This window comes from Stegodyphus dumicola, chromosome 4 (assembly GCF_044657685.1).
Source record: "Stegodyphus dumicola isolate Sdum_Otavi_A_Nest chromosome 4, ASM4465768v1".
NCBI classification, from domain to species: domain Eukaryota; kingdom Metazoa; phylum Arthropoda; class Arachnida; order Araneae; family Eresidae; genus Stegodyphus; species Stegodyphus dumicola.
The window spans coordinates 36997115-37069203 of record NC_140771.1 but is presented as its reverse complement, the minus strand read 5'-3'; the positions used below and the strand labels follow the sequence as shown (position 1 = coordinate 37069203).

Below are 72089 nucleotides of genomic sequence, written 5' to 3'. Positions count from 1 at the left end.
TTAAAGACGGATGGGTTAGGAAAAAAAATATTAATAAAAGCAAATATCTGAACGGTTCAACACAACGGGTGAATGGAAAAAAGGAATAGTTCTCTCTCTCCACTCACAGGATGGTTTCTTCTTCTTGAACGGCTCACACTCAACTGAAGCGAAACTCGGAACTCGAAATGTTTAAATAGATCATAGAGTCCATTCCAGAAAGAATCCGGAGATGTCTTGTCCAGCCAAGTTGACTGGGAAAAAAATTTCTGAGTTAAAAAAAAAAAAAAAAAAAAAAACTTTTGGTTAATTTTTATCATGTCTTATAGACATGATAAAAATTAACCAAAAGTTTTTTATCATGTCTTATAGACATAATAAAAATTAACTGTCCCCTCTTTTTGTCTGGGAATGTTGTCTCTCCGTTTCTAAAAATAGACCAGAACCCATTCTTGGAATTTTATTCTTTTTAGAAAGGATGAGTGATGGTCTATTTTTAGAAACGGTGAGACAACATTCCCAGACAAAAGGGGAAGGTAGTTAATTTTTATCATGTCTAAAGACATGATAAAAATTAACAAATTTTTTTTTTTCAGAGTTACAGAAATTTTTTCCAGCCCACTCGATCGACAAGACGTCCCCATTTTTTATTTAAGAATGGATTCTTGTTTATTTGTGTAAGCATTCCGAGTTTCGTTTTAGATGAGTCTATGTTGTTGAAGAGGAAACATGGGTACCCTCATTTTTTTTTCCTATCTGATTTCTAAGATGAATTCAGTGAGTTCACCTTGACCTTTTCAAATTTTGTTTGCTTACTTTTAGCCTAGAGGTCGACGGATAAATCATTCTGATTTTTTATATATTTTTTTTGTGTCCCTCTCTCTCTCTAAGAAACCTATCTCGTTCCAAGTCTTCTCGAAGTGCTATTGGTTCGTTTCGAGACGAGGTCATTTCACATCCCCCCTCCTTAAAAAGTATATGTATATAAATTAAAGGAAGTGATTTTCTATACACACACTTCACCTTTTTGAGTGGTGTCACGATGAGCCTATCCAGTAGAGAACGTCTTAGGGAAAGAATGCGTGAACAGAAACGACGCTGGCGAAGCAATTCAGCTAATCGAGAGCGAGAACGAATACATCAAAGGGAACGTTATGCTGTTCTTAAAAAGAACTCCCGACCGCGAAAGAAACATCTTCCTCCCAAGCAGTGGGAAAGCTATACGAATTTGCAGTATAAGGATATGTGGTCCGAAGAAGCCTATCAAAAATGTATTCGACAATGTAATAAAGAGCAATACAATTTCCTGATCTACGTTCTCGTCCGTTTGTACACCTATTACGCGTTACCTGAATCGAAACGTCCCCCTCCTCTGGATATTATTGTGCAAGGATCTGCCGGAACGGGTAAATCTTTCCTGATCCAAGCTTTATACCAAACTCTGATTCGAACGCCTCTTTTTAGCGAAGCGTGCTCGGTTCTCAAACTCGCACTTAGTGCTCAAGGAGCGGTTTACATTACGGGAGATACTTTGCATCATGCCCTGCGTCTTCAAATGAACGGGAGTTTTGTTCGACCTCTGACCCAAGAGACTTTAGACTATTACAGACCCCTGTATGCTCCTTTACGGATGGTGATTTTGGATGACGTTTCCACAATCGGATCCAATTTATTTTCGCGCATCGACCAGCAACTTCGACAATTGTGTCATGTGCCGGATAAACCGTTTGGGAATGTGCATATGATTAAATTCGGAGATTTGCAGCAGCTCCAACCGATTCGCGACATGCCCATTTTTTATTCTGAAGGGTGGTGGACGCCTCAATCCACGCTCTACTATGAACTAGTCGAATGTATGCGATTTTCTCTGGATTACGAGGAGAGACTCGATCGTTTAACGAGAAATCACTTTTTAGAACCGGACGATGTGGCATTTTTCCAGTCCCGCGTTCGCAGTTTCGACGAAATTCCTCGCGAAGCTATTATTCTCTGTTTTTCGAGCAAGGATGCAGAGAAATATAATATGAAACGTCTCCAATCCCGAGGGACGTACTGTTCGTGTCTGGCTCGAGACGTGATTTATTCCGAGAGCGAAAAATTGCGGAAGAGGATGATGAAACGGAGTCAACATTTACATCGATCTCAGATGGCGAATCTCGAATCCGTCCTCCATTTACAAAGAGGAGCGCGATATCAATTGACTAAAACGCTCGATAGATCCAAAGGATGGATGAATGGAGCGATTGGAACACTACACCAAATAGACCAGGATGAAGACGGAGTTGTGACGCGTGTCTGGCTGCAATTTTCGAATAGTCTAGTTCCTATCGATCGCGTCTCCATTCGTATTGACACCTGTTCGACAAAAACACTCGCATTTTATCGCGAACAGTTTCCTTTGATGTTAGCCGAAGCGATTACGGCTCATAAAGCCCAAGGAGCCACCTTTCCGTCGATCGCAATTTACATGCACGGACCTTTTAATCGATTTCAGCAATATGTCGCTTTTTCTCGAGTGACTCAACCCCAGGGATTGTATATTCTGGACCAGTTTCGTCCCCGCATGAAATTGGCGAGCAAGCAAAAATACGAGGAGGAACTGGAGCGATTGCAAAACATGTCCCGGATTCCGTATGATATATCGGCTCGAGAAGAGAACCAAGATCCGTACGAGTTTCTCATGAACCTTCTTCAATGTGGGAATCGTCTTTCCTTCCATCTTTCCAATAGAAACATCTCCCAAGAAAAAGAAATCGTCAAACTAGAAGAAAAACCTTCTTTCCATGTAAAACCTGTTATAAAATGTGAATCTTAAATCTTTTTTTTAAAAATTCAATAAAAAGAAATATTCTCCATCAAAACCCCTCCATTCTTTCAAAGCTTCACAAAACGCTCAACAATGTCCACACAATGGGAAGAGAAAAATCGATCTCAACGGTCCACACAACATGTTGACTCCTCAAAATATGTCTCTCCCAAGTGACAGGATGCTTCTTCTTCAACGGCTGACACTCATCTAAAGCCAAACTGGGAATGCTTAAATAGATAAGCGAGAGTTTATTCTTAAAAAAAATGGCGCTGTCTTGTCAATGGAGAATCGAGTCGGCTGGGAAAAAATTTTGAGAGCCAGGAAAAAAAAATTCTCTAACTCAAAAAAAAAAAAAACTTTTGGTTAATTTTTATCATGTCTTATAGACATGATAAAAATTAACTCTACCCTCCTTTTGTCTGGGAATGTTGTCTCTCCGTTTCTAAAAATAGACCAGAACCCATTCTTGGAATTTTATTCTTTTTAGAAAGGATGAGTGATGGTCTATTTTTAGAAACGGTGAGACAACATTCCCAGACAAAAGGGGAAGGTAGTTAATTTTTATCATGTCTAAAGACATGATAAAAATTAACAAAAAGTTTTTTTTTTTATATATATATATAGAGAGAGAGAGAGAGTTAGGAAATTTTTTTTCCTGGCTCTCAAAATATTTTCCCAGCCGACTCGATTCTCCAATTGACGACACAGCGTCATTTTTTTAAGAATGGACTCTCGTTTTTCTATTTAAGCATTTCGAGTGTCACTTCAGATGAATGTCAGCCGTTTAGGAAGAAAAACGCAGATTCCCATTTTCTCATTTCCTTCAGAGAGAGAGAGAGAGAGACCTAGATTTTCGAGACTCGATGACTTTTCAAGCATTTTTTGTTTAACCTATTCGACTTCATATTTGTCTGACGTTCAAGAGTATGATCTCTCGTGGATGGATCTCTTCCACCTCATTCTCTTTCCAGTCGATTTAGAAGGGGAAGGGGAGATTTTTTTCCCCTCGTGGAGGATGTCTCCTGAATACCGTTCAAAGAGACTATGGAGAAATTATATGGTCAGAGTCACGGATTTCCAGGGTAATCTGCTTCTCAGCTAAAAAAAAAGGATCTCTCTTTCCCAGTCTGTCTTCGATTGCCTCGTTAACTGTGAAACCCATCGCTTTTCCGATTTTATGGTTCTCCCAGTATAATCAGACAGTCGGTCACAAAAGTATTCGAACACCGGTACCCTATCAGAAAATGACAAGATGGCGTTTTTTTTCTCTTTCTCTCTGTGTGTCGTGTTATTCCATCCTAGGTTTTCTTCTCCCCCCCATCTTGGAAAAAACTGGAAAAAATTGGTTACGATCTCTTTTTGAATGGGGAGATGCCATTTTGAGAAAAAGCTGACGACCCTATCTTGGAGAATGAACATGACCGCTCTACACACCCTTTTACTCTCTCTCTCTCTCTCTTTTTGAATTGGGAAGCCATTTTGGGAAAAAGCAGACGACCCTATCTTGGAGAATGGAAATGAACGCCTCTCCCTCTCTCTTTGAAATGGGAAGCCATTTTGGGACCCTCTATTCTTGGGGAGGGAGAAAACTGAAGTCTGCATTTCGCTGTCTCTGAATGCGGAAAGCCCTTTTGGGAAAAGCGGACCCTCTCCTTCTGATCTTGGAGAACTGGAAATGAACGCTCTACACGATCTCTCTTTGAATTCAGAAGGTATTTTGGGACCTTCTAATGTTGGAAAACTGAAATGAACGCTCTACACCTTCTCTCTCTCTCTCTCTCTCTCTTTCTCTGAAATGGGTAGCCATTTGAAAACTCCCTAACTTTGGAAAAAAACAGAAATGAACGCTCTACACCATCTCTCTTTGAAAATTGGGGGGGGGGTGTCATTTTGAGATCTCCCTCCCCTAAACTTGAAAAAAAAACTGAAATGAATGCTCTACACTTTCTCTCTTTGGACATGGGTAACCCTTTGGGGACCCTCTCCTCTTGGTAGAAAAAAAAAAAGAACTGAAGTGAAGGCTCTACACAATCTCTCTTGGAATGGAATCCATATTTCGGGAAACGTGGATCACCTCATGCTGGAAAACTGAAGTGAACCACCAAGATTGGACTCTATATAATATTTTTTTTTAAATTGACATCATTAACCTCCTCCCATTTGTTATTAAAAAAATTGTTTTTTTTTTTTGTTTTGGTTTTTATCCCATTTCCGATGTGATTTCAGAAATGCAATTCCATAAGAGTTCAATTTCATTCGAGGTTAAATGATCTAAACAGTCTTTGACCCACCCATCCGTATGATTATTTTCTTTTCCTTCCTGTTGCACCAAATTTTGTAAGTCCATATAATCATTCCATACGGGAAGGGCTGGATCCTCACAAGGCTGTCTTGAAACACTTGGAGTCTCTTTGGGATGAGTGGAGGGATCTAGGATGTCTGGACCCGGCTGCAATTCTACCTCCATGATTTCTGGACCCGTTGGAACTTGTTTACCCGGCTGAAATTCTACCTTCATGATTTCTGGACCCGTTGGAACTTGTGAACCCGGCTGTGATTCTGCCTCCATGATTTCTGGACCTGTTGGAACTTGTGGACCCGGCTGACATTCTACCTCTACGATGTCGGGACTTTTTGAAGCTTGTGGACCCGTCTGACATTCTACCTCTACGATGTCGGGACAGGTTGGAGGAGAAGAAGAAGAAGAAGAAGAGGATACTAGAAGAGGTTCTGTCTGTGAGGAGTCCGAAAGAGGTTGCCTTTTTGAACAACTCGGGGAAGAAGAAGAAGAAGAAGAAGCTTCTGGATTCTGAAGCGGATCTTGCACGCCAGGTAGGTTCCGGTAAGTCGACCGTTTTTTAAGAGGTAATTTTTTTCTTCCTCCTCATCTTCAATTGTGATGACTTTAATTTCATTCCGTTGCCGGGTCGATTTTGTTTCGGGAAATAACGGTTTGGTCCAGCTCCTCTTATCATCTAAGGAAGGGACGGGTAAAGGTGGCGGAGGGTTTTCTTCTTCTCTTTCTTGAAACATCATCGGCGATTGGAAAGAAATCTCCTCTTTCAATAGTTTCCAAAGCGAGTACGAGCACCGATCGACGAGAAAGAGACTCTTCTGGGTTGTGACGATGAGATATTGCGTTTTCGGGGGAACGACATAGTTTTGAAAAGGTCTTAGAATATATTTCTTATATTTCATCCTGTCGCTGACTTTAAAACTTCTTTCCTTCAGATTGGGGGACGATGATTCGTAATAGGCGAGAGGAGCGGCTGTGGTTTGAACAATATGAACTTCGTCCTCAGCCGTCGTTCTCACTCCAAACGTAAAATATCGTTTCGTGAGAAAAATATTCTTCCACCGAAAACTCGTGCGCGGATCTGTATATCGCCGGCCTGTTTGAATGGGCCGTCTTAAAGCTCGATCCATCCGATTCCAAGAGAAGGGAGATTCCTCTTTCGTTTGTTGCGATTCGAATAAATTTCTGTATATATTCTGAACGAGCAGGTTGGAGGGTTCGACATCTTGGTTGAAAGAAACGATCGCTTGATGAGGTGGTAAATGCGGAATAAATGTCGCACAATGACACGCCAAAAAATTTTCAAGTTGGAGATTTGCTTTAGCGTCTTCAAATCCTCCCCGTTCGAAATCCGTTGAGTTGGAAAAACGTCTAATAGCGACATGGCTCCCAATGGAAAAGAAATGATCTCGCCCAGTACTCTCGTCTTTTTATATATCTATATAGACACACACAGACACACATAGAGGCTCTATGACGTCCGTTTTATTTGTTTTTTTTTTGTTTCTCTCTCTCTTCTTTCCAAGAAATCTTATCTCCATGACCTCTTTTTCTTTTCTTAAAAAGATGAATGTGTGTGGGAGTGAGGAAGTGAAAGTAATAATTTAATAAACAAAATATTATCCAACCATGACCTTCTTTTTTTTTTCAAAGTCACCCTTTCCAATCCAAGGACGTCCAGAGATAGAGGAAGCAGGGAGAGAGGAGGAGGAGGGAAGGGAAGGTCACACTCTCTTTCTCTCTATAAATAAAAGGGGAGAGCCCCAAAGTCGTATTTTTGTCCAAGTGGATCATGAGGAGGCATCCCCAGCTCACTACGTGTATTCCTTTCAAATATAAATATGTTGATCTTTCCTTTTATATCATCCAAGGAGTCGTTTACCTGAAAGCCTCCGATTTTTCAAAATGTGCGGGTTATTATACCGTGGGGAGTTATCAAAAGATGCGGGACGAATTTTTGTCCGACGAAAACGTTTTGATGGCTCGTGACATTCCACCTTTGGATGCACAAATTTTGTTAATGAAACGAGCCAAATATTTTTACACGTCCCACTTTCTAACCGTCTCGCAAATGAATAGGATTATGGATCGTCTTGAGAAGACAAAAGGGATTCTCGTTCATTTTAGTGAATGGTTGCATAAATGTTTGCACGAACCTCTCTCGATCGAGAAGACTGGGAAGAATACCTATTATATTCTTCTGGAGGACTCTCCTCGTTCGTCTCATCATAGAGAGGCCACGACTTTTGAAAAAATCCTCGAGCAAGAAAAAATAGAATGGTGGAACAACTACCCCACCCCTCTCCCCGAGCATCAAGAGGAGCCTGTTCAGAAGAAAAAGAAAAAACCTTTCCAAAAGCCTATCCTCATCCTCCTCGATAATATTGGGGATGAGGAGAAGCCTGTTCAGATTCCTCTTAGTTTGTCAAAACCCGTCGAGGATGAAAAACCTCTCCCTTCCTCAAAACCCCTTGAGGAAGAGAGACCCCTCGAGAAGGAGAAATCTCTCCCATTGTCAAACCTCCTCGAAGATGAAAAACCTCTCCATTTATCAAGACCCCTCGAGAAGGAGGGACCTCTTCCTTTATCAAACCCCTCGAAGATGAAAAACCTCTCCATTTATCAAGACCCCTCGAAAATGAGGGACCTCTCGATTTGTCAAAACCCCTCGAGGATAAGGGACCCAAAACTTCTCTCTCTTTCGAAGAGGAGGGACCTCTCAATTTGTCAAGACCCCTCAAGAATAAGGGAACCGAAAATCCTCTCCCTTTCTCAAGACTTCTCGAGGAGGAGGAGGAGGAGAGACCGCTCCATGTCTCAAGACAGGACCCCCCTCTATCTCTTGAGGATCCGAGGGAAACGATTCCTATTGAAAACCCATCTATCGACGATCCCCAGAAAAGGTCTTCGGAGGAGATTAGACTTCCATGTAGAAAACGAATCTGCCACAATCATCATCATCATAATAATAATAATATACCCCCTTCTCAACAACAGAATCCTACAACATTTGCAGATAAATGCATTCAAACCAATCCCTTTATAGTAACCCTTTTGATTGGAGAACCCGTGCATTAGCCTCGAAAAATAAAATGAGATTCTAGACTGTTTCTATGACCAGAATGTTAAGCCAATAGATAGGTCTAGCTCAGAATTTTTCTTTTTAAAAGAAAATAAATAAATAATCCAAAGACTATTCGTAAATATAAATGGTAAAGTCTTGAGTAGGCTGGAAAAAAATTTTCAGAGCTGAGAAAAATTCTACAACTCAAAAAAAAAAAAAAAAAAAAAAAAAAAAAACTTTTGGTTAATTTTTATCATGTCTTAGACATGATAAAAATTAACGACCCTCTTCCTTTTTCGTCTGGGAATGTTGTCTCACTCTTTTGAAAAACAAATCGTGATTCATTCATGGAATGATTGCCATTAGAGAAAGGATGAGTCATGGTCTATTTTTAGAAAGGGTGAGACATCCTTCCCAGACAAAAAGGGAGGGTCATTAATTTTTATCATGTCTAAAGACATGATAAAAATTAACCAAAAGTTTTTTTTTTTTTTTTTTCATTAGAGAATTTTTATCTCACCTCTGAGAAATTTTTTTTCTCCCAGCCGATTCGTGACTTTACCATTTGTTTTTAAGAATGATTTCTCCCTGATCTATTATTTCAAAATTCCAAGTTTCGCTTCAGAACCATCTGTGCTGTTGAAGAAGTAACGTGATATATGTATTTTTTTAATGAGTTCTGTCAAGATTGAATTGTGCAGGATCGACCTTGCGAATTTCTTCTCTGTGTCTTTAAATAATAATGATACCGAACTGCTTTTTGTAGAGCGCAATGGAAAAAACCTTTTGTATGGTTAGGACAATTCATGTGTTCGATCCCATTGTATTTGAGAATCTCTTGCGTCGATCCCGAAATGCAATAAATGGATCTTTGCAACCATTTCTCTAAAAACCGCCGTTTCATTTCTCCTCGCACCCAAATTATGGAAAAAGGTTCCGTCAACATCGTTAACACCCATGGAAAATAACTGTACGGAATTTCTCCTTCGTACCACGACAAGCCGTGATAATAATCACTCGCCCACACAGCGGTTCGTTTTTCTTTCTCGGTGAGCATTTGCCATGGAAACGGGGGTTTAAAAACAAATACCCCTCGAGAAGTACCGTCCAATGTGACGTAAGCCAATTCTTTCACAATAAAGGCTCCTTGAGAATCGAAGAAACCTTCAAAGTCGAGCACGAGTTCCATGTTTTTTATTTCTTTTTCTTTCCAAGGTGACCTTTATTATTATGATGATGAATGTGTATTGAGATACGCACGATATTATTCAAAAAACAAATATATATATACGAATGTGACCTTTCCAAGAATTCATACGACCTGTCACGTGCAACCTTCTCTCTCTATATATATAAAAGAGGAGACGGCGAGAGAACGCTATCCATTTTTTCCTTCAGGACACACAGCGAGAGAGAGAGAGAGAATTTTGTTTCCTTTTCTTCTTCAATTGAAGAAGATGGACATTTTGAGTGCCAAACCTCTCAAAGATTCCTACATTGTTCTGCACATGGAATACCTTCACTGTTATGATCCAAAGACGGGAGATATATGTTTCATCTTGAAAGAACTGGGCTACATCACTTGCGATTTAACCTTATGCGGATCCATGATTTTTCTCCCTCCTGTCCATTACGATGACTTATCGTCCCGCAATCAAGCTGTGGTCAACCAGACTACAAATAACCGACACGGCCTGCAATGGACCGAGGGTCGTCTTTCCTACGAGCATCTTCCTACAATCCTGGAAATACTGACCGAAAATGTGGAGGTGATCTACGTCAATGGATACGATAAAGCCGAATTTTTCAGCAAGCTCTGCCAGCGATCCGTTTACGAGTTTTACATCCCAGGGAAAACCGAGTGGCGGAACAAGTCGAAATGCACGCGACACCAATATTTCCAAAAGATGATTCATTGTGCCGAGAACAAGGTGAGAAATTTTCGATACCATTTGATGGAGGGTAGTTACGTTTTCCGGAAATTACATTGTTACCCCTCCGAAAGCAAAGCTGTCGAAGACGAAGAGGAGGCGGAAGAATCTCCCCAGGAGAACTCGTGCGACGATGAGGAGGAGGAGGAGGAGGATGAACTTTCTAATAAAAATAATAAATGTCTAAGTTGGGATGCTTTAGAGACCCAAGAATATTGGTCTCAACCCTTTTCTCACCTAGACCTGAAAGAGGATCCTCAAGTGTACTCTTTGTGGTCCTCTTCTAAAATTTGGTCTTGGAGAGAACCCTTGAATGTTCATGAATGAAATGGTATGTAAATCCCCTAGAGAAAAAAAATAGAAAAAAAAAGTTCCTTTTTTTTGTAATATGTTGATTTCTTTCCAATCCCATTTCTTTTCTATAACTCCACCCCAATCGACGAGAAGAAGACGAATTTTCCAAGTTACACAAGACGAATCTTCCAAGTTACACAAGACGTAGAAAGATTTCACAAGGATTTATAAATCACACGCTCCCACATGATATATGTATAGAGAGAAAAAGACCCTCTGTTCTCTAGCCAATACGTCAAGACTTCCCTAAACTAAGAGAGATCATGAGTACCGAGGAAACCTTAGCAGAGCAAGTGGAAAGACTTTCAAAGAGATTAGAAGAGTTAAGACGGGATAGATTTACAGTTCCGCCGACTAAAGAGGAAACTATCATCGATTTCAACAAACCGCTGTACTTTCATCCCCTACCCCAAAGAATGAGACGAGTGGACTCGTCGTTGAACAGTTCCAATGAGAAACAAAATGTCACTTATTTGAATAGCCAATTTCAACACATGAATATTTCATAAGTATTTTTTTTGTTTTTTTCCCTAAAGCGTAGGGAGATCGGATCAGTAGTTTTTCCCTTTTCATCATCGAAAAAGATTGGGAGGAAAAATCTTTCTCAGCTCTCTCAGAAAAATTTTTCAGCCTTTAAAAAAAAAAAAAAGAACTTTTTGTTAATTTTTATCATGTCTTAGACATGATAAAAATTAACTCTACCCCCCCCCTTTTGTCTGGGAATGTTGTCTCACACTTTCTAAAAATAGACCATCACTCCTCCTTTCCTAAAGAATAGAATTCCAAGAATGGGATTTGGTCTATTTTTAGAAACGGTGAGACCCTATTCCCAGACAAAAGGCGGGTAGAGTTAATTTTTATCATGTCTAATGTTCAGGGTCCATCCATCTTCTTATGTGAAACGGTGACCCTGACAAGATCGAGATAAACAAGTCCTGTGAGTTGTTTTGCAATCTTGACGCGATCCAAGAAAGACTTTTTATTATTATTTTTTTTGAAATAGGCGGGGGGTGGGGAGAGAAAATGTTCTCACGAACCTCAGATATCTTTTCATAAATATATTTTTTTATCAAAGTGTTTCTTTCATTCCGATCCTTTTAAGAGGTTGGAATGACCCTGACATTTAGATGGGGTCGCGATCCCGACAGATGTCGCGCGAGTATAAAAGTGTGTATCCTTCGCGAGATTTCTTCAGAGAACAGAAGAAGACGTGAACTGAGCTGGTAAGTCCCTTTGGTCCTATGAATATGGTTTAATCATAACTTCATTTAAAAAGACCTTTGAAACTTTGAAACTTCTTAACCCTTTGAAAAGAAAAATGTCTCTTTCAAGACGACGACTCTAAAACGTTTTATTGTTTTTTTTTCCTTTCTAGATCTTCCCTGTTATACATATATACCTTTTCGATTCTCTTTTTTGCTCCTGTTTGTGGAAGACATCACCGTATTCATCGCCATGGCGTGTTCAGAAAATTTTATCGTGCTCGATCTAGAGGGTTTCCAGTCCTACAACCACAAGAAGGGTGAATTTACCTACGTTTTAAAAGAATTGGGCTATGCGACAAAAGATTTTTTGACCGTGGGATCGTTGACGTTTGCTCCTCCTCACCCCTTCCACCAACTGAATGAAAAAAACCAAAAGACGAATGCCTGGCTGACGAGAAACCGGCACGGACTTCGTTGGAACGAGGGTCATATTCCCTACAACCATTTAGGACGCATTCTCCAATCGCTCACTCACAGCTTCTCCACGATTTATGTGGCGGGATGTCAGAAAGCTAAATTCTTTGCTAAAGCCTTGGATTATCAAAAACCCGTGACGGAAATTTATGTGCCAAATGGAATCATTTGGAAGTATCGGGAAAAATGTGCCCGACATCATCAAAGGATGAAATATTTCCATTGTGCCGAAAACAAAGTGCGCAACTATCGATGGCATATTACGGAAGGAGATTTTCATATCAATCACGTCTATCCAGACGGAACGGAGAAAGAGGAGAGGATTCAGGAGAAAGCAGACAATCCTCTGCAAGCTTTTGATAAGGCCTACGATCAGTTAGAGAAGGATCCGTCCCCAAAAGCGTACGATAACCTCATCCAGAAATGGGATAATCTGTCCTGTTTCCAAGTAATGGAACATCCGGATGAGCATACGCCTTTAAACTTGATGGGCTCTTCTTCTTTGTCGTCAACTTCCTCCAATAACTCGAGGAAGACGGAGGGTTGGGGAGACATACCTGAAAATATTCCCCATTACGATCCAGCAGCCTGTTGGGACGAACCTTACAAAGAATCTCATGAGACCCCCAAAATATCTTCAGAGGATCCAAAGACAAAATCCACTGAGTGTTGGGACGATGAACGGACGACTCATGCTCTAAAATCCACTAAGACTATGTCCACTGAGTGTTGGGACAATGAACAGACGACTCATGCTCCAAAATCTATTGAGACTATGACCACTGAATGTTGGGACAATGAACGGACGACCCATGCTCCAAAATCGACTGAGACTATGTCCACTGAGTGTTGGGACGATGAAACCGAAAAGACGACAGAGAATTGGGATGACCGTTCTCAAAAGTATTTGAATTGATATACACATAAACTCAGAGAAAAAAAAATAAAGAAAAGATTTTTAGAAATAAGTAGAGAAAGGTTCTCCGCTTTCCCTATATTTATGGAAATGGACTGAGAAGAGAGAGAAAGAGAGACGAATCAGGAGACAAAAAAAATGGGTCTTGGAAGGAATGAGTGCAAATGCATTCGATTCCTTCCAAGACCCATTTTTTTTGGGTCCCTCTCTCATCCAATCTTGGAAAAGAACTTTGTCCTATTTTTCTAGGTCCATTCAAAAAGAAATGAATCTATCCATAAATTTTCTTAAAAGAAAAAAAAGCAAAAAGATCCTTTACCTCTTGACGGTCCAAAGTCGAGAATCTTGGAAAAAGTTATCCACTCTCTCCATCCAGTCAAGCTTCTCTGTAGAAAATCTAGTAGGTGCATCTGCATTCTTGAACACCCGGAAGTTATTATTGGACGCGAAACGTCGAATGCTGAAATAGTTAACAGTGATCCCATTCTTAAAGAAACGGGGATGTTTTATTCATCCAGTCGAGTGCGGAAAAATTTCTGAGAGCCGGAGAAAAATTTCTCTAACTGAAAAAAAAAAAAAAAAAAAAAAAAAATACCCCCCTTTTAGTCTGAAAATTGATGTCTTCAATTTTTCAAAAATTGAAGACATCAATTTTCAAATTTTCAGACTAAAAAGGGGGGTAATTTATTTTTCAGAAACTTTTCCCAGCCGACTCGATGTGAATAAAACTTTACTGTTTATTCCCCTTTTGGAATAGAATTTCCGTCAAGGTAGGCTACTTTTCCTCTTTTTGCATTTTTCATGTCATTTCATTTGTATTACAATATACTGAAAACGGGCGTTCGAACAGATTTCTAGGCTATTTCTATACAAATGGAGCTCGATCCAAGAAAGAAATGATGTCTTTTTTTTATTTTGTGGACTGCCAATTTGTATTGGAATATACTGAAAACGGGTGTTTGAGTCGATTTTCAGTATATTTCAATACAAATAGAGCTGGGTCCAAGAAGGAAATGATGTCTTTTTTTTTATTTTGTGAACTGCCAATTTGTATTGGAATATACTGAAAACGGATGTTTGAGTCGATTTTCAGTATATTTCAATACAAATAGAGCTCGATCCAAGAAAGAAATGATGTCTTTTTTTTTTATTTTGTGGACTGCCAATTTGTATTGGAGATAAAAATTAACAAAAAGTTTTTTTTTTTTTTTTTTTTTTTTTTTTTACATCTCAGAATTTTTTCCTGAGCTCTGAAAATATTTTGACAGCCGATCTCATTTCGGTTTTCGACTTTCACTTTCAACTCTTCACTTTTCTATAAAAGCATTCCACGTTTCTGTTCAGAACAGTGTCTCTCTCTACCCAAATCTGAAACCCTAGTCTCGAGAGAATATGAGACTAGAAAAATAGTTTAGCTTATTGATCTAAAAAATGTCCCATGCTAGAACTCAGAATTATAATCAGAGCGGGGCTTTTCAGTATCCACTTCCAAGATTTTAGATTTGTCATGGGTGACATGTTCCCAAATTCATAAATTCTTCAATTATAGTCCCTTGTTTGACAAATGGCTAAGAAATTCTTAAAAAATATCATGATAAAGATTTAGCTATCTATATATAACATTATGTTTTCTTTTCAAAAAAAAATCCAGTCTTGATCGAAATGGACTTTACGCACAATTTATTGTATCCCCACCTTTCCAAGATTGGTTTGAAGAAGTGATAAAAAAAATGGGTCTGGAAGGAAAAGGCTGCATTTCGAGAAAAGAAAAGAGGACCCTCTTTTTCTCGCAATGCACCCGTTTTCTTCCAGACCCATTTCTTTTGCCTCCTCAGAACTCTCTTTTTTTTCTCCTCCCTCTCTCTCTTAAGAGGGATTGAAAGAAAGAGGCTAGATGGAAAAGTTTCTTTTTTTTTCTTTCGAGAAGATAAAAAAAAATTTGGAGGAGGAGCAAATTTTTTTGGGTGGTGGTGGTTGTTTTTTTTAGAAGGTGATAACTTTAGTGACATTTAAAGAGACCACGAGAGGATCCGTTTGAGTCTCGACGACCTTTTCTTGACGGGGGTCTGTCTGGCAATAAGCGCTGGCATATTGTTTAGGGTAAGTAGAAGAATCCGTCATGCCTGGATGAGGCGGTATGTAGCGCACTCCCAGATTAAAGAGGGTGATGAAGGGAAATTTCTCCCCCGGATAGAGCAGTCGGTAAACGGGTTGATTGGGTACAACTCGAACCAGCGGCTGAGTTAAAATGCTATACACCCAGGCCAGAAGCTGATTATTTTTAGGATTATTTTCGGCCAGATGTAACATTTCTTCGCTGGAGAGGACATATCCCTTTTGAGAACTGCCGAGACTCTCAAGATCTTTTATTTTCCTGAAGACGTGGTGTTCGTCGAAAAACACGGAGAGAATGTCCCAGGTTCTTTTACTGGAAGTATGAATCAGAGGCAAAATGTCCGTAGCGTTCCAAAACAATCTTCCGTCATCCACATAACAGCGAATGCTCAGAAACTCATTATATAAGACGCGGATCATCATCTTGAGTAGAAATATGGATACGCACAGCAGTCTCTCTCTCTGGGAAATAGAGTCTGTCTTCCACTCGCCTCTCTATATATACGAGAAGACCACGTGATGGGCGACGTGACGGTTGACTTCTAGAAAAAAAAATCAACTTTGTCTATCTCTCTCTCTCTATGACCTTCTATTTTTTTCCTAAAGGACACCCCGTCACATTTTCAAAGGTCATGGGATTGAGAGGAACGAAAGAAAAAAAAATCAACCATCCTTTGTATACTACCTATGACCTTCTCCTAGAGACCCCTGTCATTTTCTTCTCCAGAACTACGTGATGAAAGCTTTTTTTTTATTCTAAAGTTTATCAACTTTGTAGACACATGACCCCGTCACCTTCTCAAAGGCCATGTCGTATGGAATGGGACCCTTTTGGTTTTTTCTTTTGAGAAAATAAAAAATAAAACAACTCTATAATCATCTCTCTATGACCTTCACAAACACTCATGTTTTATCATTTTTTTTATTTTAGAATTCATCAACCTTGTTCCTCCTCCCCTCTCTCTCTCTCTCTGAGGAGTCTATATAAACGGATCGCCAGCGAGCACTTGTTCATATCAGACGAGTGTTTCGCCTTGAGAACGGAAAAAAAAATACAAAAGCCATGCTGCTCAAACTGGAATATAACGATGACTATTACGTGCACGCGTATGTGGATCTAGGATTCCTGTACTGGAATGCCAAAGATATCTTGACTCTCTTGCCTACGAACGTCTCGCATACGACGAGTGTTCTCCAAGTCTTTTTTCCTAATCGACACCATTTCCTTCGACTAGGCGATTTGGACAACTACTCCAAAGAATGGGGTCAACCGAACCAGATTGTCCTCACTTCGAATGAAGCGGCCTTCGTCGCTTCGAAATCCCTGCATAACAAGTCGCTCTTCCCTTGGATGTGTAAAATATTCATGAGACCTCTGACGAAAATTGAGGAGGACGGGGAAACGTATATCACCCTCCGAGAGACTGTGCAAGACGAATAAGAAAGGAAAAAGAGTCCTCTCTTTTTCATCACTCAATTCGGGATCCATCATCTCCCCAAAATCATCCAGAGACATCAAGCCTTCGTTGAAAAGTATCAGAAAGAGGATGATGGTGATGATGATGCGATATGGTCTCCAGTCGCTTAAAGAAGGGGAAACGTTCTCCGCTTTCCCTATTCCATAGACTGGAGAGTTGAATCAGGAGAACAAAAAAATGGGTCTTGGAAGGAATGAGTGCATTTCAAAATGCATTCGATTCCTTCCGAGACCCATTTTTTTGGGCCACTCTCTCCTCCAATACTGGGAGAGAGAGAGAAAAGAAATTTATCATCTCCTGTCCACCCAAAAAGAAACTATGTATTTTTGTTTTTCTGGATGCGGCCGAATTTGTAGAGGAATCGTCCAGAAACCGGCCCTCAAGCCCATTTTCGGACTATTTCTATAAATATTCGGTCATCAAGATGGTCCGGGGACGACTTTGTTTGGACATCATCTCTATATAGATGGTGAAATTTGTATAGCCATTTCTAAAGAATCTCAGAGAAAACTAAAAACGAGATTGCAAAAAAAGAAATAGCCTCCAGTGAACACAATTCCAACGACAGTGGATAGGAAAAGTGAAGAGTTGAAAGTGAAAGTCGAAAAACGAAATGGGATCGGCTAGGAAAAATTTCTCAGAGCTCAGAAAAAAATTCTGAGATGTAAAAAAAAAAAAAAAAAAAAAAAAAAAAAAAAAAAAAAAACTTTTTGTTAATTTTTATCATGTCTTCTAGACATGATAAAAATTAACTCACCCCCCTTTTGTCTGGGAATGTTGTCTCCCACTTTCTAAAAATAGACCATGACTCATCCTTTTAAATTCCAAGAAAAGACTGGGTTCTGGTCTATTTTTAGAAACGGTGAGAGAACATACCCAGACAAAAGGGGGATGAGTTAATTTTTATCATGTCTAGAAGACATGATAAAAATTAACAAAAAGTATTTATAATATATATTATATAATATATATATTATATAATATATATATTATATATTTTTTCTTTTTTTTTCTGACTCAGAATTTTTTCTCGGCTCTCAGAAATTTTTCCCAGCCGATCCCATTTTGCTTTTTGACTTTCACTTTCAATTCTTCTCTTTTCTATAAAAGTATTCCACGTTTTTGTTCAGAATAATACGGGCTGTTGAAAAGGCAATATGTCTGGTCATCAAGATGGTCCGGGGACGACTTTGTTTGGACTCCGCCCCCCCTCCAAGCCCATTTTAAGTATATTTCTATACAAATTCGGCATAAAATTGTCCGGGGACGACTTTGTCCGGAGACGACTCTATCCGGGGACGACTCTGTTTGGACTCAACCATGACGTCATTTTAATATAGTGGAATGTGTATAGAAATAGTCGGAAAAAGGACTCGAACGCCCGTTTTCAGTATATTCCAATACAAAATTGATTGTCCACAACATAAAAAAAGACATCATTTTTTTCTTGGATGGAGCTCCATTTGTATTGGAATATACTGAAAACCAACGTGAACGCCCGTTTTCAGTATATTCCAATACAAAATTGGCTGTCCACAAAATAAAAAAAGACATTTTTTTCTTGGATGGAGCTCCGTTTGTATTGAAATATACTGAAAACCAACGTGAACGCCCGTTTTCAGTATATTCCAATACAAAATTGGCTGTCCACAAAATAAAAAAAAAGACATCATTTTTTTCTTGGATTGAGCTCCATTTGTATTGGAATATACTGAAAACCAACGTGAATGCCCGTTTTCAGTATATTCCAATACAAAATTGGCTGTCCACAACATAAAAAAAAGACATCATTTTTTTCTTGGATCCAGCTCCACTTGTATTGTAATATACTGAAAACCAACGTGAACGCCCGTTTTCAGTATATTCCAATACAAAATTGGCTGTCCACAACATAAAAAAAGACATCATTTTTTTCTTGGATCCAGCTCCACTTGTATTGTAATATACTGAAAACCAACGACAACGCCCGTTTTCAGTATATTCCAATACAAAATTGGCTGTCCACAACATAAAAAAAAGACATCATTTTTTTTCTTGGATCCAGCTCCACTTGTATTGTAATATACTGAAAACCAACGTGAACGCCCGTTTTCAGTATATTCCAATACAAAATTGGCTGTCCACAACATAAAAAAAAGAAATCATTTTTTCTTGGATCCAGCTCCATTTGTATTGAAATATACTGAAAACCGACGTGAACGCCCGTTTTCAGTATATTCCAATACAAAATTGGCAGTCCACAAAATAAAAAAAAGACATCATTTCTTTGTTGGATCGAGCTCTATTTGTATTGAAATATACTGAAAATCGACTCAAACACCCGTTTTCAGTATATTCCAATACAAATTGGCAGTCCTCAAAATAAAAAAAAAACATCATTTCTTTGTTGGATCGAGCTCTATTTGTATTGAAATATACTGAAAACCGACTCAAACACCCGTTTTCAGTATATTCCAATACAAATTGGCAGTCCACAAAATAAAAAAAAAGACATCATTTCTTTCTTGGATCGAGCTCTATTTGTATTGAAATATACTGAAAATCGACTCAAACACCCGTTTTCAGTATATTCCAATACAAATTGGCAGTTCACAAAATAAAAAAAAAGACATCATTTCTTTCTTGGACCGAGCTCTATTTGTATTGAAATATACTGAAAATCGACTCAAACACCCGTTTTCAGTATATTCCAATACAAATTGGCAGTCCACAAAATAAAAAAAAGACATCATTTCTTTCTTGGATCGAGCTCCATTTGTATAGAAATAGCCTAGAAATCAGTTCGAACGCCCGTTTTCAGTATATTGTAATACAAATGAAATGACATGAAAAATGCAAAAAGGGGAAAAGTAGCCCACCTTGACGGAAATTCTATTCCAAAAGGGGAAAACTTGTATCCAGGTTTGCCCACAGCACGGCCGGAACTCAAGCGAAACTCGATAGGTTGAAATCGATCCATTAAATAACATTCTTAAAAAACAGTAAAGTTTTATTCTATTCCAAAAGGGGAAAACTTGTATCCAGGTGGGCCCACAGCACGGCCGGAACTCAAGCGAAACTCGATAGGTTGAAATCGATCCATTAAATAACATTCTTAACAAACAGTAAAGTTTTTTTCACATCGAGTCGGCTGGGAAAAGTTTCTGAAAAATAAATTACCCCCCTTTTTAGTCTGAAAATTTGAAAATTGATGTCTTCAATTTTTGAAAAATTGAAGACATCAATTTTCAGACTAAAAGGGGGGTATTTTTGTTTTTTTTTTTTTTTTTTTCAGTTAGAGAAATTTTTCTCCGGCTCTCAGAAATTTTTCCGCACTCGACTGGTTGAATAAAACATCCCCGTTTCTTTAAGAATGGGCTCACTGTTAACTATTTCAGCATTCGACGTTTCGCGTCCAATAATAACTGCCGGGTGTTCGAGAATGCAGATGCACTTACTAGATTTTCTACAGAGAAGCTTGACTGGATGGAGAGAGTGGATAACTTTTTCGAAGATTCTCGAATTTGGACCGTCAAGAGGTAATGGATCTTTTTGTTTTTTTTTTCTTTTAAGAAAATTTATGGATAGATTCATTTCTTTTTGAATGGACCTAGAAAAATAGGACAAAGTTCTTTTCCAAGATTGGATGAGAGAGGGACCCAAAAAAAATGGGTCTCGGAAGGAATCGAATGCATTTGCACTCATTCCTTCCAAGACCCATTTTTTTTGGTCTCCTGATTCGTCTCTCTCTCTCTTCTCAGTCCATTTCCATAAATATAGGGAAAGCGTAGAACCTTTCCCTACTTATTTCTAAAAATCTTTTCTTTATTTTTTCTTTCTCCTGAGTTTATGTATATATCAATTCAAATACTTTTGAGAACGGTCATCCCAATTCTCTGTCGTCTTTTCGGTTTCATCGTCCCAACACTCAGTGGACATAGTCTCAGTCGATTTTGGAGCATGGGTCGTCTGTTCATTGTCCCAACATTCAGTGGACATAGTCTCAATAGATTTTGGAGCATGAGTCGTCTGTTCATTGTCCCAACACTCAGTGGACATAGTCTTCGTGGATTTTAGAGCATGAGTCGTCCGTTCATCGTCCCAACAGTCAGTGGATTTTGTCTTTGGATCCTCTGAAGATATTTTGGGGGTCTCATGAGATTCTTTGTAAGGTTCGTCCCAACAGGCTGCTGGATCGTAATGGGGAATATTTTCAGGTATGTCTCCCCAACCCTCCGTCTTCCTCGAGTTATTGGAGGAAGTTGACGACAAAGAAGAAGAGCCCATCAAGTTTAAAGGCGTATGCTCATCCGGATGTTCCATCACTTGGAAACAGGACAGATTATCCCATTTCTGGATGAGGTTATCGTACGCTTTTGGGGACGGATCCTTCTCTAACTGATCGTAGGCCTTATCAAAAGCTTGCAGAGGATTGTCTGCTTCCTCCTGAATCCTCTCCTCTTTCTCCGTTCCGTCTGGATAGACGTGATTGATATGAAAATCTCCTTCCGTAATATGCCATCGATAGTTGCGCACTTTGTTTTCGGCACAATGGAAATATTTCATCCTTTGATGATGTCGGGCACATTTTTCCCGATACTTCCAAATGATTCCATCTGGCACATAAATTTCCGTCACGGGTTTTTGATAATCCAAGGCTTTAGCAAAGAATTTAGCTTTCTGACATCCCACCACATAAATCGTGGAGAAGCTGTGAGTGAGCGATTGGAGAATGCGTCCTAAATGGTTGTTGGGAATATGACCCTCGTTCCAACGAAGTCCGTGCCGGTTTCTCGTCAGCCAGGCATTCGTCTTTTGGTTTTTTTCATTCAGTTGGTGGAAGGGGTGAGGAGGAGCAAACGTCAACGATTCCACGGTCAAAAAATCTTTTGTCGCATAGCCCAATTCTTTTAAAACGTAGGTAAATTCACCCTTCTTGTGGTTGTAGGACTGGAAACCCTCTAGATCGAGCACGATAAAATTTTCTGAACACGCCATGGCGATGAATACGGTGATGTCTTCCACAAACAGGAGCAAAAAAAGAATCGAAAAGGTATATATGTATAACAGGGAAGATCTAGAAAAGGGGAAAAAAAAACAATAAAACGTTTTAGAGTCGTCGTCTTGAAAGAGACATTTTTCTTTTCAAAGGGTTAAGAAGTTTCAAAGTTTCAAAGGTCTTTTTAAATGAAGTTATGATTAAACCATATTCATAGGACCAAAGGGACTTACCAGCTCAGTTCAGTCTTCTTCTGTTCTCTGAAGAAATCTCGCGGAGGATACACACTTTTATACTCGCGCGACATCTGTCGGGATCGCGACCCCATCTAAATGTCAGGGTCATTCCAACCTCTTAAAAGGATCGGAATGAAAGAAACACTTTGATAAAAAATATATTTATGAAAAGATATCTGAGGGTCGTGTGAACATTTTCTCTCCCCACCCCCCGCCTATTTCAAAAAAAATAATAATAAAAAGTCTTTCTTGGATCGCGTCAAGATTACAAAACAACTCACAGGACTTGTTTATCTCGATCTTGTCAGGGTCACCGTTTCACATAAGAAGATGGATGGACCCTGAATTTTAGACATGACAAAAATTAACTCTACCCGCCTTTTGTCTGGGAATAGGGTCTCACCGTTTCTAAAAATAGACCAAATCCCATTCTTGGAATTCTATTCTTTAGGAAAGGAGGAGTGATGGTCTATTTTTAGAAAGTGTGAGACAACATTCCCAGACAAAAGGGGGGGTAGAGTTAATTTTTATCATGTCTAAGACATGATAAAAATTAACAAAAAGTTTTTTTTTTTTTTTTTAAAGGCTGAAAAATTTTTCTGAGAGAGCTGAGAAAGATTTTTCCTCCCAATCTTTTTCGATGATGAAAAGGGAAAAACTACTGATCCGATCTCCCTACGCTTTAGGGAAAAAAACAAAAAAAAAAATACTTATGAAATATTCATGTGTTGAAATTGGCTATTCAAATAAGTGACATTTTGTTTCTCATTGGAACTGTTCAACGACGAGTCCACTCGTCTCATTCTTTGGGGTAGGGGATGAAAGTACAGCGGTTTGTTGAAATCGATGATAGTTTCCTCTTTAGTCGGCGGAACTGTAAATCTATCCCGTCTTAACTCTTCTAATCTCTTTGAAAGTCTTTCCACTTGCTCTGCTAAGGTTTCCTCGGTACTCATGATCTCTCTTAGTTTAGGGAAGTCTTGACGTATTGGCTAGAGAACAGAGGGTCTTTTTCTCTCTATACATATATCATATGGGAGCGTGTGATTTATAAATCCTTGTGAAATCTTTCTACGTCATGTGTAACTTGGAAGATTCGTCTTGTGTAACTTGGAAAATTCGTCTTCTTCTCGTCGATTGGGGTGGAGTTATAGAAAAGAAATGGGATTTCAAAGAAATCAACATATTACAAAAAAAAGGAACTTTTTTTTTCTATTTTTTTTCTCTAGGGATTTACATACCATTTCATTCATGAACATTCAAGGGTTCTCTCCAAGACCAAATTTTAGAAGAGGACCACAAAGAGTACACTTGAGGATCCTCTTTCAGGTCTAGGTGAGATAAGGGTTGAGACCAATATTCTTGGGTCTCTAAAGCATCCCAACTTAGACATTTATTATTATTATTAGAAAGTTCATCCTCCTCCTCCTCCTCATCGTCGCACGAGTTCTCCTGGGGAGATTCTTGCGCCTCCTCTTCGTCTTCGACAGCTTTGCTTTCGGAGGGGTAACAATTTAATATCCGGAAAACGTAACTACCCTCCATCAAATGGTATCGAAAATTTCTCACCTTGTTCTCGGCACAATGAATCATCTTTTGGAAATATTGGTGTCGCGTGCATTTCGACTTGTTCCGCCACTCGGTTTTCCCTGGGATGTAAAACTCGTAAACGGATCGCTGGCAGAGCTTGCTGAAAAATTCGGCTTTATCGTATCCATTGACGTAGATCACCTCCACATTTTCGGTCAGTATTTTCAGGATTGTAGGAAGATGCTCGTAGGAAAGACGACCCTCGGTCCATTGCAGGCCGTGTCGGTTATTTGTAGTCTGGTTGACCACAGCTTGATTGCGGGACGATAAGTCATCGTAATGGACAGGAGGGAGAAAAATCATGGATCCGCATAAGGTTAAATCGCAAGTGATGTAGCCCAGTTCTTTCAAGATGAAACATATATCTCCCGTCTTTGGATCATAACAGTGAAAGTATTCCATGTCCAGAACAATGTAGGAATCTTTGAGAGGTTTGGCACTCAAAATGTCCATCTTCTTCAATTGAGGAAAAAAAGAAAACAAAATTCTCTCTCTCTCTCTCTCTCGCTGTGTGTCCTGAAGGAAAAAATTGATAGCGTTCTCTCGCCGTCTCCTCTTTTATATATATAGAGAGAGAAGGTTGCACGTGACAGGTCGTGTGAATTCTGGGAAAGGTCACATTCGTATATATATTTGTTTTTTGAATAATATCGTGCGTATCTCAATACACATCCATTATCATAATAATAAAGGTCACCTTGGAAAGAAAAAGAAATAAAAAACATGGAACTCGTGCTCGACTTTGAAGGTTTCTTCGATTCTCAAGGAGCCTTTATTGTGAAAGAATTGGCTTACGTCACATTGGACGGTACTTCTCGAGGGGTATTTGTTTTTAAACCCCCGTTTCCATGGCAAATGCTCACCGAGAAAGAAAAACGAACCGCTGTGTGGGCGAGTGATTATTATCACGGCTTGTCGTGGTACGAAGGAGAAATTCCGTACAGTTATTTTCCATGGGTGTTAACGATGTTGACGGAACCTTTTTCCATGATTTGGGTGCGAGGAGAAATGAAACGGCGGTTTTTAGAGAAATGAAACGGCGGTTTTTAGAGAAATGGTTGCAAAGATCCATTTATTGCATTTCGGGATCGACGCAAGAGATTCTCAAATACAATGGGATCGAACACATGAATTGTCCTAACCATACAAAAGGTTTTTTCCATTGCGCTCTACAAAAAGCAGTTCGGTATCATTATTATTTAAAGACACAGAGAAGAAATTCGCAAGGTCGATCCTGCACAATGCAATCTTGACAGAACTCATTAAAAAAAATACATATATCACGTTACTTCTTCAACAGCACAGATGGTTCTGAAGCGAAACTTGGAATTTTGAAATAATAGATCAGGGAGAAATCATTCTTAAAAACAAATGGTAAAGTCACGAATCGGCTGGGAGAAAAAAAATTTCTCAGAGGTGAGATAAAAATTCTCTAATGAAAAAAAAAAAAAAAAAAAACTTTTGGTTAATTTTTATCATGTCTTTAGACATAATAAAATTTAATGACCCTCCCTTTTTGTCTGGGAAGGATGTCTCACCCTTTCTAAAAATAGACCATGACTCATCCTTTCTCTAATGGAAATCATTCCATGAATGAATCACGATTTGTTTTTCAAAAGAGTGAGACAACATTCCCAGACGAAAAGGGAAGAGGGTCGTTAATTTTTATCATGTCTAAGACATGATAAAAATTAACCAAAAGTTTTTTTTTTTTTTTTTTTTTTTTTTTTTTTTTTTTTTTTTTTTTTGAGTTGTAGAATTTTTCTTAGCTCTGAAAATTTTTTTCCAGCCGACTCAAGACTTTACCATTTATATTTACGAATAGTCTTTGGATTATTTATTTATTTTCTTTTAAAAAGAAAAATTCTGAGCTAGACCTATCTATTGGCTTAACATTCTGGTCATAGAAACAGTCTAGAATCTCATTTTATTTTTCGAGGCTAATGCACGGGTTCTCCAATCAAAAGGGTTACTATAAAGGGATTGGTTTGAATGCATTTATCTGCAAATGTTGTAGGATTCTGTTGTTGAGAAGGGGGTATATTATTATTATTATGATGATGATGATTGTGGCAGATTCGTTTTCTACATGGAAGTCTAATCTCCTCCGAAGACCTTTTCTGGGGATCGTCGATAGATGGTTTTTCAATAGGAATCGTTTCCCTCGGATCCTCAAGAGATAGAGGGGGGTCCTGTCTTGAGACATGGAGCGGTCTCTCCTCCTCCTCCTCCTCCTCGAGAAGTCTTGAGAAAGGGAGAGGATTTTCGGTTCCCTTATTCTTGAGGGGTCTTGACAAATTGAGAGGTCCCTCCTCTTCGAAAGAGAGAGAAGTTTTGGTTCCCTTATCCTCGAGGGGTTTTGACAAATCGAGAGGTCCCTCATTTTCGAGGGGTCTTGATAAATGGAGAGGTTTTTCATCTTCGAGGGGGTTTGATAAAGGAAGATGTCCCTCCTTCTCGAGGGGTCTTGATAAATGGAGAGGTTTTTCATCTTCGAGGAGGTTTGACAATGGGAGAGATTTCTCCTTCTCGAGGGGTCTCTCTTCCTCAAGGGGTTTTGAGGAAGGGAGAGGTTTTTCATCCTCGACGGGTTTTGACAAACTGAGAGGAATCTGAACAGGCTTCTCCTCATCCCCATCATTATCGAGGAGAATGAGGATAGGCTTTTGGAAAGGTTTTTTCTTTTTCTTCTGAACAGGCTCCTCTGGATGCTCGGGGAGAGGGATGGGGTAGTTGTTCCACCATTCTATTTTTTCTTGCTCGAGGATTTTTTCAAAAGTCGTGGCCTCTCTATGATGAGACGAACGAGGAGAGTCCTCCAGAAGAATATAATAGGTATTCTTCCCAGTCTTCTCGATCGAGAGAGGTTCGTGCAAACATTTATGCAACCATTCACTAAAATGAACGAGAATCCCTTTTGTCTTCTCAAGACGATCCATAATCCTATTCATTTGCGAGACGGTTAGAAAGTGGGACGTGTAAAAATATTTGGCTCGTTTCATTAACAAAATTTGTGCATCCAAAGGTGGAATGTCACGAGCCATCAACACGTTTTCGTCGGACAAAAATTCGTCCCGCATCTTTTGATAACTCCCCACGGTATAATAACCCGCACATTTTGAAAAATCGGAGGCTTTCAGATAAACGACTCCTTGGATGATATAAAAGGAAAGATCAACATATTTATATTTGAAAGGAATACACGTAGTGAGCTGGGGATGCCTCCTCATGATCCACTTGGACAAAAATACGACTTTGGGGCTCTCCCCTTTTATTTATAGAGAGAAAGAGAGTGTGACCTTCCCTTCCCTCCTCCTCCTCTCTCCCTGCTTCCTCTATCTCTGGACGTCCTTGGATTGGAAAGGGTGACTTTGAAAAAAAAAAGAAGGTCATGGTTGGATAATTTTTTGTTTATTAAATTATTACTTTCACTTCCTCATTCCCACACACATTCATCTTTTTAAGAAAAGAAAAAGAGGTCATGGAGATAAGATTTCTTGGAAAGAAGAGAGAGAGAAACAAAAAAAAACAAATAAAACGGACGTCATAGAGCCTCTATGTGTGTCTGTGTGTGTCTATATAGATATATAAAAAGACGAGAGTACTGGGCGAGATCATTTCTTTTCCATTGGGAGCCATGTCGCTATTAGACGTTTTTCCAACTCAACGGATTTCGAACGGGGAGGATTTGAAGACGCTAAAGCAAATCTCCAACTTGAAAATTTTTTTGGCGTGTCATTGTGCGACATTTATTCCGCATTTACCACCTCATCAAGCGATCGTTTCTTTCAACCAAGATGTCGAATCCTCCAACCTGCTCGTTCAGAATATATACAGAAATTTATTCGAATCGCAACAAACGAAAGAGGAATCTCCCTTCTCTTGGAATCGGATGGATCGAGCTTTAAGACGGCCCATTCAAACAGACCGGCGATATACAGATCCGCGCACGAGTTTTCGGTGGAAGAATATTTTTCTCACGAAACGATATTTTACGTTTGGAGTGAGAACGACGGCTGAGGACGAAGTTCATATTGTTCAAACCACAGCCGCTCCTCTCGCCTATTACGAATCATCGTCCCCCAATCTGAAGGAAAGAAGTTTTAAAGTCAGCGACAGGATGAAATATAAGAAATATATTCTAAGACCTTTTCAAAACTATGTCGTTCCCCCGAAAACGCAATATCTCATCGTCACAACCCAGAAGAGTCTCTTTCTCGTCGATCGGTGCTCGTACTCGCTTTGGAAACAATTGAAAGAGGAGATTTCTTTCCAATCGCCGATGATGTTTCAAGAAAAAGAAGAAGAAAACCCTCCGCCACCTTTACCCATCCCTTCCTTAGATGATAAGAGGAGCTGGACCAAACCGTTATTTCCCGAAACAAAATCGACCCGGCAACGGAATGAAATTGAAGTCATCACAATTGAAGATGAGGAGGAAGAAAAAAAATTACCTCTTAAAAAACGGTCGACTTACCGGAACCTACCTGGCGTGCAAGATCCGCTTCAGAATCCAGAAGCTTCTTCTTCTTCTTCCCCGAGTTGTTCAAAAAGGCAACCTCTTTCGGACTCCTCACAGACAGAACCTCTTCTAGTATCCTCTTCTTCTTCTTCTTCTTCTCCTCCAACCTGTCCCGACATCGTAGAGGTAGAATGTCAGACGGGTCCACAAGCTTCAAAAAGTCCCGACATCGTAGAGGTAGAATGTCAGCCGGGTCCACAAGTTCCAACAGGTCCAGAAATCATGGAGGCAGAATCACAGCCGGGTTCACAAGTTCCAACGGGTCCAGAAATCATGGAGGTAGAATTTCAGCCGGGTAAACAAGTTCCAACGGGTCCAGAAATCATGGAGGTAGAATTGCAGCCGGGTCCAGACATCCTAGATCCCTCCACTCATCCCAAAGAGACTCCAAGTGTTTCAAGACAGCCTTGTGAGGATCCAGCCCTTCCCGTATGGAATGATTATATGGACTTACAAAATTTGGTGCAACAGGAAGGAGAAGAAAATAATCATACGGATGGGTGGGTCAAAGACTGTTTAGATCATTTAACCTCGAATGAAATTGAACTCTTATGGAATTGCATTTCTGAAATCACATCGGAAATGGGATAAAAACCAAAACAAAAAAAAAAAAAAATTTTTTAATAACAAATGGGAGGAGGGTCATGATGTCAATTTAAAAAAAATATTATATAGAGTCCAATCTTGGTGGTTCACTTCAGTTTTCCAGCATGAGGTGATCCACGTTTCCCGAAATATGGATTCCATTCCAAGAGAGATTGTGTAGAGCCTTCACTTCAGTTCTTTTTTTTTTTCTACCAAGAGGAGAGGGTCCCCAAAGGGTTACCCATGTCCAAAGAGAGAAAGTGTAGAGCATTCATTTCAGTTTTTTTTTTCAAGTTTAGGGGAGGGAGATCTCAAAATGACACCCCCCCCCCAATTTTCAAAGAGAGATGGTGTAGAGCGTTCATTTCTGTTTTTTTCCAAAGTTAGGGAGTTTTCAAATGGCTACCCATTTCAGAGAAAGAGAGAGAGAGAGAGAGAGGTGTAGAGCGTTCATTTCAGTTTTCCAACATTAGAAGGTATAAATAACATTAGAAGGTATAAGGTAATAAAATAAATTAATATGTGGTCCCTGAGTATGATCAACTTTAATACCAAATATCTGAGTTAATTTGTTTTTTGTACGGGGGTCAACAAATGTTTTGTTTTTTATTATAACGAATATATATATATATATATATTTAAATATAAGTATAAGGACAGGGGTGTTGTATGGAAAGTTAAAACTAATGTTTTATGTACTTTTTTTTAAATTTAAAAATACGAAAGCATAAATCATTTTTGTAATTGGAAATATATGTTTACAATGAACGGTTACAAAAATAAAGACTGTATAAGAATTTTTGTGGTCACTCATTAATGTAGAAAAATTTTAAATATTCTTAGATTTTTGATCTAATCTAGGGAAATGTGTCTGCGCTAAATTTAAACATGAGAAAAAAATTAAGCATAGGTTAGTATGGATAATTTTTATAGTTCAGAATGATTTTATAAATTACAATTAAAAAATTCACATGAATATTGTAAAGTAAAAAAATCAGTTTCTGTTTGTTGTAATCAAAAGCCAATACAGGAAACAGAAAGAGAGAATAGAGGGGCGGGGGCTTTTTCAGAAGCGAAAATGCGTGTCGAAAAATGTAAAATCTCTTAACTGCATTATAAAATGTAATATTTTCTAACTAAAAATAAGATTAAATTTAATTAACCTGATTAAATTAATATAATTTAAAAATCTGATTTTTATAATGACTTTGTGTTAAGAGCTTTCTGAATGCAGAGAAGTTTCCGTCTACTTTTTCATAAATTTTGTTAAATAAATTTAACACAGTCCTGCATGTTATTTGAGTTAGTAAACTATTTGAGTAGAATTCTCTGTTTTCCCAACTTATTACACAAAATCCTATATACAAAAACCAAGAAATATTGAATTATGACTCTAAGATATAAATTGTTTGTAAACGTTAACTGAAGAGATTTCCAATTCAGATATAAACTAGTGAATTTTAAATTTATATTATATGCTTTTTTATTATTTTATATGTTGCGTAATATTTAACAATATTAATACACAAATATTACAGCCAATTTCCAAATACAAATAATGCTAACTCCCATTCGTTAATATAATTTGAAAAAAAATCATTCCCTTTACGAAAATTCAAGATGGCACCTGTTCGGTTTAATATAGCGCCGTCTTGTGAGAGAAGCCAAATTTAGTTGAGTTGGTTGTTGAAGAATGTACGCAGCGGATCTATGGTGCATTCGCTCGTTCCACTTTGTGCTAATGGAGCACCTAACTTGTAACCTTGTACATTATGTAAATAATTAAATATTTGTGTGGCCTAACTTAGTTAGTTTTACTTTGGAACCAGCACCAATTATCTCTCGTAACTCATCGCAGTTTAATACCAAACAGCACCCTCAACAATACTTAAATATATCAACTAGAACAGCTTCCACTATTTGCAGGAACACCAAACATTTTGGAAAATTAATTGTTATCCGGCAATGTATAATTAAATCATTCACGTGAATGTGCCGTAAGGAAGGAGCTCGAACGCTCATTCAGACAAGATGGTTTGATGCCATACAAATTAGGTAGGATTACGCAAATCAATCATTTGAGTGTAAGCTTTTAATGACCGTACTTTGGAAGCTCCTTGGCTTTTGTGTTCTGACGTTTTGGCAGCAACTGCGAAGCAAAAGAATGGATATTCGAGTTGAACGTTTTGCTCATCATTTATTTTGCTATGTGTTCCACGAATTAAAAGTGCCAAAGGAGAAGATCTACCCCATCAATAATGAAATGGTGTCTAATGACTATACCGACGATATTGGATTTGCGGTTGTTACGAATGCGCTGTGCTTTAGAAGTGACATAAAGCATGCTTTCGATAAGAATCCAAAGCTGGTTATGGGAACCACAGATTTCGAAGATTTAGTGCGGAGGTGGTTGGAAGTTTTCATACCGAAAAAGAATATCTTAGACCTAACTATGGGGTCATGTCTACTTTTCGCAGAATTTACTATACGCAAATATGGCGAAGATGAAAATTTTGATCTAACATCAGTACCCAAATTGTGGGCGAGTTTCTTCATTGATAATTTTTTGGAAGAATTCAGCAGAAAGGAAGGCACAGAATTTCAGGATATCTGGGATGACCTGAAAAAAACAGCAAAAGATGCGCAGATAGTGGACACTGGCGTAAAATCTGCTCTTTCTGAACTTCAACATCCTTACGGTGGTTTGAAAGCGATAGATAATTTCAAAAATTTTCTTCCTCAGAGGCAGTCCAAGATAGAGCAGTTTGACAGTTTAAAACTTGGGAAAGGTCCTCTACAGCAAGTAGACTTCCTTTCATCAGTCCCAGGTTCGTCATATCGTCTAGTAAGGGGTGAAGCATCATGTTTCCAAGTGAATTTAAAGCGATCAACCGCCCTGGAGTCGGAAATTCCTGAGAAAATTGCAAAAGAATCTCCTAAAAAAGGGAGAAATACCTAAGACTCGGGGTGGAGAAAAAAGACCCTAAAATTTAACATAAAATTAGAAAAAATCAATGCAGACAGAAGAACTTTTACGTATGCTGTGTCTCCCGTGACAGATTGAAGATTGCGACATTGAATTTTGATTTATCTAAATAGATAAGAACAGCAAGTTGCGGAAACAAGTAATCTTTTCTTGTGAAAAATGGTGCAAGTTTATGAACATTTACATATTGTAATTTCTAGTTCTTTATTGTATTTTTCAGAAAATTCTAATGTATTGCATTTTAATGTTTTTGATGCTACATTTTTAACTTTTAAGCCTTTTGCTATATCTAATATTTATCTTTCATTGCCCTAACTTTTCGTATGTTAAAATTTGAAGAATTAAATTTAAGTTAAAGCTTTATTTTATCTTGCATTTTTCATTTATTTGCTTTCAAATAATTCTATAATTTAATAGTTACAGAGTTTATATGTTTATCAGTATCCTACTTTGAATTATTTTTAAAATCGATAATCTGCTCATTTCTTAGCTTGGGGATGGATTTTTTTCGCATCCTTGCATTTTCACATCACTAAGAAAATTGCGATCAAAATTTCAATTTTTGTAACTGTATAATAAGTAATTCCTTCTCGTTAAAATAGTTTATGGTACTGTATTGTAATGAGGATATTAAATTTATCTTTCAATGAAGAGTTTGTTGATTTTTGATATTGTAAAAATTTTAAAATCGAAATTAATTTTTAAAAATCTTCGTTCGTTTGGCATTCCTAGCTCTCGAGAGTTTTAAGTATCTGATGAAAATTGCAACTCTCAGCTACATGAACAAGAAAATCTAAGCAAACCTACGGTTGCCAAGGAGTTGCATTCAACTTTTAAAATATTCCCCTGAATTTCTCATTTCTTTAATAAATATGTTACTTATCCAAATGTACGAGAAATTTTAATCTTAACAGCATGCAAAGCACTGCTTCTTAATTTCCCGATAGATTTTAAATTCTTCACACAAGAATTGTAAGACTCTGCATTAAAGCGAAGTTTGTTACAGAACGCCTTCAAAAATCAATTTTGACAATTTCATCATTTGTTCATACTGTAAGTGCACACTCATTTGCAGTCTATGTAATAAATTCCCATTTACTCCTAAATATCTTAAGTATTTACCTTCAGGTGTGCAACAAATCTTAATCAAGTGTTTCAATTAAATTTTTGTTTTACGGAACATTCATTTTTTATGTACTGAACAGTATTGCAATGTCATCTCTGAGCTAGGCGATATAAGCAGTTGCTTAAGATACCGAATTTCGGAGGGCACTAGTTAGATTGCTGTAACAGGCGAAAATCAAAGGTACATTTCGCTTTGAATTGTTATGCTTCATTAATGCAGGATGCCAACTCTGTCATGTTTAGAAGCTGACAGTGTTGGAAATGGGCACTATCCAATAGTACAGTATTTTAAATTAACTTCGAGAATGAATACAAATATTATGTTAACCTTTAAGTGGTATACTTGGAAATTAAACTCTATGCTAATTTTAAATATTTCTCCAATACCTTAATTCAAGAAAATAACCAAGAATGTAGTCTTTATATGGCATAAGTTCAAGTCGGATTTGAAAGCCTCAGGATACACATGCTTTATTTTAAGCAAAGACTTAAGTCAATCAACCATGCAATAAAAAAACAAATTGGCAACCCTTGAGGACCTCTTAAAACATCCCCGCGTAACAAGCATACGATTCTTGCCCATGGTACTCGCAATAGTTAACAATTGAAAGAGCGTGTTACTTGCATGAGGTGGATATCACGGTTAATAGATTTGTGATCACTGTTTTATTGTTGAACTGATAATTCCTAACTTGTTTCTCTTTGGATAGAAACATGAAGGGAATATACATGGAGTCGACTGATGAAATTCGGGATTATCATCGAAAAGATGCGTGATTGTGCTCTTTATACAGCCAAGTGAATGTTTAAATTCTTGTTTCAGATGCATTTAAGCAGCTAAATTTTTCAATCGTGTTATTTAGCAACTTGCTTCTTAAAAGCTTCCCTAGATTAGTTTCTCAGCCATTGGTACGTGTAACCACAAGAGTACAGGAAAGGTCTCTGGGATACGAAGGAAAGATGTGACTGTAGTCATTGATGGATTAATTGAGCTTACGATGAAAAGCTGCTGTATCGGTTAATACTTCCAATCCAAAAATTTCATTATGAAGAATCAAACTACTTAAAATAAATCTGAAATAATTTAGAAAGCTATAAATGCTTAATTCAGTTTAGGTATATATTCTTTCTGCAGGATCAGTATTTGTCGAGAGGGCTAAGACAACCAGTCGATAACACAATTAGTGCATTTCAAGAATCTTTACACGAAGCGGGTAGGCAGTTTTGCGTTATTTTCTGAATCAATTTTTATTTCGGATAATCTGGAATAATACAACAAGTGGATGGACTATAGGTAACTTTTTGAAAAGTATTTAACCGAACATGGAGCAGTTAACCACTGGAATACGCTCCTTTTCAGTAAAGTGTTTCTAGTATGCATCTTTCAGTTTGAAAAAAATGTTAAATTAGATTGTAGTGTGTGTATCTGATTATGGCAAAGCCTCGAGGGCTATCTGCTTAAACGGAGGGATGCCTTTTTCGAGGACTTTCTAAGGGAAACTGGCTCGTATACACATGAAGGGGAAACCACAAAAACGCCAATGCAGCCAGCCAGTTCGTTAAATTGTAGTGAAAATGGATACTTAAGGTAGAATTTAGAAATAAATCCCTTTTATCAATCTGGACTGGCTTGAAAGAATATCTTTAACTATTCAAGGTAATCACTACTCTGTTACCATTCAAAAGCACCTATTAGTGGAGAGGGTTTTCTTGTTCTACACTTAATTGAAGCAAATACATTTTCCAGATTAAATTCGGATTTCTGACTGCATACGTCATTTTTGCAGAACTGGTAAAAATGAAAATGTCTCAGTATTATTGTTATACGTGTAGATGTTGGTAATTATACAAACTGGGGGGGATAAGGGGAGCCCTAATAGGTAAAGGAGTCGCTAAGTAAAAGAAATTTCAGAAATGCTGTCTTGGATCCACAACGAGTGCTAGTTCTCTCTAGCGTTCAACCGGTAGGCGATAACGCTCATGTTAGGAAATTGATTATATAACTGAAACCAAATTATATTACTTTGGGTATGTTTCTCAGATTTTTCGGAGCAAAGCATTCAATAATCAATTTGGTAAACTTGGTTCAAAATGTACCAACTCTGATCTAGATTGAAACCTTTTTGTATTATGAATTGTGCGAAAAATATTCTCGATTTTTTTTTTCAGGGATATTAACTGACACATACGTGATCAACATTGAATACAGAGTTTAATTTTTTAGCTTCTTATTACAAACGTAACTGAAATGAATTAAATGTTATAAGTTTTGGATTCTAAACATCAAACATGAAAATTTATCGAAGATAGTGTTTAAAAACCCACCGTTGCTCAATGGACTGCACAATACTGCTAGCTCGACATGAACTCAAACTCCAATCAGTAGGTTCCAGTATTCCCTAGAAAAGTCGTGTTCAAAGGCATCCCTCCCATTAGGCAGACGGCAAGATCTGGATTAAGCATGAAGCAAAACAAGCGCGCACGGCATCGAGGAAAGATGGCATCAGAAAAAATTTCCATCCCCGGTTTTATCGTGGAATGAAACTGTTAAAGTAAGACCGTGAAAGAAATGAGGGGGAGAACGGAAGTAAAATATTTTGGGGTAAGTCAAGAACTTAAGCACTTAGTGTTTCTAAAAGTCTTAATCCGGCCCTGCAGACAGCCCTCGTATGCTTTGCCATAATCATTGGAAAGTCCTCCACGAAAACGTCTTTGCCTTTAGGCAGATGGCTTTTCCATTTTCGTCTTGGAGAATAACTAGTTCTACTTTAGAACTTGCATAACAATCGGCATTTCAAGAGAAAGCATGGCAAAGCACATGAGCGCTATTTACCCAAGGACAGAATTCTTTGTGGAGGATATTTAAAGGGGAACTGGCTCGTATTTTCATTGCACATTAAGAAAACCATGAAAAAAGACTATGCATCTAACCCGTTCGCCTTGGTTTGAACTGGGAGCTCACCACCAGCCGAGCGGTAAAGTCGCTGAACACTGGTAGTTCGGTCTGAAATTCGAATCCCGCTAACGGGCTGGCTTCACGGCAGTTTTTAGGGCTTTCTGCATGTGTAACGTGCATACGAGCCAGTTTCCCTTAGGAAGTCTTCCACGAAGGTATATCTTCCCTTAAGCAGATAACCCTCGAGGTTTTGCCATAATGTCATAAAACGAAAAAAAAAAAAAAATTGGTTTGAAGCTGGGTCGAACCACCAGTCTTCAGAGGTCTTAGCCACTCGCCTACTGACTACGCACGTTTGCAAATTGTATATCAACTTGGCTATATTATGTTCAGCTTTATAACATTTAGTAGGCAATTTCATGTTCTTTTGTCACTCCTGTTTTGGATTTGAAAGGCAGCAAAGCAATTTAAAACATGTAGGGGGGTGGGAATAAAAGTTCAGTAGTGCTGAGTGGGTGCGAACGCTAAATACTGGTAGTTCAACTAGGGTTCGCAAATGGGCTATAACTGCGTGGGTGTTTGTGTTTTTTCCCATATATAATATAAATAAATGCTAGTTTCACTTCAAAAACCGAAATGAAAAGTTACTTTTTCTGAGACAGAAAGCTCTCGTGTTCTTTTCCAGATTGACAGATAAGCTGTTAAAAAATAATTGCCTTCACTCTTTTAGAGTTGGAGCAAAAATTTGCTTAAAATTACTTTACATTCTGTTGCTTTTGCATTTCATTGTTTGATGCTAAGAGACTACGCTTTCAAGACAGTTTCTTTTATTCTCAAGAAAATTAAAACAAAACACAAACATGTAGACTTGAACAAGCTGCTTACAAATTCTAATTGTGAATTTATAACATGTTCCATTTATTTACTGATTACCATTACTCATGGTAAAGTGCGCTGGATAGTATAAGGTAAATTTAACTTCAAGTAGCATGCCTTTTCAAGTTCTACATCACATTACAGAATATTTTTCTTGATTTTAAATTGCAAATCCGAGAAATTTAGATGATCAGTGATTTTAAGCATTATAAATTATGACTTGCATTTTTTTAAAGTTTTATATTATAAGGCTAATTATAATTAAAATGGGTGAAGAGGATCATTTGATTTCAATCATTTGTGAGTTTAGTATGGTGATTTTAATTAGAATAAAGTATACGACTCGGGTTCTATGAAGAAATGCCTCTCTTTGGAAGAATACTTTCATGTAGGAATGTTTGAGGGAAATTGGCTCGTATTTGTGATATATATGGGGAAAATCGTGAAAATATTCATGCAGCCAGTCTTTCTGCTCGAATGTGAGCCCTAATTGAATACCACTATTTAGTGGCTTTATCCACCCACCCTGTTGGGTGAAATATTTACGAGGCGTGTTATAATTCTGTTTTCTATTTAACATCCGACAAGATAATTTTTGAAAGCGAAAAGAGGATTTAATTTTATAGGATTGGATTATGGTAATTCATACGAGGGCTATCTAACCTAAGAATCGAAAATCGAAGAAACCGGTTCTAGAAAAGAACGAAAAATCAAGTATGATGGGATGATACGAAAGTACGATGAGAGATACGAAATTTCAAGCCATTAAAATTATTTCCATAAAGAACAACTAGGAAAGATTAGTTCATAAAGAAACTTTTTAGCATATTCCTTTTATATAATGAGTCATTTAAATTATATATAACTGTTTTTATTTTTGTAATGATACTTACGAAGGTTATGCTCTTCTATCTATACTTATTGTTTTTGGAGCAACATATAGTGAGTCAAAAAAGCATTGTGGTAGAATAAGTTTTCAAATATTTTTTGTAAGAATAATTAAATATTTAATTTGAACGAAATTCTCTTATTACATGCCATATCTTACAGAAGAACCAAATCGAAAAACTTTAAAATTAATTAAAATTTAAGTTAAATAAATATTAAATTTTACACTTTTAGAGTACAAACGCGAACGTAATGGTCACAGAAGTATTGGGTCATAAAGAGATATTTAAAAAAACTGTATAAAAATTGTTTTAATAATGCATTGGGCAGCGTAGGCATATTTAAAAAGCATAGTAAAAATTGTTGTAATAACATATTGGACCACCTTTCCTTTTTATAAATTCACTGTCCTCTAGGGCATTTAACACTTGGTTGGGATTTCTTCTATTTTTCCTTACTTTGTGGTGAGTTTTCTTTCATGTGCATTTCTGCTGGAAATCCAGTTTTTATTAATTTTTTCTTGCAAACGATCCCAGATATGCTCAACAGGCTTGAAGTTCTGGGCTAAACACAAGCTTTTTGTTTACATAGGAATAAGTATATACAGACCAGTTTGCAAATATGAGCTTTATACTTCAATACAATTTTCATGCGACAATTTGCCCATATTTTGTTCTGTGTATTTCAGATTTTGTTTCCAAATATTCAACTACATAAAATTATTAATTTTGCTGCCAATAACAGTAGAACTGAAACGCCGCAAACCCTCATATACTAATAACTATATGTTATTAGTATATGAGGCCATATTAGTATATGAGGTCATATAGTTATGAGGTTACAGTATAAAACTCATATACTATAACCTTATAACTATATGATTACCTCCACCATGTTTTACTGAAGTAGTAAGATTCTTCATTTGAATTTCAGCATTGATATTTCGCATTACCATTTTCTCTTTTAATTACTCTCAAAATATTAAATTTACTGTCATCTGCAAATATAGCTGAATTCTAGAAATTCCGAGACTTTGTAATATAGGTTTTAGTCAATTTATAATCATGCCCTTTTATTCGCTTTGCTGGGAAATGGATCTTTCTAGTTATTTAACCATAAGTTATATTTTCTCAAGATATTTCTAATAGTTATGTATTACTAGATTGGCTAAATATTCTTTGGGCATTTCAAATCAATCTGATTTCACTGGTTTTAGTATTATGGTGGCTCGTGGCTTATTTTCAAGCAAATTTGTTTTACAGTATTTCAAAATTAAATTGAACTGTAGATTTTTATGTTAAATTAAATAGTTCAGCTGCTTTCTTATCAGGCATTTTACGAATCAAATGAAAAATTTTAAGTTTGCTTTCATCAAAAGAAATCTCAATTTCTTCGACCCATGTTAACAAAATTAGCTCCTAAACCGTTTTCAGGTATTTTACCAGAAAAACCTGCTAGAATTTACCCTTTATAATATTTTCATCTCACTGCCCCAAAATGTTTTTACTTTATTTCGTATTTAAAAGCAAGGTGTTTAAAATATATAATTTATTCTTTAATGATATTTAATATTACTCCTCTTAATAGATTTAGCATGGTATTCAGACACAGAAAGCAGTGGAAAATATTTAGTTTCGAAATAATGGCTGGAATTTTATCACCAAATGTTTGAAAGTTTCTTGCGCCCCAGTACTTTTTTGAGACATTGGAAGCAGCTTAACCGTTTTCGTTCTTGGATAAACACATTAAGACCAAACGATTTCACTAAGACCAAACGATTAAAAATTTCTTAGATTAAGACACATCTTCAGTGATAGCTTATCATTTTACTTAAGCAAATTTTTTTAAATGTGATTCTGCAATTGAAAGAGTACTGCTGCAACAAAATTACAAACAAGATCTTTCAACTTGTTATTGTTGAAAGATTTCTTGATTTAAATTCATAAAAATTACCTAATTCTTCCTATTTATTCAAAAGAAAAATATTAGCCAAAGTTTAGCTTATGATGCACTAAAAGGTAATCCACACTGTAAAAAAAAATCTGTAAGGTTACTAAGAAAACTCATGGAAACTGGGATGCCATGGGTTATTTGAGTAACAGAAACAGGTGTTTTCTTTGAAACATTACAAGAGTTTTGCCTGTAATGGTTACAGATCTTTTTCTTGTAATATCACAGCATATAGTTATGTAAGTAGAACATATTTTTCTCATGTAAATTCCCAAACGATATATCTGTAATGGTTGCAGATTATTTGCGCGTAATATTACAGCAAATAATTATGTAAAAAGAACATGTTTTTCTCATGTAAAATCTCAAAAGATATATCTGTAACCGTTACAGGTTATTTGCTTGTATTATTGTAGCAAGTTATTATGTGAGTAGAAGATACTTTTCTTACGTAAAATTCCAATGGTTGTATCTGTAAAGGTTTCAGATTATTTCCTTCTAATATCCCATTAAGTAATTATGTGTGTAGAATATATTTTTCATAGATAATACTAAAGGATACGTCTATAAAAGTAATAGATTTTTTTTGCCTAAAATAATGCTTATTATAATAAAATATATTGAAATCAAGATGTTTTGAGTAAAACAATATCTGCATGCATTATACAGATATATGCAAGTGAAGCATAATAGTTTGGCTTTTTAAATTAGTCAATTTGATCTCAGAATAGCATTAATTTAAAAGATGTGCTTTCAACAGCAATGTTCTTTTTTCAAAAAGTAACATTAGTCTGTTGCAGAGTATTTTTGTTTTATGAAGAGAAACTTATGTCTGATATTATTGAAAGGCCTTTCATATTATCATTTTGATTAATTTAAAAGTTCAAATTGATATTCTACTCCTTATATTTTCCCTGTAAAATAGCTGAAAAAAACAGTATGTTTTATTTGCATGTTTTAGTGTCAGTTAATAAGATATGTTCTAGAACTTTCTTTTTAGTAATTTTAGCTAAAATAGACACATGTTGCTTTAGATTTAACTTATATGAGTAAACGTGTTGCATGTTGATATGATCATATTATTACAGTAAAAGACATTTTTTGAAATATTTCTATGAAGAACTCAGAACAGCTGTTCTTCATATTTCAAAAATATATTCTCTCCTTCTAAAAAATGACATTTTCAGTAAATTAAAGAATTCAACATAGCAATGAACTTCCTTTTGTTACTACAAGGAATTCAAATTTTGTTCATACGCTAATTTTTTTATTCTTATCTGCACTCAGTGTTTGTCAACAGTCTGCTATTGTTTGAAATAATGCATAACTTTTTTACTTACCTTCAAATAATTTCCTTTGAATTAACAGATAGAAGTCTTTCATTAAAAACCTAATGTCATGCTTTTTGAATAAGCATAAAACTTTGCCAACTGACCTTAATTTTTAAAGCCTTGTTTCCCTTAAAATTCTTAATACAATTATGCCTTTAAGAAATTTATTTCTAAAATTAATACTTCAGTTTAGCTTAAAATTTAATGCATTTTAATTTTACCTATAATTTTTTACAAACATAATATGTAATAAATCTAAGCTTAATATTTACCATTTCGAAAGTGATACTAAAAAGTATTCCTAGTTATTATAAATTTCGAGATTCGCATACAAAATTGTGAAATAAACATGTGACAACAGAAAACAAACTTTATGCTCTCTCTATATTACAGCATGTTAATTAAGAAGTTTATTGAATTTATAATTTTATTGTGAAACACTATGAAGCAAATAATATGCTAATTAAAATACAGAAGTAAAAATAATTTATTACTTAATTCATAAACTTTACAGAAAACCTGAAAAAAAGAATTAATTAAAAAAAACATAATATAATTTAATAAACATTTCATAAAAATTCGTTTCGACTGCTTGGAAAAAATGAATGGTTTTTCTCCTCTTTGTAAACCATGTCTCCTAAATAAAGAAAAAAACATTTCTTTTAAAATCATAATCATGCTCTTAAAAAGCTTATAAAAATTATTTTAATAGATGTTTTAAACATGTGCTTATATAACACTTTTAATCATATTTCTTTATAATATCTTAATTAATTAAGAACAGCTTAAATTCTTTAAAAAATTGGATTACAGTGAACCGTCTCATTACAACAACTACCTCAGTCAATCACTTTTTAAATTTAACCAGCATTCCTCATAAAATAACTAATTAGTAAACATAATTTCTCTAGGATGCCCACTATCATTTAAAGATCAAAATTTTCAGGAATCACGTATAGCTAGCTTAGAGAAGGTTCATTGTACAAAAACAGCCAATATTCAAATATTTTCATAAATGAAGCCACCATAGTTATTAAATATAATATACAGTATACTTATATTCAGAATTCAGAACTTGAATAAATTTCTCGAACTGTTTTAGCATTCGAAAAATATTATATTTATTACCTTAAATTTCTAAAACAATATTACATATTCGTCCAAAGGAATCACTGGGACTCGGACAACATTTTCCCCCTAGCTTTCTTTTAGCACAGGATTCTGAATATGTTTTAAAGATTTAGGTAATGTTTGTCTTCCTTAAGGCGCTCACAAAACAAGTTACCCTAAATGTTTTGTCCGCATAGTGGTCATTTTCATCTTACTAACTGATTTGCTAGTGGATTTTGGGTGCATGGCCTATCATTGATGAAACAATAATAGTGAACAGCTTCAAGAAAATGGGGATATCTAATGCTCTTGATGCCATATTCCCACTTATTTTTACTAATTTTATCTTCCGAAAATTAAGAGGGAAAAATTAAACGAATAATTTAATTTCCAAAGGACACATTCACAGTAGGAATATAACAAATGAAAAGTAATCATGGATAAACTACTACTATCACAATATTATTTATTTAAAAGAAACCTCTATTTCAATAAGAATACACATAATTGCAACATCTAATAAGGTATCTCATTTCTTCTTTATAATTTGAACTTCTATCATTCTCATTGTTGTTCTTGCAAATCCTTAAGCCTCAGATCATACATAAATAATTAGAGAAGGTTGTGGTCCGATGCTTGCTAGGGTGAACATTCAGCTGATATGGCAAAATTGCACAGTGAATGGCAGTTGGTATTTGCTTTCACTATCATAGATCATTGTTTGTATTAGGCTGACATAATATTCAACAGTTAGAAGAGAAAGATTCAACGGGACCTTAAGTGTGCAAAAGTTTGCCTTTGTTAGTATGACGAAAACAATCATTATGTTGACAAATCCATTTTAAAATCTTGGTATATTCATTTTCTGAATGCATTAAAAGGGGGAAAATTATGTAAATATTTTTTTAATTTTCAGAATCTGGTTCTAAAGCTGGGTGGGGTGGAATATGCAACGCAATACGGTAATTCTGAAGATCATTGCTCGTGGCAGTACAAACTAAACGGTGATAACTTGCATGCTGTAGAAGAAGACACAAATTGCAGTTCCAGATGCATTAAATGCTTTGAGGTCTAGGGAGTAGCAGTGGGCAATACTAAGAGTGAAATTCAAGGTATAGGGAAGTAGGAATGAAAATTACTTTTATCAGATAACTTAAATGGTTATGTTACTAAGCGTTCTTATTGGAATGTAGGTTTCTTTTAAATAATAATAGTTACCAGTAGTTCATTCATGGATATTTTTGATTGGTTATGATCTTATTGTAATCACATCCTTCAAAATTAAATTGATTGCTTAATTTCCCCATTGATTTTCATACTATAATATTAGTAAAAAGGAAGAAAAAAGTCTGCAAGTAAACATAACTCCTCTTTCTCCCTCTCTCTCTCTATATATATAGGTATGTATCTTCGTGTGCAACTAAGCAAACCAAATGTGACTTTTTCTTCTTTAAAAAAATTGTGTAAATAAATAGAATTAAGTTCATTTCAAAGACTTATGACATATGAAATATACATAATCAAAATAAATTAGAAAATTAAGTTCAAATAAATTTTAAGCTAAATTACGTGTTGCAATGTAAGTTGCAATAATTCAGTTGTAATAATTAATACTAACAAAACCAAACATCATATTCCCATTCTGCAAAGTATAAAAATTCTTCTGCAAAACTGAAAAAATGACCAACACTTTGGCTTATTTGATAACTTTCAAATTCACTCCTTTGTTTGCATTTAGAATTTATAACTTACATTTTCCACAGAAATTTATTTTTTATTTAAAAAAATTTCACTGGCATAATTTCATTCACTTCAGCATATATTAATAGATGCAGAAGGTTTTTGTACCTTACATAATTTTAAATCTTATGTAAACTAAAGTAATTAATAACAAAATCAAAACATAGATCAGAAACAGCATAAAATTTAATTAATAATTACTACTAGTGTCACACAAAATGCTATGAAATTAATTAATAAAATAAGAATGAGATAAAATATGTAGAATTAATATTCCACATGTGTGAAGTTTGGAAGTTTTACGTTAAATATTTTTTTAATTAAGTATTTTTAAAAATGACCCCTTAAAGCATGGGACCTTTCGTAATTAGAACTTGCAAATCCACTTCGCTAGTCTTTCATAACATTGCTTTTCTTTTATTAACAAGAAATATTGCATTCAGTTATTTAATTTAAGATAACAAAAATAATGCTACTGAAAGGCATGAATACTTACTTAAATTTGAAATTAATTTGGTTGACTTAAAATAATATTTAAAAAAATAAATCTTCATATATACGTCTAAAAATCAGACCTTATTAATTTTCTTTTATTTGAACGATATCTGAATTCTGCCTTAGTTTGGACTAGTAAATCATTGGGCAATTAAATGTCAAGCTATAAGAGAACTAATGTACTTTACAAATGCATTGAATTTTATTTCCGGTGTTAACTTTCAAAGAAAGTAAAATTTTCTGCATATTTGCATCATTTGGATTGATAGAATATGGCAAAGCATGCAAAGGCTATCAGCCTAAAGGGAAGTATATATTCATGGGCGGTTTTGTAAGGAAAAGTAGCTTGCATTTCCATTTATTCATGTATATATATATATATATATATATATATATATATATTATATTATATTATATATGTTAATGCTAAAATCAATGCTTCATTAAAAATTCATTATTATTTTATTTTTAATACAACATACACATACAGAATTGTTTTAAATTCCAATAAACAATAATAATTTATTTTTAAGAAAACTTATTTTATGATTTATATATTATATTACATGAATAAGAGAAACATTTGTCAAGAAATGTATTAAACTTGTATTATTAGCAGATTCATGCTATCCTAGTAACAAGACCATCATACTTCAAAACTGTATTAAAACTGGGCAAAATAAAATCAACATAAATTCTACATTAAATGTTTAAAAACTTATAAGTATGCAATGGTAGTTATATATACAATATAATATATGTTGTCATTTATAAAATATTAATGAAACGATATTTTTAGAAATAATGCACAAAATTTTAGTTTTGTTTTATAATTAGTTTAACAAATTGTTAGAAAAATATTTTAGGTCATTTCCATTTTTCCCGTGTTGATATTGGTATATTAAAATATATGGAATAAATAAGTTGCATCTAGTTAGTAAAACAAAACATTACGAAAAGTATGATACGGCATATTTTTAATCAATATAATTACTTCATTTTGGGGAACAGCTTTAGTATTGGTCCTTTTGGCGATTTTTTTATTTGGCGACAAACTTTGGTCGCCAAGGTAGACCCGGTTTTGAAGATCGGAAAAAAATGGCGGATTGTCAACAAAACCCGATCTAGAATAAATAACAATCCTAAAAAATAAGCTCTTAATCAGAATAAACAGTCTTTCTCTAATTTTCAATATTTCAAGTACTGCTATGATAAATTCTTGAAACACTACTGTAAATGAATTTATGACAATTATTATGCTATGAGTAATGAAATTTACAAAATGTTAATATTTTTAATTACAAAATATAATGTATTAAACATTAATATTTTAAGTAGTTAGTTCATATTTATATTTTATTATATTAGTACTTAGCTAATATTTTAAATTTACAAAAGGTTAATTTTTATGTTTATGAATAATGAAATTTACAAAAGGTTAAAAAATGCATTTCAAACTAGTATATGTTACTTTAGTTTCTTAGATGCTGTTATTAAAAGAAAATAAAAAAATATTTCAAACTGAAGGAAATCAAATTCAATTATAATGGGCAAGTTTTGTACTAGTGTTAGAAATATTTTTTATGATTAAATTTTGTAAATGGTAAAAATATTAAGAAGTGTGTATTTTTTAATCCCTCAATTTATTACAAGTAATTTATGATTATAATTTAAAAGCTAAAATTAAATTATCATAATGAGTAAATTTTGTACCAATGGTAATAATACAACAATCATCGTAAATGATAATTTCTGTGAAAAATTCGAACAGTCATTGGAATCCACTAGTGGTGGAGTAATAGCCACTGAACAGTGGTAGTTCAGGCTGGCTATATGGGAGTTTTAGTAGTTTTCTATAGATGTAATGTGAATCTGAGCCTGTTTCTCTTAAAAAGTACTTTATGAAGGCATCCTTCTTCTGCTATCCAGCATATGTATTTATTTTCTATTCATAATTCTCTCTTATTTTCTTATTTCTTAATTCTAAATCTTACTTCTGAAGAGAAGAAGTGTTGCATCTATAGGTCGAAAAATATGGTCACTATGTTTGCAAAATCCTGTCACTTTTGGAAAGCATTTAAATAAACTAAATACAAAAATGCATTACACTATTTCATGTACTGAATAATTAATCAGGGAACAAAGTATATTGTAACGTTCCTTTATTTTGTAACCAGAGTTATTTTATGCTTGGGATCTTTACTGTCAATTTCTTCCATCCGTTTTCTCACCAGAATCCAAATGAAGTTTTTATTTTGTAAAACAAACCGTGTTTTGCCTTTTGAGGCCACATTAAGAGGTTGCTAGATAAGAAAGGATTTGTAGTCTTCAGCCTTGCATTATAATTGTTGATAGTTGAATTCCATGCCAGTTAAGTTTTTAACCAACTTTGCATTAAATTGATTTGTGCAGCCTTTGGGCTACAAATTTATTTGAATTTAAATTTTACATTTGAACTTAATTGTTATCATGCCACAAGTGGTTGACTGAGTCGTAAGCACAAAGTGTGCCTTCTGTTCTGTACATCTAAACTTTATAATAGAATAAAAGTATATCTTAACTTAATAAGAATATATCTAAACTTTATGATAATAACATTTAAAGACATTGAAATCAGTATCTAAGTGCTTCCCATGTAGTCAAATTTTTATATATAAATTGTACTCTTACTTTTATTATAGAGTTTTTATTACAAAAAATTCAGATTTCTGTTAGATAAAATGTTTAAGTAATGTAGAAAATTTGCATAAAATTTAAAATAAAAAGTCAACTGTTATGTCAACATACTATTAATAAAAGTAATAATACTCAGTGAAGGTTATTCACATACAGCTGTTAGGTTGTAAGATTTACAAAATTTGAGAACTCTAAATTATAAGCAATATATTCCATAATCTAAGCAACATTATATTTTTTATAGTCAGACAAATTATGAAAATGTTATAAAAGCAATAATGAAACCTGATTTTGGTCTTGATTTGAGCCTATGAATTCATGCAATTACACATCCCTTTAGTTCTAATATGAGGTAAATAAGTATTTTTAGACCATGGTAATTTTGATCTCCTTAGCAAAGGAAACACCAAGAGTTTACCTCATGCTACTGAAAATGTGTTTTTTTTTCCTTGGGGGGGGGTGGAGTTTATTAGAATATGCAGAGTTGACATATGAAAAAATTGTCAAGACTCATGTGATGTAATATTAAAAGCACCAGTTTTAACTATCAAAAATTTGGCTTTTTTTTAAAAAAATTTAAATGTTGTGCTTTCCTAACACAAAAGTAACTTTAAGAAAAACACATAATTTATCTTTCCTGCCATCAAAGCTCTGATACCTATCAAATTCGTTAAAGTTACGTGGACAGAAATGGCGGCATGTTTGAAGCTCAGTATTTAGGGTTACCAAGGTTACCATAATTTTTCCTTTATCGCTCCAAAATGTCGCCAAACAAATTTCTTGCCAAAAAGGACTAATACTAAAGCTGTGCCCATTTTGGAATTATAATATTTTCGTAAGAAATTAATACCACTGAAAAAAATATTATTACACTAAAGGAATAAACGAGATTCTCGACCGCGTTGTTCAAGTTTTTGTAATTTTACTTCATAACACACTCGTACATAAACATATTAGACTGAATTATAAACCAGGTATAACTAATTAGATAATCCTAGAAAAAGAATAAACTAAACCTAGTAAGCAAAAAAATATATACATTACATTCAGAATTCTAAATGTTTATATAAACGTTTCTCGCAAGGCCTGCCGGGAAAAAGATGTCAAACGTTCTTTGGTCAGACGATTGGAAAAGAACGCTAAAATGATTAGTTTTGTTTTCAACAACCACATTACCATTTCAATTATATACCACAAACAGTGATTAAATTTTGGAATAATTAGTTTTAAATAATAATACGGGCAATTTAAGGCGTAATTTATCGGATGCACAATGACAAAATGCTACTATTAGATCTGCATTTGGAATAAATATTTTGCACTCTTTCAACTCATTAGACATTACGAACACTGCTATTAATTAATCGCAAAGCTTAAACGTTTAAATACTTACTCACTACATATAACAGTGCAAAGTGCATGAGAATAATCTGTATAAAATGAACAAAAAATATTTCAAGCAGTAATTGTAAACATTTTCTTACTTACCTGCGCTATACAACCAACATGCATTCAGCCATGTTTTTTTTTTTTTTTTTTTTTTTTTTTTTTTTTTTTTTTTGCAACTAGCTTTCAAACACTTTTCTCCTGATTGGCTAATTTCCAGTCAGTCACGTGATTCTTCCGCGCGGCTACTGAAACATTATCTGTAATGTTACAAGCAAATCAGCTGTTACCGCTACAGTTTGCTTTCAACCTGTTACCATTACAGGAAATTCTTCTGTAACTTTTTGATTTCTGTAACTTTACAAGACTTTTGCCTGTAAAGAGCGAACTTTTTTTTTACCGTGCAGAATCCTGCCTTTTTTAATGTCATTTTTCATCCCGAGACTGATATCAATTCACAAACTATGGAACAAGTGTAAAGATCAGCAAAATGGATGAATAAACGGCAACGTAGTTCGGCTCTTCTTCAGTTGTCTTCTAATTCATATTGAGGCAAAGACAAGCTGTAGAGAATCACAATCTCTATAATGCGTTTTTGAATGCGATTGCCAAAAAATACGTGCCAAAAAAAAAATTCCTAACCAAAAAGAGCCAATAGATTGTTCTCGCTGTATTGACAGTACCAAATACCCGACCAGTGTTGAAGTAATATGACATAAGACTAATTCCTGATGTTTAGAAAATTTTGAAAGCAATCGGAATGAGCTGATATATTTTTTGCTTGAAGCATCTTTAGCGCATATGTCTTTCTATAGAAAATTGTTGGCTGTATATTGTCTTATAACGATACAGATTCAGTTAGCAAACTTAATGTGTTTTGGTCTTAATGTGTTTAAGTTACCTAACTGAACAGTATACCAAACACACATTCAAGGCTGGATTTTTTAGATTACGACAAAACACTCGAGGGCTATCTGCCAAAAGGCGGGATGCGTTAGTGGAGGACACTGACTCGTATTGACGTTACACATAGAGAAAACCATCAAAACTCTTTTGCAGAGAGCTCATTCGAATTGTGATTTTACTGCTAAAAAGAACCAAAACCAAATACATTCAGCTGCGACAAAAGTTTTCCTTTTGCATGAAGGTAAATGTAAAGAACTGATAAGCAATCTATAATACAATTGTTCTTAAGCTTAGTAACGAAGATTTGGCAAATTTATTAGCCTTTCTTTTCGACTAGCCCAGCCGTGACTGAATGAGTAAAACCTTTGAGTACTGCTTCTGGAAAACGGGTTGGTTAAGATAGGTTATTTGGATTATGTTAAAGCATACAATGACTAGTTACCTAAGGAAAAGCATGCTTTTCCGAAGTCCTATTTAAGGCAGGGTTTCTTAAACTTTTTTCAGTCTCGAGCCCTTTTTATCACTGAGATTTTTTTCGCAACCCCCAGGACCCCATAATATTTACAAAAATTTTGTGGGACTCCATAAGTATTGCGCAAATCTGATACACGCGTGAGTGAAATTGTCAATCGTTTCACTTGTACTGTAATATACTATCGCAGTTTTTTGTTATTAACTTTAATTTCTAATTTTAAGACATAGAACAATGTGAAAATTTTAAATAAGTAACAGACGAAATGACAGCGTCGCGTGCAAAGCAAGGAAAATGAACTTTTATATTATAAAAAAAGGACGTTGAAACATTTTCGTATTTTTCTTTGTCTGTCAGTGTCTTATCTTATCTATTTTCAGATACATTATGTAAAAATATTTGTTAATTGTAAAATTATTATAATAAGTTAAAGAAATATCTAAATTGCTAACATTTTTGGCGACCCCCTTGGGGATGGCCACTCACAGTTTAAGAAACCCTGATTTAAGGGGACTACTTCGTATTTACGTTACACATAAGCAGGCAAATGGGCTGTTATAGCGTTTTCACCCCACTTCCCTAAATATATAGAGATTACGAGCCATTTAGATTGTTCCTTAGAACATTATACATTTCCCTTAGAATATTATATATTTCCCTTAGAATGTGTTCAATTACGACACTTTTTTCTTGATAGTCCTCGTATGTTTCGCCTTATTTAAACTCCATCAATTAACAAACCCGTCCTTTCGACTAACATTTGATTATACTTTTGTATCAGCAGTTGATTGCGCGATGTTTTTAAAGCGACAGTCATAAGCAGCTTCCTCTTCCGCAAACTGGTTAAGTTAATCATTACAATATGAAAGTATATTCTAAATCAGTGGTGAACAACCTTTGGCCTATCGCGAGCACATTTTCAAAACATCATCTTTTTTGTTAAACATATTTCCAATCTTATGTGATACATCTGAAATATTAATTTCGGTAAATGGGTTTGAGATGAATAATAACATTGGTTGAACTTTATGGAAATCAGAGAAGCGGAGTTCAAAATTATTTTTCAGTGCATTTAGGTTTCCCGAGTACTTCACTGTTTCAATTGCCTTGTAGTTAATAATATGGCTTGATAAATTCTGAAAATGGGTGAAATTTTTTCCTTCATCTGATTTATCCACAAATTTAACTTTATCTGAAAAGCAGTTACAGTCCAAGTCAATTGGAAAAGGGTTTTTTTCTTTTCCCTGGGGATCTTCGTTAAGTTTGTTCAGCTTAGCTGTTATATCCGTGAGAAAATACAGATCGGATAACCAATTATTATCGTCTAATTATTTATAACTTTCGTTTCCGCATTCCAAAAACTGCTTTATTGGTGAAAGAAGTTCTATGAATCGTTGAAGTACTTTTTCCCTGCTGAGCCATCTAACATCAGAATGAAGCAATAAGATTCCATGTTCGCTATCAAGTTCACCAGTCAGCAATCAATTATTTTATAAAGTCTTGCAAGATATTTTTTATAACTATAAATGCTTACCATATTTTAACAATTAAGAAATATAAATGAATGGTTAATTAAAAAAAAATTTTTTTTTTCATAGTATCGGGCTGGCGAACAGATACAAAACGATCGGCGAGCACAAGGTTGGACACCGCTGTTCTAAATCACTGTTCAATCTTACAGCCATTATTCAAAAAGAGTTATACATGACTATTGCCTATTACATTACAGTGGATTGGTTAAGATTTTTAAATGCTTACACATATACGTAAACACGGCAAATTTCAAGCGCTTGAGACTGTTTATGATTATCATGATGAATGTGAAATCGAAATCGGGGGAAGGGGGTACCTGAATCTTTTTCGCTTAGTTCTACGTATTATCCTTATCTTATAATAATATAAAAGGATATAATCCTAGATATGGAGTCTAGGATTTTATAGGAATTAGAACTTACATTTCTCTGTAAATAATCGTTTTAGGACTACGGAGCTAAGAATTCTGTGTAGCTAAGTTTATTAAAAAGGCATTTAAATGCGAAATACGAAGCATACTAAGTATATATTTACTATGAAGCGAAACAGAGTAAGAATACTTATGTACTTAAAGTATACAAGTATATACTTCATATTACGTATATGTAATAGGAAAGTTTAAGCAAAAAGGAAGCTGAGATAAATTTATACTTTATTTATTTTAATCTTGGACTATAAAGCCACTTAAAGCATCACTCAACGTCAGCTTAAAAGGGGGAAAGATAGAAAAACGCCATATCTATTTAGTGTATATCTTATCTGCCAAAAAAAGGCATCAAGTTGTTGCTAGAGGAAAACAAACAAGTGAGCTGAATAGTATAGTCTAATTACTTTTCATTTCATAAGACTTTAAGCATGACTCATAAAGATTTCGACACGTAATTTATTCGCCAAATGAAGCGCCCAAAATGCGTTTGGAAAATTTCCACCTTTGACGGTTTGGTTTAGTCAATTGATTATGGCAAAGCACTCGAGGGCTATCTGCCTAAGGGCAGGAATACCTTCGTTTCAGCCACTGAAAAGCTCTGTACTTGAATATTATACTTTAATACCTGCAGCAAATTTAAATTTCTAAACCAATAATGGATGCTTGTGTGTTTTACCGGTGTCTAAAATGTTAAGAGAGAAAAAAATGTCGCAAAGTTTAGGCGTCGTACCCCAACCCCCTAAAATAACAGCACTTTCAAATAATGGAATTTTTAATGGAAATTTAAAAATTAAATAAATGAAAATAAAACTTACTTTATTGCCAAAAGCACAAATTCATTGTGCATGAATAAGCAATAGCAGTCCAGGAATTTTATTTTTGGAGCAACAAATTAGTTGCCGTAGGTCTTTTTCTGGTAATTTTTCACATTGCATCTCCGTATAGTTTCAGCAAAATTATATAATCTCATTTTCTGCTCGTTTTTTCAAATTCGGGTGAAGGGGTAAAATACTCCTTTCTAAGATGAATGCGAAAACTTCATTTTCATTTGACAGCAAACTGAAAACTGACATCATTTTAAATTTGGGAAAGGGGGGATTTCTTAAGAATAAAAAAAATGATACCATAAAATTCTTATTACTTTGTTTTCTGTTTGTTATATCGATTGGCGATAAATTCCGTCAGACATGGTAGTGGTAAGACCGTAAAATACTTAATGACGCAAAATTTAGTTTTTTAAAAGAAGTTATTTCATTTAAGATTTCTAGATAGATTTACATTAAAAAGGAATTTTTATGAATTTCAATAACTCCTTAGCACTTAGTAACTAAATCTGTGAATTTATCGCAGTTGACTTGTGGGAGTTGCAATTCACGATTCTGAAAAGGAGACAGAAACTCCAACCTAGAGCGCAATAAAAGCTGTATCTACATCTTCGAAATCCAGATTGTCACAACACATATAGAACTGTATTAAAAGTTACTGGAGATATGATGACAGTAATCCTGTTGACGAGTTAGATTTTGACAACTACTTCACCTAAGGAATGAAATAGCCTACAAGGCATTGCGAACCTTGATGTTAGTTTGGAGGAGTTTGTTAGTACAGATGGTGATGTTGCTGTGTTTGTTCCAGTGGAATCTGATGTGCAGGCAAGCAGTTGTTTCTGAGGTACTAGGAATTTCATTAGAAGAAAGTGAGAAGGACAATATCATTCTGCTCACACGTCAGAAGATTTTACACGCCTTGGACACTGTAGAACGTTTTGCAGTAACATCTTAATTCACCGCTAGTTTTATGGAAGCCATGAGTGCTTTTGGCTGTGAAGCACCGCGTATAGTCGTTTTCATCTCCGACGGCGCAACATAAAGGAAGAAGAATGTTCCACCAAAAAATTAAGTGCATTTTTTCAATTTACAGTACAATAATTAATGTAGTACTGCAGTGTTTTCTATAATGGCATACATAATATTCTGTAGTACTATATACTGGAAATGGTTAATGCGTTGTAAAAATTATTCCAAAAATAAAATTTGAGTCTCCGGTTAACACGAATGTTTTTAACCACGATTTTTGATTTTTCGGTCCGTTGAAATTAAGGTTAATGAGGGTTTACTGTATTATCTAAAGGTATCATATTGAAGCTGTATTTGTTTGGAATATAGCCAAGGATAAGATGAACTTACTTTTATTGAAATTACGTTACTATCAGATGGACATTTTCTCTTAGTGACATTATCAAAGAGACGAAAAATTTAGTGTTATCTAAGTAGTATACCCCCCACTATATGCGGCAAAAGGATGCCGCCATGACGTAATAGAACAAAGGATGACGCAACGGGGGCGTGGCCTCCGCCATATTGGATCACGTGACTTCCATCCGCCATGTTAGATCACGTGACGTCCGCCCGCCATATTGGATCACGTGGTGTTCCTTTGGAATGACTCATCCTTTTCCCGCCATGCCGTGCGTGCTGAATCGCCGAGGCATTCATTAATTTTATTCGGTAAGTATTTATGAAGGATTTAATTAATTATTATTTAACTTACCTAATTAATTTATTAATCACGTGGTCTTTGGAGAACATCGGCCATTTTGTTTTGTACGGTGATTTATGCTGTCCTTCATGACAGTTTCAAAAATTGCGTGGGCCCGAACCCATGATGTCGAGATCTCCAGCTACGCGCTTTAACCACTAAGCCACGCTTTTGTTACCACAGAAGACTAAAAATTCGTACTTAGAAAAAAAAAAAGGAAAAGCGTTCAACGAGTTTACCGATCGAATAGTTTCTTTTAAACGATGAAAGAGGTAGAAGACATATATTTTAATTTCTTAATTTTTTTTCGAACATTGATTACCTTCTTTAAGATATTATAAAGATTATTTTATGCTTAATTTTTAATTAATATTTTCAATTTATCAAATGAATTTTTTTTCTTCTAAGTGGGTGATATTATTTTCGAATGGAAGAAATTTTTTAAAATTATTTATTATCTGCAGGGAAAGAGTTAAAATGATATTTTTACATCTCTACTGATTTTCTTGAAGCTATGTTACTGCTGGCGCCATCTAGCGTCCAGAACATCATCTAAAAGTAACAGGATCGTAAAAAAAAATAATATGAAAATGTAATATATTTCCTTTTCACGGGGTACGAACTCGCTACCACCCAATAATTAATAAAAAGGGATTGAGGGGGACCGCATCCAAGTCTTTAAGCGATACCCCACAATTCCTTGGTTGATATGGTTCTTAATTATCTGCATAAGGTTTTTCCGTGCTCCGCCATCTTGGATTTCCTCTATAGCCGCCATTTTGAAGAATTTTCTTGGTGGGTAAATGACGTCACCCTTATCATGTTTGTGCATGATTTGGTTGGGAAATGGCGTCTGCCTTTTCACTCCCTTTGTGTAGACATCCGCGTAGGTGAACGAATACATTTCTGTGGACCAATCAGAAAGCAGAAAAATGATGTCATGCCCTCTTAACCAATCCGCGTATTCAGACAAAGTAAAAAGTTCGGAGCCGAGTTTCAACCGCTGGATTGCCTCCGAAATTCATTACTTGCTAAATTTTGGAAGTTGTTACCATGCGTTGCTTATTTAGTTTTGTGTTTGCTTTGTTGTACTGTTGTGCATAATGAAACGTCTAGCTGCAAATTCATGTTTATCATCAAAGAAGTTTTGCGGTGCTTCATATGACGAAACTTTGCTGAAGCTTGATTCTTTGCCAAAGAATATGTTTCATCTCGGAGGGGATATTTTTGTCACTGTATCGTGTTTTTTAGGTTTGACTCGTGTTCACGTTCGGAAATATGTGACTGATGACAACGATTTGCTACATCCTAGCAAAAATGGAGTTTCGCTTTCTCCTCTAGTATGGAAAGAATTGAGCGATCATACCAATACATTTGCTTCCTTTGAAGGTTCCGATAGTGTTTTTATTGTGAAGAAAGATGTGTGTGTTTCAAAACAAAATGTCAACGGTGAACTAATTATATCACTACAAAGATTGTTCCAAAGAAAAGATTTACGATTTGAATTTGTACCGGAACGTGTTCTGTTGAGGAAAGAACATTTACGCAAACTGGACTCCATATATAGCGAAATATGTGGTGTCGCGAAGGAAACACTTATTTCTAAAACTCTTAACTATTTTGTGAAAAAGCAGGTGGTTGGTGATACACATTTTGAATTGAATGAATATGCTGGTGATCCAGACCGTCCAAATGGATTTCATGAGCTGCAGGACTCTTTGTGTAAGTGTATTGAAAAATTTATTTCTAAAAAAATTTCAGAACTTTTTGTGTGTTTTGGTTGCAAACAAGGGATTAATAATCAGCTCGGACATGAATGCTTATCAACAAGCCGTGCTGAAAAATGTGAAACTTATTTTGACCAGGCTTTGTTTACAGTTAATTGGCCTGAGATAGCAAATGACTTCATTCGTGAAAATGAATGTAATATAAATTTTAGTAAACTAATTGTTACTGATGACTTTTTTGATGTTATTAATGTAAATGATGTACTGAATATTATTCAAAATTTATATGTATGTGAAGAAACTAATTTGTTTAAAGATTTACTGAATAGTTCTTTTTGAAAAAATAAAATAAAATATTAGTTTTTATTCACTTTTTTGTATTGCTTTCTTTTTTGTTTCAAAATATTGTTTTGTTTTTTTTTAAAAAAAAATTGTATACTTTTTGAGTGACTCGGCATGAATTTTAATTTTCTAACTAAGAAAATACTAAATAGTTAATATTTTTAAAAAAGATGTTATTAGGATTAGGTGAAGCGGGGTATAAAAAAGTATAAATAAATGTTCACTTTGATTTATCATTTCATTTGGGTAGTGCTTGCCCGAGGATGAACATAACTTTTTCTGTTGATAAAAATTCCTGTTGTAATGTCAGAAATTCTGAATCTGACATATCGGGATCCAGCGCAGCCGGCAAGCTTCGGTGGTATAAATGCTTTACAACGTGTTTCTGGAGTAAAAAGCAAAGAAATCAAAAGATGGTTGCAGGCGAAAGATTCTTATACGCTTCACAGACCTCTGCGGCACAGATTCCAACGCAACCGAGTCATTGTAGGGGGCATCGACGAACAATTTCAGTCTGATTTAGTGGATATGCAATCGCTGGTATCTTTTAATAGTGGTTATAAATATTTACTGACGTGCATAGATATTTTTTCCAAATACGCTTGGGCTATCCCTCTCAAAGATAAAACAGCTGTGTCCATTAAATCTGCTTTCAAAAAGATATTTTCGGAACGTACACCCGAGTCTTTACAGACAGATGCAGGAAAAGAGTTTACCAATAAGCAAGTTCAAAATTTTTTGAAAAAGAAAAATATCCACTTTTTTACGACACACAATAATACAAAAGCTTCTGTCGTGGAACGGTTTAATAGGACCCTTAAAACTAAAATGTGGAAATACTTTACCGAAATGAATACACGAAGGTACATCGATGTTATAGATAAATTGATATCCAGTTATAACAACACATGGCATCGAAGTATTAAGACAGAACCTGCATCGGTTACGCTACAAAATCAAGAAAAAATTTGGAAAACTTTGTACGGTCAGCAATCAGCACAAAAACCTGTTCCTTCAGATTTAAAGATTGGAGACACGGTACGCATCAGCCGCGAAAAAATGCTCTTCGAGAAAGGATACGAACAAAATTGGACAAGAGAAATTTTTACAATCCATAAAATAATTCGTCGAAATCCTATCGTCTATAAATTAAGAGATTTAGCGGGAGAAGATATACAAGGAACCTTCTATAAACAAGAATTACAAAAAGTAGCGGACTGTGGGTACTATCCTGTCGAAAAGGTACTGAAGACAAGAAAGCATTGGGGAAAATCAGAATACTTTGTTAAATTTCAGGGTTACCCTGAAAAATTTAATACTTGGGTTTCAAATTTGAAAATGATATAAAAACATGCGTACTGTATTTTACTTTTCATTTGAGCGAAAATGTCCTTCTACGTAACACTCATAAGCGATAGCTCTAGGAGATTTTTTCCAGACAATAAAATTTCTCGATTTATTACCCAACTACCGTCTCCTATTGATCTTAGTAATGGGGACTGGGAACTAGCTCTCCTAAATATTATTTACCCTCATTCATGGTATAATGTCGGAAAAGATAATAATTTATTTGGATTTGCTGTTCACAATGGAGAACTGGAAGGACGGCATATTCCTCCTGGTTATTATGAAACGATACCGGACATAATAAAAGCTATGACTTTAGTTTCTCATAAAAACAAAATTGAATTTTCTTATCATAACATTACGAAAAGAGTAATGATAAAGACGGATGAACAATCAAAAGTGATTCTTCACGGAGGACTAGCTGAGCTCTTAGGATTTGAACCGGGTGTTTACGAAGGAAGTGTCCAAAGTCCTTTCGTAGCGAATCCGAATGGTTTTTTCCCCGTTATGTATGTATACTGTGATTTAGTTGAACCACAAATCGTAGGTGACGTACAAGCCCCCTTCTGAAAATTGTAACAGTGGAAGGGAAAGACGGAGAGATTATTGACAAACATTACTCTCGACCTTTTTATTTACCAGTGATTCGCCAACATTTTCAAACGATTGAAATCGAAATAAGGTCTCATTCGGGGAGTCTGGTGCCGTTTGAAAGAGGTAAAGTTTTCATAGTGCTCCATAACCTACAGGCTTGGTCTGTTGATTTCTTAACAAATAATTCACCAAGTCTTGAACATTAGAATTATTAATTTTAACTTGGTTCATGATTAATTCTTTAGATGGAGTCCATGTAATAATATCATTGTGAAGTTTTAAAAAGTCTATAATTCTTTTGGCAATGTTCTTAAATTTCACTGGAGCGGAATTCACAATTTCTTCTTCCATGGTAAACTTTTTCTCTTCTTCTTTGCTAAGCTGAACACTTTCTTGTGTTTCTGATTTTAATTGGGGAAATGTTACATATTTGTGAAGTATTTGAAGGTATTGCTTGGCTTTTTCATCTTCGGATAACTTCTCGTTTAAAATGGTGCTCATTTGCTGATCTAAATCTGATAAATGGTTTTCAGCAAATTCTAATTCTCGATCCGAGGGTACAAGGATAAATTTACGAGCGAACTCCATTAATTAATGTGCTCAGTACAGAAACTGCGGCAGGAATGAGCAACTAAAGAAATCCATCACCTTTTTGTACCAATAGTCTCCGTTTTTTAAATAAGGGTATCTTTTTATCACCTAATGTACGCAAAGTCCGTTTATATACGGCCAGTTTACGTTTCTGTCTTTTAGACAAAGGAACGTTACCCTGTAATACATTTAAAGCACATTCACATACACTTTTAATAACACTATTGGGACATTTTCTTAGAAGAGTTTTTTTTACTTTACTTTTGCCTAGGAGTTTAAGATGTTCCAGGCTCGACATCTGGACCTCAAATGATTGGTACTTTAACAATTCCTTCTCTTTTATAAAGGTCGCATAAGCAACCGCTTTTTGTGCAGATCTTATATTTTAGGACATTTTTTAAATAATCTAATTTTCAAAAAAAAAAAAAAAAAAAAAAATTCGGTGTGGGAAATTTTATTCTTTTACAACGTAAAAGAGAGTTTTAAATTTTAAAAAACCTACAAATTAAATCACTGAAGGAGAAAACTTGTTGAGTGCAACAGCAACTAACGGAGTTCATAAACAAAATGCTTATCTGAAGGGAAAATGCCTGTACGTAACCTTAACATTTCTTGGGTTTCTGGTCTTAAATCTATTAGTAAATAACTGTAAGGGTTTGAAGTTGCATCCTGGAAGACTTCCTGAAAAGCCTTTGTTTTCCCGGGGAACATCTGCCTTGCCAAATGTACGACTTGACATTTATCCCTAGGATTTTTGAACAGTATCATGTAATGACAATTCAAATGAATGGTTCGCATCTCTTTACCCTGCTGAAATAAATTTTGAACGATAAATATTATAGAAAGATTTCGGTGATGGCTTCCTTTCGTAAAAAGTTTACTTAAACGAGTATCGCTCGCTAACTCAGACATTAAATCATCAATGATAATTAGTGCATTTTGCAGGGAATTGAGGTTCGATGGTAGTCCTTCTTCAAACTGCACATTTTTCATTTTACTAAAAATAGGTTGATATGCTCCATAGCAATAAATTATACGCTGAGGCATAGGAGAAAGCAGACTTTCTTCGATGACTCGTTTCACAAAATATGTCTTACCGGATCCTGTCGGACCGCTGATGAGAGATGTGGAAGGGTGTTTCAACACAGGCCACTCCATTTTGTGGGGTACTGATGATCTTCAGAAATGTGTGAAGCTTTATATACTCCTCTCGTTTAAGAAAAGGCTAAGAAAAAAAAAAGAAAAGAAAAAAAGTCAACCACACAATTTTAAAATTTTACTGAAAAATATAATTTTTTTAACATTAATTCAACAATAACCCTGCAATGAAATAAAATAAATGAGATGCATACCACTTAAAATCCATAGGGAACAGTAGTTAGATCTTCTTTTAGGACTCTTTTGTTGTAAACAATTTTGTACAGTTTTGTTTCTGCCTTAGTTAAAACTTTCCTCTTTTTGGCATCTCTCATGATTTTATGTTCATCGTACATGGCGATTGTTGTTTTTCGATCCATCGAGCACACTAAATTCTTAATCTCCAAAAAATTTAAAATCTGTTGATTTTTGAAGTTGAGGGAGAAACCTCGAACTTTACAGCAAGTCATTCCTCGGGCTGTTACATAAGCGTAATTTTTAGGGCCTCCTGAATGGGGAAAAAATATGCTACAGAAACTACAAGAATAAAAGATCAACCTAATAAAAAATAAAAATAAAAATGAAGCTCACCAGAGACAAATGTAGTAATAGTATCTCCATTGAGTTCATCTGTAAAATCCCCCAAAAAATTACCAAGAGGCGGATCGTTGGTAAAATCGCTTGCGTATATAATTGAATCCGTGTCATGATACAACACAGCACGGCCCAACTTCTCCATTTCACTGTAAAGCTTTAACCGTGCCCATGCAGTAGTAAAAGCTGCCAAGAACACATTTGTGGATGTGTCCTGTGGAACAAAATAATGTTTATAGTCCCATTGCACAGCAGCTACTTCAGGAGTCGGAAAATATAAGTCTTTGATCTGGAGGAAAAGTTAGCAGGTTGCAAGATTAATCATTTAAAAATATACATCTTAATTTACATTAGAAAATAAAATTACAAAACTTACATTTTTTGTTGGATCTGCTAATAATTTATTGAAATCAGGTAATGTATGAACATAAGTCAAACGTATCTTGTTCAGGTTCATTCCCCATCTTTAAAGAAAAAAAATATATAAGAAAAGAATGAGCATTTTTTTTAAGAAATAATAAATGATATAAAGATGTGAAGCAACTCTTTCTATTAAAAACATTATAATAATTATTTACCGCCCCCAGAAGCTGTTCAAAGCCAATTTGGCTACTTGCCGTCTTCCAGGATTCTTCTTAATATTAAATTCATCAAGCTGCACACCCTCTCGCTCAAAATAGGCTTCAATGTAGCGTTTTCGTTCGGTCGAGCTTACACAATCGGCTGGCCAGCCGCTGCTTTCTTGTTTTATTTTTAAAAACAAGTTGATATAAGATTGAAATAGAGTATCCGTAAATTGAGAAAAATGGTACACTTCATAAATCTGAAAAAAAAAAAAAGATAGTGGGAATATGAATATAATAATATACAATAAAAATACATGCTGTGACATTTATAACACATTCAATAATACTAATAATTACCCAAAATACTTACCTTTGTTATACAGTAACCTTTTTTCACTGCTAATTTGACTTCTTCAGTCACCCATGTGCCAATGATGGCTCTCTCATCATCTGAGTGCTGGCAAATGCCTTGATACATTAATTCAGCACAAGTCTTGCAGAGGGGAAACATCAGTTTATTTTGTGCTCTGTACGGCAATACGGGGAGGTATAAACCTCGAGGAGGCAGTATTCGGCACTTTATAATACCGAAATAGTTTTCCAAGGCATCAAAATTTTCAGTAATAATATTAGGGTGTCCGACGGGGTACAAACAGTATTTATTGACCTAGGAAAAATTGAAAAAATATGAATAATCGGAAAAGCGATTTTCTTTTTAAATAAGACATGCGCGTTTAATAAGATTATTTTATGCCAAAACACAGAAAAAAAAGTATTTACCCATGGATACAGTGAAGTGAAATCCACATACTTTGCATCACCCTCATAATACAGCTGAATGGCATTTGTCCGCCCGCCGAAGAAAGCATCTTTAGGATTCAATCGATCCTGAAGCTCGTGACTTAGACGAAAATATTTTACTTTTTCATCTGTTTTCTTTTTCATCTCAAACTCATGCTCCCACATTTCAATTACATTATACCCTCGATCACGTAGCTGGTAAGTCTTGTCTACCGTTTGTTGTCGCAATGTCGACATGGGTAATTTTGTTATGGGGTGGAGTGCATCTCCGTCAAAACAGGTGGAGCAACCGTGAAAGAAACATCCCTGCGATAGTTAAAAATTTTTTCGTATAATACCAATAAATAAATAAATTAAATAATATATTTATAAATAAATAAATATTGAACTCTTATGTAGTATTGATAAACAGTATTTGTTTCTTTGCAATATCCGTCTACAGATATACCATCCAATCGTCTTTCTCCTTTTCCGTTCAAAGCGTGTTCGATTTCAATGCTCTCTTTTTGGGCAATAAAATCAAGCCAACGAATACAGTCAGGACTATGATTCGTGCGATTGATATAACCTCCTACAGGTATCATTGCGATGGTATTAGGTATTATGTGTCGGGATCTGTAAACCGCCATACACGCTGATGCAATGGTTATGTAACTGAAAATAAAACGGACAAGAAAAGTGTAAATCATATATACATAAAGTATACATGCACGTATACAATACGTTGTTACAAAATGACAAAACCATGTAAAAGAAAAGGTTTGTAAAATACCAAAAGGGGTCTACTCCTGTAATTTCTAAAAACTGATTTCTAAATTCAACGCAACATCTACGAAGGATATCAACATCTGATTTGAAAACGAAAAGAGTAAATAAATAAATAAAACATGGTACCAAAAAAAAATACACCTAAAAGACGGATCATAATGAAGGATTAGAAATAGATTGTTGATACAAACCGGCAATACGTGAGAATTTCTTCTTGGAAATCAAATATATCCTTCTCGTGTTCTTTATGCCATTCCAAAAAGGAGGTTCGCACCGCACTAGTCATACAATCAGGATTGTAGTACTTAGGCTCAGGTAAAAATCCCACATAATTTTGATTTTCTTTCTTGTTGAAAAGGTGCGGAAAATATCCTTTTTTTAGTTCTGTAAGGCCGAAACAAGCAGGCAGCTTTGAGAGAGCCATCGGCAAAAAATTAAAAGAATCAATAAGTTTTATGTTGAGGGCGGTATGGGTGATTACCATCACTTTAGAGCCATTAGGGATTACTTCAGGTGCCGTACCCTGTTCTAAAAGCCATGCCATTATAAACTGACCGTCAAATCTGTAAAGAAAAAAAAATTATTATATTTTAAAAAAATGTATTATATTTAAAACAATAGCCCTATAATATATATATGCAGATTAAAAATAATAAGAATACATTTACCCCTTCATATTGTGTGCAATAACAGTGTAATTTTTGTGCACTGTTGTAAACAGCCAAGAGCAGAATTCATGACATGCTTCGTATCCTTTAAATATTTTCTCTTGGCCATCTTTGTACTGCGCTACAGCAAAGTTTACGATGTGTTCCCCTGATGATTGGTCAGTTTCGAAATCAAAGAAAATTAATTTATCGGATGGACTTTTCGCAGAAATGAGTTGTAAGAAACAATGATGTTCTGACGCTATAACATACTCTTTACACGAAGGGCATTTGATAGTCCCGCAACGATGTAAAATTTTAGAACACTGCCGTCGCATGATAACTTTTGAGCATTGTCTGCACTGATACATCTGTAATTAGGAAAAAAAAAAGTAGAACAAAGATTTTTTTAAAAATATATTTAGAAAAAAAAAAAAAAAAAAAAAAAAAAAAAAAAAAAAAAAAAAAAAAACGTTTTAAAAATGTAAGTATTAAAAACTTTTTTTTTCCCCTAGTTGAGTAATACTTACCCTATCGCATACTGAATGCTCTTGTCTACCTGTGACGGCTTTATGCGCTGCAAAGCAGTCCTCAGATTGACAGAGGCGATCACAATCTTTACATCTTTTAGGCAATGTTGGAACGCATTGAAATCTTAGGCAGACATGGCACATATTGTCACACCTGTGATCTTCTGGACGGTCATATGGCTTTTCACAATTTTCGCAATAGTTTTTCGAACCATAAAAACCGTGTAAATTTGTAATGACATCAAAATGGCCATTGTGTTGCCACAAATTAATGCGACGAGTTCGATATCTTCCTTTATACGAGACCTAGAAATAAACAGTTTATAAATATAATTTCATTTTACATTTTTTTTTTCAATTTAATTAATTTTTTTTGTTTAAAATCTTTGGCTTACTTTATTTAAATTTTCACTGCTTATTACTACGATTTGTATATTTAGATGATTTTCAAATGTGCAGATTTCAGTGTATGTACAAGGACCAAGAGGAACTCCAGCACACTTGTGTAATTCTTGAGCTCGTAGCATTAGAACAGATCGTCTCCGATCCCGTAGAGAATTAAGCGCTGACTTGTCTTGCTCAAGATAAGCTAGGGCATATACGATTGCTTTTGCGCAACACAACCCTTCATCATCTGACGGGATGGAAAGGACAGAGCGTTTTTTAAGACGATCTACTTGAATGTTGATTATCTTTGCTCTACCTGCACCGATATCCCTGCGAATCGTGATCACATCTACTAGGAAGCCTGAATCCAGCCGAATTTCATCTTTTGACTGCAGAACTTTCATAATAACCGATAATACGGTCTCCACCGTCATGGAAGATACGGCAATAATTTTCGTAGACATGGGTTTATCGAATCCATCGGCTTGGATACACATTCGTATCCAATCTGTCGGCCTTAGATTTTCTGTTGACCGTTGAATTAATATTTCAAACAGCTGTCTAACAGATTCAGTTACGGCTAGAAGAGGCCTGTTGCGAATATTTTGAGGCAGACGATTCATATCAACACGTGCCTGGAAGGTTATTTCCTCGCCTTGATACTTTCGGTTACGACGCCGTGCCTTCTCTTTGAGTATAATAGCATTTTCCATCTGGAAAAAAAAGAACATAATTCAGTGTAAATGAAAATAAGCACACACGCAAACACACCATAAGCCCTAAAACAGGAGAAAAACTCACATTTACTGAAATGTCATGTTCCACATATGCAGGTCCTTTAGATGGAGCAGAAGGTTGAGTCTAAAAGATGTATAGACATCACAGTGATATGAAAAACATAACAAACATAGAAAAACATAAAAAACATAGAAAAAAATAATTCTCATATATATTTATATATATATTAAAAACTGATATTACCTCATATCCCGAGCCTACTTGATAGTAAAGAGGCAAAACCAAAGGATTCTCCAAAAATATCTGCGAAGTTTCACTTAAGAGCTAAAGAAAAGTAACAGTTGTGTTTAAAGAAATTTAGGTTCAGCTTATATAAAAAAAATACAAAAAAAAAAAAAAAAAAAAAAATTTAATGACAGGGAAAAAAAAAAAAAAAAAAAACTACGTACTTTATCTCCTGAATCACTAAAATAATTTTCAATGCCGTCAATAGGATTTTCGATGAATATTTGAGATGTTTCACTCAGGCACTAAATAAATTAAAAATAGTGAATAGTCTTTTTCTAGGTGGGGCAAAAAACTATACATTGTAAAAATAAGCCACAGAAGGAAATAAATAAAACTAGCTTACCTCATCATCAGAATCTCTTAAAAGCGCATGGAAATCCTCACACTACAAAATAATAGTATTTTTAATCATGTAAGTATTACAAACACGTGGTCAAAGAACAATTGAAAATAATATGGCGATATAACTGTTTTGAAACGTTAATATTACAAACACGTGTTTCAACAAAACAGGGTAAAATATAATAAAAAAAATCTAAGCCGTGTAAATAAAACACATAAATAAAATTTAGCTTACTTGATCATTAGAATCTCTTACAGATACATCGGAATCCTCACACTACAAAAAATTTTAATTGCGTGTCAGTATTACAGGCACGTGGTCAAAGAAAAAAAAACAAAACACTAAAATAATAAAATTAAACACATAATAACCTTAATACATTTTATATATAAATAAAATAAAAATAAATAAAATAAATTTTAAATATGAATACTTACTTGATCAAAAAAGGGTTCCAAAGAACGTTTACTGTTTCTTGAAGCCATTTTCGCAGATACGAAGAGAATTTCTTGTTTTTTCAAAAAGCGTGGTAACAAACTTCTAGAATTTAGCAAGTAATGAATTTCGGAGGCAATCCAGCGGTTGAAACTCGGCTCCGAACTTTTTACTTTGTCTGAATACGCGGATTGGTTAAGAGGGCATGACATCATTTTTCTGCTTTCTGATTGGTCCACAGAAATGTATTCGTTCACCTACGCGGATGTCTACACAAAGGGAGAGAAAAGGCAGACGCCATTTCCCAACCAAATCATGCACAAACATGATAAGGGTGACGTCATTTACCCACCAAGAAAATTCTTCAAAATGGCGGCTATAGAGGAAATCCAAGATGGCGGAGCACGGAAAAACCTTATGCAGATAATTAAGAACCATATCAACCAAGGAATTGTGGGGTATCGCTTAAAGACTTGGATGCGGTCCCCCTCAATCCCTTTTTATTAATTATTGGGTGGTAGCGAGTTCGTACCCCGTGAAAAGGAAATATATTACATTTTCATATTATTTTTTTTTACGATCCTGTTACTTTTAGATGATGTTCTGGACGCTAGATGGCGCCAGCAGTAACATAGCTTCAAGAAAATCAGTAGAGATGTAAAAATATCATTTTAACTCTTTCCCTGCAGATAATAAATAATTTTAAAAAATTTCTTCCATTCGAAAATAATATCACCCACTTAGAAGAAAAAAAATTCATTTGATAAATTGAAAATATTAATTAAAAATTAAGCATAAAATAATCTTTATAATATCTTAAAGAAGGTAATCAATGTTCGAAAAAAAATTAAGAAATTAAAATATATGTCTTCTACCTCTTTCATCGTTTAAAAGAAACTATTCGATCGGTAAACTCGTTGAACGCTTTTCCTTTTTTTTTTTCTAAGTACGAATTTTTAGTCTTCTGTGGTAACAAAAGCGTGGCTCAGTGGTTAAAGCGTGTAGCTGGAGATCTCGACATCATGGGTTCGGGCCCACGCAATTTTTGAAACTGTCATGAAGGACAGCATAAATCACCGTACAAAACAAAATGGCCGATGTTCTCCAAAGACCACGTGATTAATAAATTAATTAGGTAAGTTAAATAATAATTAATTAAATCCTTCATAAATACTTACCGAATAAAATTAATGAATGCCTCGGCGATTCAGCACGCACGGCATGGCGGGAAAAGGATGAGTCATTCCAAAGGAACACCACGTGATCCAATATGGCGGGCGGACGTCACGTGATCTAACATGGCGGATGGAAGTCACGTGATCCAATATGGCGGAGGCCACGCCCCCGTTGCGTCATCCTTTGTTCTATTACGTCATGGCGGCATCCTTTTGCCGCATATAGTGGGGGGTATACTACTTATCTATCATAAAATTTTTCAACAATATAAAAGAAAAAATTCTTTTGGAACAAGTACAGAAAATGTTTTAAAAAAAGGAGAAAACGTTTTAAGAAAGGTCAATGGAATGGTTTTTGTTAGAAAATCTACTGTGCATACTTATGAGAAATAATATCCTCAATTTCCTTAAATAACTGAAAATCTTTTCTTAACACTACATTCAGCTCTTAATTAACCTTTTAACTGTCATGCCCGAGATAATCTCGGGCACAGCACTGGTGTTCGAAAATGTCACGCCCGAGTATTGCTCGGGGTAATTTTTTTTTTAGTGCATCGTATTGTTATACCCGAATATATATCAGGAGACGTTTATTTCGGCTTCATCTCTTTGTCAAACCCGACTGTATCTCGGGAAAAGTTAATGTGCGCTCAATTCAATAGATGACAGCACTTTAACTGAAGATTTCAAAGGTTAGAGGTTATAAGTTCTTTGGTTCAAAGTGCACGGGATCTTTTTGTTGTAAAATGGCGTCCAGTTCTTTGAAACGTTATATAGATGATTTAGATTCTTCTACCGAAGATGAAGGATGTGTGTTTGATGAGCAGGGTTCGTGATACTTCCATGGTCAGCCTCAAAAATAAAAAAAATTGAAGATATACTCAAGCCGAAGATTGTTTCTGACTACAGTCTAACTATGGGTGGGGTAGATCGCTGTGATCAGGAAATATCCTTTCATCCAATAATCCGAAAACGTCAGAAAAAATATTATAAAAAGATATTTTTATATTTACTACACAAGGTACTTTGGAACTCATATTTGCTCTATAAAAATGTAGTTGAGAAACGTATTACATTTTTAGAATTTCGAACCAATTTATAGAAGAGCTTTTACATAAATATGATGATGCAGCTTCTGGAAAAAAGAATGTTGGCGGACCACCTACAATAGATAACCCTGCCCGTCTTACTGAACGACATTTTATTTCCCATATTCCTCCTACTCCTGTGAAACGTGAGCCTACAAGACAGTGCAAAGTGTGTTTTTCGAAAAAGGATAAAAATGAGGAAAAGATAAGGAAGGCAATACGATTCTGGTGTAGTGATTGTGGAGTTGGTTTGTGCTTGGAAAAGTGTTTCCAGTTGTACCACACAAGACTGAATTACTGAACTACTAATAGGTATTCACTTTTATTTATTTATTTTTTCATTTATTTATTTTTTAGAAAATAATTCATTTTTATTTTTTCATTTTTAGAAAATAATGCTCCACTAGAAGCGAACTTTACAACTGCCATGTTGAGTGGCAGCCGCCTCAAGCAAATATGCAGTGGCTACGAAACTTTAAAAAATTTACCCATGTACTTCAAAATATCAATTTTTAACTACTTAAGTATATTTTATTTTGTACTAAACATTTGATTTTTCCAATAAAAAAATTTGACAATTGTGTACCCAAATCATCAAAATAACTTGACAGTTATAGGGTTAACCGAAGGCGGATTAATTGAGCCTTATCTGAAAGGAAAATTAATTTTATTTATTGTGTAATTATGGAAAATTCCTGTCACAAATCATCAGAATAAAGCACAAATTTCTATGTGAAATACAAAAGCAGAAGAGAGTGCATGAGATAAGTGATATCACGTAATGTGACAATACATAGGAAATATATATATATATGTTTTTTTAATGCGCAATAGTTTCTAATTTAATCGTACAAAACCCGAAGTGCATACGTTGCTAAATCATTAGTTAAAAATAAAATGTTAAAATGTAAAAATAAAGGAAGTATGCAACCATTAATATTCTATTTCCCATAAACGCTTATCGAAATACAAGAGAAATATAAATAAAAACATTGTTCTTTGCGTTTCGAAATGTTTCCTCTTGTTTTAAATGCTGATTTAATTTACACAACAACATCAAAAAACTTATTGTCAGTTTAAGCTGTTTAAAAATACAGATGAATTATTAATAGTATTTTTTATTAATTATAAAAAATGGTTATTCTTTTTCTCTGCGTTTTCTCCGACTGCTGTCGGATTAACTTTGATTTTGAGTTAACCGGGAAAGTCGTCCCCTATATTACCTCTGTTAATCACGAGTCCTCTGTGTTTGTGATATTCTTGACAATCTGTCTTAACAATACTTGCGAGCTTACAGAAAAGTCGGCAGTTTGCCGAGGTGATCTCTTTGAATAAATCTATAGAGTTTCAAACGACCATTTTATCATCAGATTATGAGAATTACTGCATATCATTGGGACGTAAGAATTCAAAACAACTTGATAATCCTTGAAAATGCCCAGGAAATAAAAAGAATTTCTGAAAAATACAAAAACAATAAAAGTTTTGGCATCTAGCCTAAAGGGAACCTAATTAGCACATGCCATCATTCTTATTACGCTGTACTAGTGTTTTTGGAGTCAAAGCAAATTTTCAAAGACACAAAAGGCAAAAAATATTTATAAGAATTTTAGCTACATGGGACCTACTTGCTTTGGCACGGTAATAGCTGCTTTCCACTTTCGTACCAGAGCGGGAGGTTAGATATTATTATCTTCCATTAAAAGCTGTCTTTACTTTAAATAAAGAGCGATTTTAACATGCGATCTATTGCAGCAGCAGTGCAATAATAAAGGGCAATAGTGTGTGTGTTTTCATTTAAACTGACGACAATTACAAAGTCATCGACAGTTTAAAAAAATCCGTTTTCTCATTTATTAACTTGTCTGATAAATGTTAATAAGAATAACTTTTAAAAATTGAGGAAAGACTAATTTTGGATTTTTCAAACAGTGATCTCTAGCGAAATAGGTACAAACCCCACCATGCAGTCTGTTTAATAAATAACGCTTACTCCCGTTGCGCCACCATCAATTAATTGAACCAGAGGAAAAACTAACACGCGCAATAATTTAGAAAGGTGAAACTGGCAACATCAATTGGCGAGTCACGCGCAATTCCGACGGCGCGATTTCATTGGTGGATGCTTCTGTCTGCACCTTTTATGGCAACTCCATCACGTAAAAAATGAAAGAGGGGGTAAAATAGCTGCTGAGAGCAAAGAATGGGAGTGTCATGTTTGCACAAAGCGTTATTGAACCCCCTTTTCCCCCTTACTAAAGGGGGAGAAGATATTACACTCATTCAACGCACTTTTTTCTCCCTTCGCTTTTTATTTTAGTGACAGACTAACAGGATATTCTCTCAACTCTGATGTGGGGGGGAAACAAAAATTGAAAATGACTGATCTTAGCCCTACTTATGAATTTTCTGAGAATCAATAAGTTTTGAAGAACGATTTTTCTGATTTTGGGGATAAGAAAATCTGAATGCAATTTCTCGCATCATTTCAAAATATTATAATTATTTTTCTCTTCATGTAAGCAGCAACCTATTACCATCATCGGCAGAAAATTTTAATTGAATTTATTTTTGAGACTGCGTCACGGAATTCTTACCGTAAGAAGAGAGGTTTTTTTTTTTTTTTTTTTTTTTTTTTTTTGCTTAAATTGTTTTATTTACACCCATTTATTAAACGCTGAGAATTGTTTGTTTGTTTTCAGGAAACGGATTCCGTGTCCTGGCAAAGTGAAGAGTGTTACTACCACTTAAGGGATATTGTTGTTATAAACTTCATGAGCAAGCGGGATAGTGAAAATAATGTAAAGCTATATCTTGAACAGATACGGCTTTCCTTTACTAATTAAGTACACAAAACCCCATATAGCGTTAATTTCGTATGAGATAACGTCATAACCAATTTTCTTTTTACCATCTGAAACTGTTTTTTAACAGGCATTTTTGAATGTTTATTTTGATATTCTAAATTTGGAATTTCAAGTCAAAGCAGAATCTGGAAAAAAAATTCCTGGGAATTTGATTCTTAAACCAGTAGGCGATTCTCAACTATTTAGTTCAAAATTATTTTATGAATTAAACTGGAATCCGAGTATAAAATTTTAAACGTAAATTAAAAAATTAATAGCATAACCTTTTACAAAAATTGCAATTAAGCAATTTGTTAAAAGTTTATGATTTACATTTTTTCAATTTAAAAATATTCCTGTAACACTTTTGAAACTTTTCAAGACGTTAGATTGAAATCAGATATTGCATTAATAATGTTTTTTAGCTCAAACAGGCGTTAGCCCTTCTGGGCTATTAGTCTCGAAACAGCATTTTGTGGTGCTTCGCTATAAACAGCGAATCACTTTTTAAGTTGTTGCCACCAAATGTTATCGCTATATTATATTTAGATTACATAATGAAGAATTTGCATATGAATGTATGTATTGTCGATTGCATTGTGAAAAAACGACGGTACCTAGAGCCATAAAATTTTGAATAACGTCGTCTTCCATTTGAACATGGACACCCTGGAAGCCCGAATTTTGAATTTCGAATTTTTTTATTAATTTTTTTTTTTTTTTTTTTTAATTTCGAGTGCTCGGCACTGTCTATCCTAAATTCTAAAGCTATGCTGTTTTTAAATACTTTGTGATATTGCTGTTAAACTGAATTTTTTTTTTTTTTTGGTCTAAGTGCGAGGAACGTGATATTTAATAAATAAAGGAAACACATACAACGTTAGAAAAGGTATTTTTGGGTGTAATATAAAATCTGAAAGCATTCGAATTTTATTTATTGTCTTAATGAGACAAAAGAAGTTAAAATGTTTTCATAAATCGAGAAAATATTTTAACGCACTCTATTTTTCCTTTCGTATCAGTGGTATTTCATTTAGAGCACGCCATGCACTCACTAAATCTAGTGAAGTTTCATTCAAGAAATTACGCATGATATGGCTTTTATGATATAGGAATTTTTGTATGTTATGCTTAATATTCCATGGGGGAAATATATGAAAAATTTTTCGTGTGGTTTTCTATAGGGCTTCTGTTTTATATTTCAAGAAATCTTATTTTTTAATTTAGCACCATTTTCTGTTGCAGTGAAAAAAGAATTTAGTTATTTATGCCTTAGAA

General features: G+C 35.0%; 2 protein-coding genes across 2 annotated transcripts; both read right to left on the bottom strand.

Annotated features, from left to right (window-relative positions):
* Nucleotides 1-58027: 58027 nt before the first annotated feature.
* On the bottom strand, nt 58028-62417 carry LOC146997519 (uncharacterized). Its single transcript, XM_085814725.1, has 8 exons — nt 62339-62417; nt 61546-62220; nt 61136-61432; nt 60778-61022; nt 60576-60663; nt 60197-60488; nt 59821-60113; nt 58028-59693 (listed from the first exon to the last, which is right to left on the bottom strand). The coding sequence occupies exons 2-7, from the start codon at nt 61801-61803 to the stop codon at nt 59824-59826; spliced, it is 1470 nt and encodes a 489-aa protein (XP_085670851.1). The 5' UTR covers nt 61804-62220; nt 62339-62417; the 3' UTR covers nt 58028-59693; nt 59821-59823.
* Nucleotides 62418-62489: 72 nt separating this feature from the next.
* LOC118179479 (uncharacterized) lies at nt 62490-66422 on the bottom strand. Its single transcript, XM_085814337.1, has 7 exons — nt 65705-66422; nt 65502-65543; nt 64700-65309; nt 63907-64611; nt 63512-63817; nt 63003-63352; nt 62490-62897 (listed from the first exon to the last, which is right to left on the bottom strand). Exons 4-7 carry the CDS (start codon nt 64609-64611, stop codon nt 62501-62503), a joined length of 1758 nt encoding a protein of 585 aa, XP_085670463.1. The 5' UTR covers nt 64700-65309; nt 65502-65543; nt 65705-66422; the 3' UTR covers nt 62490-62500.
* Between the last annotated feature and the right edge of the window lie 5667 nt (nt 66423-72089).

Excerpts from the sequence above, each read along its gene's own strand:
- LOC146997519 (XM_085814725.1), bottom strand. The coding sequence starts at position 61,803 with ATGTCGACATTGCGACAACAAACGGTAGACAAGACTTACCAGCTACGT. Across the intron at positions 61,433-61,545 it reads TCACTTCACTGTATCCATGG|GTCAATAAATACTGTTTGTA; the intron begins GTAAATACTTTT and ends AATTTTTCCTAG. Across the intron at positions 60,114-60,196 it reads TATTACTACATTTGTCTCTG|GAGGCCCTAAAAATTACGCT; the intron begins GTGAGCTTCATT and ends TTCCCCATTCAG.
- LOC118179479 (XM_085814337.1), bottom strand. The coding sequence starts at position 64,611 with ATGGAAAATGCTATTATACTCAAAGAGAAGGCACGGCGTCGTAACCGA. Across the intron at positions 63,353-63,511 it reads AGCATTCAGTATGCGATAGG|ATGTATCAGTGCAGACAATG; the intron begins GTAAGTATTACT and ends TCCTAATTACAG. Across the intron at positions 62,898-63,002 it reads ATTGCACACAATATGAAGGG|ATTTGACGGTCAGTTTATAA; the intron begins GTAAATGTATTC and ends TTTTCTTTACAG.